This window comes from Budorcas taxicolor, chromosome 3, assembly GCF_023091745.1.
Source record: "Budorcas taxicolor isolate Tak-1 chromosome 3, Takin1.1, whole genome shotgun sequence".
NCBI classification, from domain to species: Eukaryota; Metazoa; Chordata; class Mammalia; order Artiodactyla; family Bovidae; genus Budorcas; species Budorcas taxicolor.
In genome coordinates, this window is record NC_068912.1 from 105,742,844 (window position 1) to 105,806,604 (window position 63,761).

The 63,761-nt window shown below is 40.4% G+C and overlaps 2 protein-coding genes and 1 long non-coding RNA gene across 6 annotated transcripts; all 3 read right to left on the reverse strand.

Annotated features, from left to right (window-relative positions):
- Positions 1 to 3,876: 3,876 nt before the first annotated feature.
- Positions 3,877 to 5,599, reverse strand: LOC128044327 (uncharacterized). Its single transcript, XR_008199094.1, has 3 exons — positions 5,479 to 5,599; positions 5,061 to 5,162; positions 3,877 to 3,982 (listed from the first exon to the last, which is right to left on the reverse strand). It is a non-coding gene; the product is annotated as an uncharacterized LOC128044327 (long non-coding RNA).
- A 13,893-nt stretch (positions 5,600 to 19,492) lies between these two features.
- On the reverse strand, positions 19,493 to 20,605 carry EXO5 (exonuclease 5). The gene has a single exon (XM_052638245.1). It carries the CDS (start codon positions 20,603 to 20,605, stop codon positions 19,493 to 19,495), a length of 1,113 nt encoding a protein of 370 aa, XP_052494205.1.
- Positions 20,606 to 44,322: 23,717 nt separating this feature from the next.
- On the reverse strand, positions 44,323 to 59,565 carry ZFP69 (ZFP69 zinc finger protein). 4 transcript variants are annotated; one of them, XM_052637404.1, is made up of 8 exons: positions 59,440 to 59,565; positions 59,044 to 59,123; positions 57,990 to 58,082; positions 57,358 to 57,838; positions 55,939 to 56,024; positions 49,910 to 50,036; positions 49,465 to 49,563; positions 44,323 to 45,612 (listed from the first exon to the last, which is right to left on the reverse strand). In XM_052637404.1, the coding sequence occupies exons 4-8, from the start codon at positions 57,482 to 57,484 to the stop codon at positions 44,480 to 44,482; spliced, it is 1,572 nt and encodes a 523-aa protein (XP_052493364.1). In that variant the 5' UTR covers positions 57,485 to 57,838; positions 57,990 to 58,082; positions 59,044 to 59,123; positions 59,440 to 59,565; the 3' UTR covers positions 44,323 to 44,479. The 4 variants fall into 4 exon arrangements, with proteins under 4 accessions (XP_052493364.1, XP_052493366.1, XP_052493363.1 ...); XM_052637406.1 differs by lacking the exon at positions 59,440 to 59,565 and having other exon boundaries at positions 49,465 to 49,560; positions 59,044 to 59,322; XM_052637403.1 differs by lacking the exon at positions 59,440 to 59,565 and having other exon boundaries at positions 59,044 to 59,322.
- Positions 59,566 to 63,761: the final 4,196 nt, after the last annotated feature.

The window sequence follows — 63,761 nt, forward strand, 5'->3', positions numbered from 1 at the left end:
AAATTACCATGTATGATATAAACAGAAAAAAATGGAGCAGATTCACTGGCGGAAAAAATGCCCTAAAAGAGAAAGAAAGGATTTTTCAGTGATCGTTTTATAAAGTTGAACAAGAGAGAAAATCCCAACATATGACAAACTCTTGGAGGTGGGAAAAATTGAGGGATTTCTCCCTTAGACTGTGTCTGGCTGTTTCAGCCAGAGAATATAGAATAGGGAGTTCTGGGAATCTGAGCTGTTCGGATGGAGCTACGCATACTTTTGGTTTTCTTCTTGTCAAAATCTTGTACAGCATGACAATGAGGTCAGTGACAAAAGCTTTCAGGGTGGCAGTTTGTATTTGTCTAGTATTGGAAATATATTTTTAACTTGCTTATTGTATTCCTTGTTTCACTTATGCTGCTGCTGCTGCTGCTACGTCGCTTCAGTATGGAAGGGAGCAAATTAGAGAACCTAGATCACAAGCTTCCTGATGTATTATAATGAAAACTCCCTTATTTTGGGGACTCCTGTGGTGGTCCAGTGGCTAATATTCCATGTTCTCAAGGCAGGTGGTCTGGGTTCAATCCCTGGTCAGGGAATTGGATCTCACATGCCACAACTAAAGATTCCTTATTTTCTTCACAATCTTTACACACTTCTTGCCACATCTTTACACATTTCTTGCCTACACAGCTGCTCTTCCAAGGGGACCTCACATCATGCTGACAATAGAGCTCCCTGCTTGCTGCTGCCAAGTCGCTTCAGTCATGTCCAACTCCGTGCGACCCCATAGACGGCAGTCCACCAGGCTCTTCCGTCCCTGGGATTCTCCAGGCAAGAACACTGGAGTGGGTTGCCATTTCCTTCTCCAGTGCATGAAGGTGAAAAGTGAAAGTGAAGTCGCTCACTACTTCCTCTTAAAATGTGTCCTTCTCCTATAGTCTTAAGCAGTTTGGAGTTTCTCAGATGAGAAGCATGGGCATGGGAAGGGGAGACGGGATGCGAATGGGAAGCACTAAGCAGGGCAAAATGAGGATTCCATGTAGGAAATGAGAAAACTGTTGAGTTGAAAAAAGGCAAATTCCATGACTATAACTGCTTAAAGAATTCCCAGGACTTCCCTGGTGGTTCAATGGTTAAGACTCTGCATTTCCACTGCAGGGGGTGCCGGTTTGATCCTGGGTGGGGAACTAAGGTCCCTCATGCCATGTGGCCAAAAACAGAATCCCCTGTGTGGCTGGCAAACTGATTCTGAAGACAATTCCAAAATAAGGTAACAGAGATTTGGGGAACTTGAAAGAGTATAAACAATATGTAGTCTCCTAAAATAACTGGCAAATTGTAAAAGAAAAAAAGGTATTAGATGACATTTGTTTAAGATGACAAACGACAAGGCAGACTTTCTTCAGGACCAGTGTGATAGGCAGAGGGACCATCGCAATGGGGTTTTAGTTAGGCTCAACTCTGAATATACTGTGGACAAGTGGGTATTTACAGCCAAGGAGTAGGGTAGGGGTCAGTGAATGGAATATTATTAAGAGAAAACATTAGGGAAAAGAAGTGGAAACATTAGGGGCAAAGGAGGGTTCTGGCTAAATCATCCTAACAGGATTCTTGCCGAAACAGGCCAGGGTAATCAGACATTACCTGAAGGATGATGGAGGATGAGAAATCTGATCAGACACTCAGAATGGAGAGTTCTGTTTAAAATGACTAGCAGGGTTCTTGCTAAAAATAGATTTTTTAAGGAAGTGTGCAGGTGAGCCTCAGAAAGTTTCAGGAACCTGACTAAAGTTTAGTCAGCAAAAAAATATTCAGTAAAAGATTTAATTTAGATCCTTAAGTTCTAGTATGCTTGTTCAAAAAAGCACTAGTATTCATTTATAATCATTACTCAACATTACTCTTCAAAACATGGTTAATGAAAGAAGAGCAATGTAAAAAAGTTGTAACTGAGCCTAAACTTGAAAAGGCCTGATTTCTGAATTTAAGATCAAGCTGTTCTGCCACAACTCAAAAAAAGGCATAAACATTTTTTAACATTATTAAGGAATATTGTGTACAATAATAAAAACTGTAGCTTAAATAATGACTGGTTCATCCTTTTAAGGGAATATTTGGAATTTACCAAATGTTACATTCCAAAATGAAGTTGCTAAACAAAACATAACAAAAACAGTGCTCTTTTCAACTCAATTAAAGTGCCTATGGAAATTTTCCATGTGCTGTCACATGGAAAATTCCAGGGAGTTCTAAGAGTTAAACCTGTATCAACCTCTTAACAAGAAAACAAAAAATAGATCCAAAAACTTGCTCCCTGAAAGTTGCAAAGTATCGTGACCCCCTACTTTATTAAGATGAAATTCAGATGATCTCTAGGTAACTATGCTTACACCTTAGGTGGATACATCAATGAAAAAGAACAGGGATATCTGAAGTGTTTATTTACATACTTCTTTAAACACTTCCTTTTCCACAACTGAGCACTTAGTGTATAGAATACAACTGCTTTCACCATCTCAACTGATATCTTGTTAAGTTATACACACTTGTAATTCTATATATCTTTATAACAAGTTTTAGAATTAAAGAGGAGACTCTGCGATTCAGTAACACTGCCATACCCATTAAAAGTGCCAGTGAATGGATAAAAATATTACTGAAATTCATACTATTTATCTTAAACCACATTTTTTCACTTGTATGTTACTATTCAGATTGGAAGGAAAAGTGTGATATTTACTTCAGAAACTCTTAATAGATACAATTTAATATATAAACTTATTTTATATTCACACTTGCATAATTATATAATTTGTAATAAAAATAATCAGAGATGCTAAATGTAGTTTTCACTGATTCCTTGACTGTTTAATTTATGCTTTCCAAGCTCTAAGTTTTATCATTATAAATTAACGTTTTCTGTGGTCTTTCCTCTAAAAACTTTATCACTTCCAGAACATGACTGGCATTGATTTTTTTTTACAGGAGTCTATTCTTTCAGTTCCTTCAAATTGTTGCATTTCTCCTCACCATGAATTCTCTACTCAATAACTTATCAAATATTAAAGCTTTCTCATATTCATAAGTAAATATTACATATGAATTTTCTGATGTACAATAAGATTTGACTTCTGGGAAAATGGTTTCCCACATTTGCTACATTCATAAGGCCTTTCTCCTGTATGAGTTATCTGATGTCTAAGGAGATGAGACTTCTTGATGAAGGCTTTGCCACATTTAATACATCCATAAGGTTTCTCTCCTGTATGAATTCTTTGATGGGTAACAAGCACAGAACTGTTGCCAAAGGCTTTGCCACATACAATGCATTGATATGGTTTCTCTCCTGTATGAAATTTAGAGTGTTTATAAAGGGATGAACTATACCTGAACATTTTCCCACATTCCTTACATTCAAATGAGTTCTCAAGTGTATGCGATTTCATGTGTTGATTAAAGGAAGAATTCCAAGTGAATGATTTTCCACACTGACTGCATTCATAAGGCTTCTCTCCAGTGTGGAGTCTCTGGTGGACCACAAGTTGTGCTTTATGTGTAAACGCTTTTCCACAATCACTGCACACAAAGGGTCTCTCTCTGTTATGAATTTTCTGATGAGTCACAACATGTGCCTTGCTGCTATAGGCTTTCCCACAGTTGCTGCATTCAAACAGTTTTTTTCTTGTATGATTTTTTTCACGTCTAATGAAATTAAATTTCTTTTTGAAGGCTTTCCCACATCCATTGCATTCATCAGCATGTTCCCCATTATAACATCTATTATAATTAAGAAAGTCCAAAGTAGGTTGCAAACTCTTCTCATATGACTTACATTTATATGACTTTTTTCTTGTAGGATTAAGACTTGTGCTCATATTATAACCATGAAGTCTCTCCACAGTCAGAATTTTATTGAACATGAACAAAACTGAATTTAAAAAATTGTCTTTGCTTTTCTGGTGCTTGTCTGATTCATCAACAAGTGGGCAGTCAGCTTCTAAAAAGGAGTACAATGAAATGTTCCGAGTTAATTTTTGCCATTGACAGTCATAGAAAGAAACTTGACTTCAAACCTAGTCTCATTCTGAAACAAGTATGCTTTCACCTTGCTCCTGAACTTTAAGAATAAAACTACTAGAGAGGAAAACGGAGACAGAAAGACAGTGAGAATGGGTGGCTTAATTTGTGACCTGGAAGAAAAAACAACAGTAAAATAGCACAAGGTAGTGAGACGAGTACAAAGAAAATCAAAAAGTTGCTCAACAGGGTGTATGTCAACTCACAGAACAAAGACAGCCCACTACAGAGATCAACAAGAGACAATGGAGTTAAGGGAAAATTAGATTTGGAAGAGGGAGATCAGAATCAGAGTCCTCACTGCATAATTCCTAGATGACCCTGGTAGAATCCTCCCTTTTTCCTTCATTCATCTCTCTTTTTTCCTCTTGGTCATCTGGCACAATATCAGTTCCCTTCAGGAACATTGTTATATCTCCGGTCCTTTGCTGCTGCTGCTGCTGCTGCTAAGGCGCTTCAGTCGTGTCCGACTTATGCAACCCCACAGACGGCAGCCCACCAGGCTCCTCCGTCCCTGGGATTATCCAGGCAAGAATACTGGAGTGGGCTGCCACTTCCTTCTCCCTCTCTAGTCCTCTAACCTTATCCAAAAGAGGTTGGTGGAGTAAGACTGCAAATCCACATAAGCTGACTACATTATTAGAACTAGATGTATGGAAAGATCTGCCATCGTGTTGAGGAGGAAAGAACAATGAGGATTCTAGGAATTGAGAGAACCAAGCAAGCACTTCGATGCAATGGGCAGTGTGAGGAGTCAAAGTGGAGTGGCAGGACATCCTCCTACACAAGAGCTGAGGAAGAGAAAGAGCAGCCACGTGGGAGAGCGGAACTGGGGGTGTCATCTGGGGATCTGATGATGTCAGGTGCATGTCAAGTGCACCCAGTCACTTCCAAAGGTATGTGCGTCCTAAAAAGTGTTTCGAAGGTGCCAGTCTCTCACTCGCCAACTGGGACCCCAATTTCAAAGACTCCCATCTTCCTGGGTTTCTCTGACTCACCTGGAGAGCTCCAACGTGAGTCCTCTCCCTCCACCATCCATGGTTCTTGTCCTTGCTCCACTCTGAATATCACTGTTGTTTCAGTAACTGGACACCCTGTTCCTAGGAAACAACACAGAACTGAGGACAAAGTGCTAGGAACAACTACCTCATAATTCGGGTTTGCCTCCTGGTGTCTTAGGGCCTGTGAAGGCTGACAAACAGCCTTCAGAACAGAAAAGACCCTTCTTCACTTAGGAGGCAGAAGCATAAACACAGTACCTGATCCCCAAAGGAGATTAAGAATCTTTGACTAATGAAGTTCAAGGCCAAACTTACTAATGCTTCAGAATGTTCATGGCTTTCACAGGTCTCAAAGGAAGGGTACTGTTAAAACATTCTGAGTTACAACTAAAAAGTTACCACCCACTGTCCTTACCCACTGAGATGAGGTTTCTAAAGTTCTCCAACATCACATCCCAATACAGGGTTCTCTGATCACAGTCAAGCAGCTGCCACTCCTCTGGGGTGAATTCCACAGCCACATCCTGGAGTGTCACTGATCCCTGTAATAGTACATGGATCTTCAAACTAAAGCGTGCATCATTTGGGGACTTGTAAGAGTCATGGCAGCCTCTTAGGACCATATCATGTTCATTGATGAGTTTTCAAAGTTATGTATGAAAACTACTATACACCTGATTCAGAAATATACTTTGTGATAGAAACAAAAATTATATTAAAAGTATTCAAATAGTATGAGAACAATTCAATAGCAGAAAGATTAGTCTTTTAAACGAATGGTGTTGGGACAGTTGGATATCCACATGCAAAAGAATGAAGTTGGACTCCCTCCAACCCACCCACACACCTCATATCATAATAAAAGAAAGTGAAGTCGCTCAGTCGTGTCCGACTCTTTGTGACCCCATGGACTGTAGCCTACCAGGCTTCTCCGTCCAAGGGATTTTCCAGGCAAGAGTACTGGAGTGGGTTGCCATTTCCTTCTCCAGGGGACCTTCCTGACCCAGGGATCGAACTCAGGTCTCCCACATTGTAGGCAGAAGCTTTTACCCTCTGAGCCACCAGAGAAGTCATCATAATAAAAATGAACTAAAAATGGATCAGAGACCCAATGTAAGAGTTAAAACTACAGGTAACCCTTGAACAGCTTGGGGGTTAGTGTGCCAACCCTCCCCACAGTCAAAAACCCACATAAGTTTACAGACACCTCCACATCTGTGGTTCCACAATCATGAATTCAATGAAGCACAGGTCATGTAGTGCTACAGTATGTATTTACTGGAAAACACCTGCATATAAGTGGACCCACACAGTTCAAGGCTGTGTTATTCAAGGGTCAACTGTATATAATTCTTACATGAAAACAAGGGAGTTAATCTTTATGACCTAGGATTAGGTAACGGTTTCTTAGACATGACAGAAAAAGTGTGATAAAAGAAAAATAGATAAATTGGAATTCATCAAAATTAAGCATTTTTGTGCTTCAAAGGACACCATGAAGAATGTGAAAAAGACAACTCACAAAATAGCAGGAAATATTTGTAAATCATATATCTGAAAAGAGAGTTGTCTCTAAAAGAAAAAGAATTCTTACAACAATAAAAAGAAAACTCAATTTAAAAATGGGCAAAGGACGTAAACGGACATTTTTCAAAAGACAGATATGATCCAAAAGCACATGAAAAGATGTACAAATCAAAATCACAATGAGATATCACTTTACATCCAATCGGATGGCTAAAATCAACGGCAGACAATGACAAGTTTTTCACAAGGGTGGAGGGAGAAACTAGAACTCTCATACACTGCTGATGGAATTGTAAAATGGTGCAGCAACTATGGAAAACAATTTAGGAGTTTTTCAAAACATTAGAGTTACCATATACCCAGCAATTTTTCCTAGGAATATACCCAAAAGAGTTAGGAACATATGTGCACACAAAAACCATACACACATGTCCATGGCAGAATTATTCATAGCAGGCAAAAGTGGTAATAATATGGGTATTGAGCAAGTAATAAATGAATAAACAAAATGAGGTATATCCACATGATCCAATATTATTCAGTACTAAAAAGGACTCTATGACATATATGATCCCTGAAAATACTGTGCTAGGTGAAAGAAGCCAGTCACAAGAGATCACATATTGTATAGTTCTATTTGTATGAAATTTTCAGAACAGACAAATCCATAAAAACATAAAGTAATTCAGGGCTGAGGGAAGGAAGGAATGGGGAGTAACTGTTAATGGGTATGGGGTTTCTTTTGAGGATATGAAAATGTGCTGAGATTAGTGATGACAGTTTCACAATTGTACTAATATACTAACTTTAAGGTGGTCAACTTATAATAAGTGAATTAAGTCTTAATAAAGTTATTTTAAAATGCTGCTTATATGTTCTTCACTCATTCACTCATATAATATTTAATAAGGACATACCACATACAGTACTGCTGCTGCTGCTGCTGCTGCTGCTGCTAAGTCGCATCAGTCGTGTCCGACTCTGTGCGACCCCATAGACGGCAGCCCACCAGACTCCCCCGTCCCTGGGATTCTCCTGGCAAGAACACTGGAGTGGGTTGCCATTTCCTTCTCCAGTACATGAAAGTGAAAAGTGAAAGTGAAGTCGCTCAGTTGTGTCCGACTCTTAGCGACCCATGGTCTGCAGCCTACCAGGCTCCTCCGTCCACGGGATTCTCCAGGCAAGAGTAATGGAGTGGGGTGCCATCGCCTTCTCCGAGTACAGTACTCTTTTTCTTGTTTGTATCGCTAGTACTGTACTCGGAGAAAGAAAAAAATTATTACTGTCCTCAGTAATCTTACAGCCTATTAAACACTACAAAATAAATGTATAAAGGTAATTACATGTTAAATGGGCTAAAAAGTTAAGAGGCTAGACTTATATAAGCATAATAAAATAGAAAAGCACAGATTTTTATATGATAAAATATATCCTCTTAACCGTGAATCAAAATCATTTTTAATTTAAACTGAAATTAAAAGGCACATAGCAACATTTCTATCACAAAGAGATAGTTAAGATCATATAAGGAAGCAAACTAAAACCTATAAGCTTTTTTTTTAATGCCACAGAAATAATTTTATTTAGAAGAAGTACAATTTTATAAATAAAATGTAACTGGAAAACAGTTATGCCTATTTGTTTTACTTCAACTACGAGGGCAGAGTTGAGCAGTTGTCACAGAAGCTATATAGCCTTCAAGCCTAAAATATTTACTGTTTGTCCCTTTAATGGGAACAGTATTAGAAATTCTTTAAACTGTTATGTTAAAAGCATGAAATATATTATTGACAAGTATAAAAAAAGGATATGAGGAAAAAAGTTCCCAATTTATGAAAACAATCTTAATAAGCTAAGAATCCTTAACTTGATTAAAAATAAAAAAACAAAGAACAACTATCTATCAGAATATAAGACACTGGAAGAATTGCCATTAAAACTGGACCAGAAAATATTTTGGCTAGCAATTATATTCAAAATTATAGTACTGGAAATCCTGTCAATTGCAATAAGACAAAAAAAAAATGGAGATAAGTGAATAAGAGACAAAACTCCATTTGAAGAGTATATGATGGTCTATCTGGAAAATTTAAGAATAAACTAAAAAACTCTTAGACTTAGTAAGAGTTCTATAAGTTGAATAAAGTCAAACAGACAAATCCATACTTTCCTATGCACCGGAGTAGCCAGTTAGAAAATATTATGAAAAAAATATTCATCCCATTCTCAATAGCAACTTAAACCATGTGTAAGAATAAACATTATAAGAATTGTATAAGAATACCATAAAAACCTATACAACTATAATGAAGGACCAAAAGAAAAATGGAAATAAAATGGAGAACTCATTATCGAATTCTCTCCAAATTTATCTAAAAGTATAATGCAATCACAATAATGACACCTAATCTATCCCCTGGGTTGGGAAGATCCCCTGGAGGAGGGCATGGCAACTCACTCCAGTGTTCTTGCCTGGAGAACCCCCATGGACAAAGGAGGCTGGCAGGCTACAGTCCATGGGGTCGCAAAGAGTCAGTCACAAATGAGCGACTAAGCCCAGCATAGCATAGCACACATGGACTTACAAATGGAGTTCTTGGCACTATGTTCTCTGCTTATTCTAGGGAACACTCTTAAGAAGGTCATTGGAAATTGGATGTTATATTTATCACAGAGTTGTTACTGGCAATACTGTTGCTAACATAACCTCTTTGAAACATTATTGTAAGATATTTTCTTTGGAGAACTGTGCTAGGAAAAATTTTACTCATCAGGGGAATTGTTTTCTGCTTTATGCTCCTGGACAAAGCCAATACTTTGGTTGGCTACCCATTTTCTATGATCACCAGAAAGAGTAGGTACACATATGAAGCTCTACCTAAATGCTGAAAAACCCTATAACCTGGATATCAATTTATCAATTTTCTGAATTTCCTATTGGACCTGATCTATTCAGTCTACATTCTCCCTAACTATATATAATCTCCTTTTTATATGGATTAAAAAAAAAGAGATTTGGACCTCTTGCTTTCTGAGATAGTGCACACTCTGTCTATGGGCTGTGTATCTCTCTAAATAAATCCACTTCTTACCCATCAAAAAAAAAGAGACAGATTTTAATAACAATAAATGGATGCCTTACCTTGAAGCTGATCATTTCTGCCTCTCTTGCACAGAGATCTATGAAAGTAGAAATGGGGAAGAGAATAAAGACATGAAATACCAGGACTGCAATGGAGAACCCTGCTGTATGAGAAAAAAAGCACACAGTGCAGTCTGAGAAAATGCCACCCCGTGAGAGAATGACATTTCCAGCAAGTCAGAAATGTCCACATTTTATAAGCAATGATCTTATATTAGTAGGCTGTACATTTCTATCCTACTGACCTAATAGTTAATTGCTAACCTTTAAACCAGTGACAGGTTTTTTTCTCCCAGAAATTCATTCTAAATAGATAATAATGAATGAGTTAAAGTGATAACTAAAAGCCTGATCTCTCAAGCTCAGTTATCTTTGGAAGTCATTCCTTCCTGTGATTCTCTGGCCTCTGTTCTGTAGGTGGATTGGGTAAGAGGTCTCAAATTAGGTTTTATGAAGAGGCTGGATGCAGGGAAGTGGGGGGGGGGGCTGGATTTTTTTTTTAAGCTGAAGTCTTCAGTTGAGACTCTAAATCTCAGTCTCTCTCTCTGAATCTCACCATCTCCTACAGGCCCAATCTGGGCTTTTTGAAATTCCAACCAGCACTTCTAGGACCCTATAAAGGCTAAAATGTGCAAGAGGCACTCTCAGCTTTATTTACAATCATCACTGGAAAATCTGCAGATTCACCAAGGGTTCTTTTTTTAAAAAAAAACAACAACTTTATTTTGTATTGGGGTATAGCCGATTAACAATGTTGTGGTAGTTTCAGGTGAACAGCAAAATGACTCAGCCATACATATACCAAGAGTTGTTTTTTTTTTTTTTTAAATGATGACAAACCAAAATTTACTCAGCATATATAAAAATATTTCAAAAGAAAAATAAATCCAATGATTTGTTTTGCAGGTTCTTTTCATCTTGCAAAAAGAATGAAATTTGAAGGAAACTCATCTGGAATTTAACTCTCAGATCGTCTATACTAAACTGCCTGAGTCCAGGCAATTTAAACTCACCTTTCTGCTTCAGTTAACTCATATACAAAACAGAGATAATATTTACTTCAGATGATTGTTGTGAGTGTTGACTAAAAAATATAGTCACAATCTGAAAGTAGAGAATTATTTTATTTGGTGGGAATGTTAGCCTGGGAGATAGCATCTCAGTAACTCTGGGAAACTGCTCCAAGGAGGCAGGAGAGGAAGTCAGGCTATATACAAGTTTGCAACAAAGGAAGCAGGCAGGCTGAACGTCAAATATCAGTATCAAGTTAAAGAATTTAGCATTCTCTGTATGTGACATTTCTTGTTTATTAATATGGCAGGAGATATTTTCATTTCACATGAAAATACCCTAAAGCATGCACCGAAGTTTCTCTAAAAATGTTTTCTTCCTAGATCCCTTAAAATGGTTTACTATTTCCTTTTGCAGGCTTTGGTAGGGCCTAAGGTGCTTTTGTCATCAGGAAAGGTGCAGTTTAAAGCACAAGAGCAGGAATGCAAACTGAACTTGCTCAAGCCACAACTGGGATCTAGGAGCCCACGGAGTGGCAGCTGGACCCTTCCCTTGCTTTCTCTGAACTACTCCAGAATCGGACAGGACCCACACACCCAAACTGGAAGTCACCGCATGTGAAGGTTTTCACATTTTATTTTCATTGGGTAAGCCAATAAAGCGGTCCCTTTCTTCCTGCCCTTTCCTTACGTCCCTCAAGTTCTGTAGTCATACTTGCCAGCTTTGCACCGCCACACTCCCAGCTCCGGCTCTAAGCTGGAGATCAGGTTACGGAGATCTCCCATATCTGGGAGATACCCCAACTCTCACTTCATGCAGTACTGGTTCAAAAATTACAGAATACCGGCTACCACCCCACTACGCGTGTCCGGAAGTAACTCTTCGCCCAGAGTTCCCAGGCTCCCGCGGGGTGCAGGCTGTTTACCCAATACTACATTTCCCATAAAGCCTATGGAGCTTATTTCTGGAATGCGTTGGTTCTGCCTCCTTAGAGGGAGACTCCAGATCTGATATCTCTGGGGCTGCTTGAAGAGACATGCTCACTTATAAAAGAGAAATGTAGATATCATTTTTGTTTAAAAGCTATAGACCTCAGAATTTTTAAATACTGGAAAATCTAAGTCAGCAGTTCGCTAAGCGAACAATTTGCCTTTACTCAGTTCAGTCTTTTCTAGTAGTACAGTAGCTTAGGTCAGAAACATGAAGAGGACCCAACAAAGAAGACTGAGACGGAATAATCCTGAGGCAGATGGAAAAGCAGGAAGGTTTGGATCTGCAAAATCAAGGGAAGAGAACGTTTCAAGGAGGAGGGAGTGATCCATTGAGTTAACTGCTGCTGTTACGTTAGGTAGGATGAGAATAATTGACCACTGGATCGAGCAATGTGGGGATGGCTGAAACATGCCCTTTTGGTGTACTGATTGAAGTTTGATGAAGTCTGACAAGAATTAGGAGTGGGATGAAACAATGGGAGAAGGCAAGTATTTACAGACATACTCCTTCAATTTTTAAAAGATGAATAGGAAAGTAAAACTGTCCATTGCAGATGGATTTGGGGTTCAGAATTTTTTTTAAGATGGAAGAAATTACAGTGTTTGTACCCTAATTAAAATGATACAATGGAGAGGGGGAAATCAACAATACAGGAGAGACAGGACAGTTGCAAGAGCAAAGTCCTTGAGGAAAAAAGGGATAGAATCCAGCACACAATTGGGAGGATCAGTTATAAGCAAGAGCCTGGGCAATTTATTCATTGAAATAACAGGAGAAGCAGAATCAATAGGTACAGATTTGGTGGGGGGAAAATGAAGATATCCTCCCTGAGGGTTTCTATTTTATAAGTGAAATTGGAAGCTCAAAGTGAATTTAGGGAGAAGATGTTTGAGATATGAGGAAAGAAAAGAAATTCTGCATTAGATTGATTCTAATATTTTTTTCATATTTCAACATATGCGAAATTGCTACCTCACAAATGATGACAGGCCATAGTTTAATTGATAGTCTTTTCTCTTTCCTAGTAATATGTAAAATAATGATGTATCTTATAATCAGTGGCATCTGAGATTCTAATGTTAGTTATTTAGGAATGTGGGGAAGTGAATGGATTCAGAAAATGAAGTACTATTACACAGCACCATTAAGATCTCACTTGATGCTAGTAAGCCCTTGACTTTACTGGCGTTTTCAATGTCATAAACACATATTTTTATATCTTATTTTTTTTTTAATCACTTCTTGACTTTAGCTCACTTGAGCAATTGTGGCATTTCCTAGCTTGCTTGCTTTCTTTTTTTTAATGTTTTGACTTTGTCCTGCAGCTTTGGTAGTTTTGTGACCAAGGATCAAACCCGTACCTCCTGCAGTTAAAGAGCATTGTCTTTTTACTGAGGGGCGGGTTAACTTTTAATTTGGAAACACTCAAACTCAGAAAACTTGCAAGCAGAGTACAAAGAACCATTTGTTTAGAACAGCAATGATCTAAAAAAGGAAGTTCAGTTCAGTCCCTCAGTCGTGTCAGACTCTTTGTGACCCCATGGACTGCAGCATGCCAGGCTTCCCTGTCTATCACCAACTCCTGGAGCTTGCTCAAACTCATGTCCATCGAGTTGGTGATGTCATCTCATCCTCTGTCATCCCCCTCTCCTCCTGCCTTCAATCTTTCCTGCATCAATCAATCTTTTCTGCCTTCCTAGCATCAGGGTCTTTTTCAATGAGTCAATTCTTCACATCAGGTGGCCAAAGTATTGGAGCTTCAGCTTCAGCCTCAGTCTTTCCAATGAATATTCAGGACTGATTTCCTTTAGGATTGACTGCTTTGATCTCCTTGCAGTCCAAGGCACTCTCAAGAGTCTTCTCCAACACCACAGTTCAAAAGCATCAATTCTTCAGTGCTCAGCTTTCTTTAGAGTCCAACTCTCACATCCATATGTTACTGGGAAAATCATAGCTTTGACTATATGGACCTTTGTAGGCAAAGTAATGTCTCTGCTTTTTAATAGGCTGTCTAGGTTGGTCATAGCTTTTCTTCCAAGGAGCAAGCGTCTTTTAATTTCATGGCTGCAGTCATCATCTGCAGTTATTTTGGAGCCTAAGAAAATAAAGTCTGTCAGTGTTTCCATTGTTTCCCCATCTATTTGCCATGAAGTGATGGGACTGGATGCCATGATCTTAGTTTTCTGCATGTTGAGTTTTAAGCCAGCTTTTTCACTTTCCTCTTTCACTTTCATCAAGAGGCTCTTCTTTAGTTCTTCTTTGCTTTCTGCCATAAGGGTGGTGTCATCTGCATCAGTTCAGTTCAGTTCAGTCGCTCAGTCGTGTCCGACTCTGCGACCCCATGAATCGCAGCATGCCAGGCCTCCCTGTCCATCACCAACTCCCAGAGTTCACTCAAACTCACGTCCATCGAGTCAGTGATGCCATCCAGCCATCTCATCCTCTGTCGTCCCCTTCTCCTCCTGCCCCCAATCCCTCCCAGCATCAGAGTCTTTTCCAATGAGTCAACTCTTCTCATGAGGTGGCCAAAGTACTGCAGTTGCAGCTTTAGCATCATTCCTTCCAAAGAAATCCCAGGGTTGATCTCCTTTAGAATGGACTGGTTGGATCTCCTTGCAGTCCAAGGGACTCTCAAGAATCTTCTCCAACACCAAAGTTCAAAAGCATCAATTCTTCGGCGCTCATCCTTCTTTACAGTCCAACTCTCACATCCATACATGACTACTGGAAAAACCATAGCCTTGACTAGACGGACCTTAGTTGGCAAAGTAATAGCTCTGCTTTTGAATATGCTCTCTAGGTTGGTCATAACTTTTCTTCCAAGGAGTAAGCGTCTTTTAATTTCATGGCTGCAATCACCATCTGCAGAGATTTTGGAGCCCAAAAAAATAAAGTCTGACACTGTTTCCACTGTTTCCCCATCTATTTCCCATGGAGTGATGGGACTGGATGCCATGATCTTCGTTTTGATATTTCTCCCAGCAATCTTGATTCCAGCTTGTGTTTCTTCCAGTCCAGCATTTCGCATGATGTACTCTGCATATAAGTTAAATAAACAGGGTGACAATATACGGCCTTGACATACTCCCTTCCCAATTTGGAACCAGTCTGTTGTTCCATGTCCAGTCCTAACTGTTGGTTCTTGACCTGCATACAGATTTCTCAGGAAGCAGGTCAGGTGGCCTGGTATTCGCATCTCTTTCAGAATTTCCCACAGTTTGTTGTGATCCACACAGTCAAAGGCTTTGGCATAGTCAATAAAGCAGAAGTAGATGTTTTTCTGGAATTCTCTTGCTTTTTCAATGATCCAACGGATGAAACCAAGAGAATAAACAAATATACCTCCTGCCCCCAAGTGGAATCAACCAGACAGCACTGTCCCCCAACACGAGGGGTCCCATGATGCCCCCTATCCTACCTAAGGATGCTTGGCTGGCCCTGGCTGGGCCCAGGCCTGCCTCTCAGAGATGATTGACCAACATCTCCAATGGCTTGGGTCACTTTGTGGAAGCGAAGTCTTAATCATTGGGCCACCAAGGAAATACCCTAGCTTTCTTTCCTAGGAAAATTTCTCTAAAGAGTTGCTTCTTGGTTCTGCCTACATTTTCTCACCTCCAATTCTCTCTTAAGTCCACTCTAATTGGCTTCTTGACCATAACTACACTCCTGAAACTGCTCTTGTCAATTTACCAATGAAATTCCAATTGAAAAATTAAATGGGCTTTCTTTGTCCTCATCATATTTGACTTCAACAGCATTTAAGATAAATGAAATACTTCCTTGTTTTCTACATCTCACAAAAGATAATTTCTCCCACCTCACTATTTCTCTATTTTCTTTATTGAATAATCTCCCTCTATTCCACCTCCAAATGTTGGAATACTTGGCCTTGGGTCTTTTCTTTTTGAAGTTTTCCTCAAATGGTCTCATTCACTGCCACAATTACTATTTATTTGATGACAAATTTATTTGATTTAACTGACAAATCTGTATCTCCAGCCCTCATCTCTCCCCTGAATTTCTGAGCCCTAATTCCTTATGCCTACTTGAAATCTCCCCTTAAAAGCTACCTTCAACTTCACATGTTCAAATCAACCTATTAATCCTGTCCCCACCCACACTCCCACTATAACACTTCTCTTAGTTCAATAAATGTATCACTCACCTGGTTACTTGAGCAAAAATTTAGGAACCATCCTTCATTTCTCTTCTTCCTGTTTACTTTCTTTGATTTATTTGTATTTAGCTTTCATCCCCAATTCTGAATCAGAGCTCCTAAAACTCTTGGAATTTCCTAAGATATGAGAATGAGCATGTCTATTGTTATGTTAATGAGGCGACTTTTGGACAGCACCTAAGGATGAGGGCTGACTGTCAGGAAAACTAAACCACATGATTAGAGGGTTAGAACTTTCAGTCTCACATCTCCTAACCTATGGGGAAGGGAGAGAGGCTGGAGGTTGAATCAACTGCCAATGGCCAATGATTTAATCAGTCATGGCTATGTAATGAAGACTCCATAAAACCCCAAAAGGGGACTTCCCTGGTGGTCCAGTGTTAAGAATCCACCTGCCAATGCAGGGGACACAGGTTCAGTCCCTGGTCTCGAAGATTCCACATACTGCAGGCAACTAAGCCTGTGTGCCACAACTACTGAGACCATGCACCCCGGAGACCATGTTCTGCAACAACAGAAGCCACCACAATGAGAAGCCCACGCAATAACTAGAGAGTAACCCCTGCTCACAACCAGGTTGGTGAACACGTGAAGGTGTGGGGAGAGCCATGTACCCATAGAGGGCATGGAAGATCTGTACCCTTTACCAATACCTTACGTTATGCATCTCTCCATATGGCAATTCCTTTAATAATAAACTGGTAGTCTAGTAAGTAAAATGTTTCTCTGAGTTCTGTGAGCCACTCGAGTAAATTAATCAAATCCAAGGAGGAGGTTGTTGAAACCTCCGACCCATAGCCAGCAGGTCAGAAACACAAGTAGACAACCTAGACTTGTATCACTGAGTAGGGAAATTTCCCTCCCATTTTCTGGATGTTTGTCTAGACTTCAGTGTCATTTCTAAATATTTGGTAGAATTCAGCAGTAAATCATCTGGGCCTAGAGCTTTCTTTGTGGGGAGGTTTTAAACTACAAAATCAATCTCTTTGTTGGATATAGGGCTATTTAGGTTACAAATTTCTTGAGAGAGCTTCGGTAGTTTGTATCTTTCAAAGAAATTTTCTGTCATCTAAGCTGTCAAATGTATTGGCATAAAGTTCTTCTTCATATCCCGCCCCCCCCCCCCCGTTTTTTTAAATAAATCCACACTTTATTTACTTTTCAGTAAGTTTAAATTCTCGAAGGGTACAGCATTACATGGATTCTGTGTTCAATGTCTTCAGTAGGAAGGTTGCTTTGGAATTTGGCAGGAACCATGCCACTGTTTCCATGGACTTGAGTTATCTTTCCCCAGATTACTGAGGTTTTCTGCCAGGAGTTACAGTGTTGTTCTTTGCTTTGTACACAGAAACACATCTCTTGCCTAGACAGAATTCCGTTTCATCTCGAGCATATACACCTTCAATTTTCAGGAGGGCTGCATGCTCCCTCTGGTTCTGTAGACCCCACTTATAGCCAGCAAAAATGGCTTTGGACCACAGCCTTCCAGACATATTTGTCAATTTAGAAGTCCTGTTCCTAGCAGGCCTCCACAGGATCCAAGGTGGCTGCATAATAGTCCCTTATTTTCTTTTAATATCCATAATATTTGTAGTGCTGTCACCCCATTCCTGATATTGGTCATGTGTCTTCCCTCTCCCGACTCCCACCCTAATTGCTCTGGCTAGAACTTATCAGTTTTACTGATCTCAGAATCAGTTTTTTGTTTCATTGATTTTTCTATATTATCTTTTTCTATTTCATTAATGTCAGCTCTGTTGCTTATTTCATTTTTATGCTTTCTTTGAATTTCATTTTCTCTCCTTTTTTTAGTTAATGGGGACACTGAGGTCAGTAATTTGAGCTCTTTCTTCTTTTCCAATTAGTGGCATTAGTGGTGTCAGTTAGGTATCCAATTAGGCATTTAGTGTTATCAATTTCCTTGAAATTTACTGCCTCCCACACATTTTTGGATATTTTCATTTTCAATTAAATATAAGTAATTTCTCTTTTTGTGATAACTTTATTGACTCATAGGGTACTTTGGTGTGTAATTTAGTTAATTTAGTTTGCACATAATTTTTGATTGTTCAGATATCTGTCATCAAACTCTAACTTAATTCCATTGTGATCAGATAGCATACTTTGTATGACTTTCATCCACATAAATTTATTCAGATTTGTTTTTATGGCCTAGAAAGAGTTTATTTTGATAAATACTCTATGTTCACCTGAAAAAAAAGCATGCTATAGAAGTTTTTTTATGTCTAATCACATACACCCAACACATGTATTTGATTTATATTTAAATATATGTTGATACATCCAAAAAGTATCTTGAAGAACCTTATCCAACTTCCTATTGATGGTTATTTTGGGATTCAGGATTAACAGGTATGCATGTAAGACCAATATTTACTTTCTACTTTATACATTATTATAGTGTTTGTAGTAGGAAAAGATAGGAAATAGCTTAATTATATATAAATAGAGGTCTAGTTAGATAAACAGTATATCTTTACAATGGAACCCTTTGCAGCGACTAAAAGGAAGGAGGTGAACTATAAATACTAATATGAAACAACTCTAAAATACACTGATAAGTAAAAGAAACAAAGTGTGTTGAAGTTGAAAAATATTGTATATCTTAAGTGAGATACCAAAAGCACTAATGAAACATTCAAACTGGTCTTCAGTAATATTTTGTTCATCAAAAGACATCATGACAGAATAAAAAGGCAAGCCACAGACTGGAAAAAGATACTCCCAATAAATATATTCAATGAATGTTGTGTTTATTGGAGACATTATTAAAGAATAGCAGAAGTGAAGTTCAGTGGAATTAGAGATACTGAGGCTGGGATAACAATTCTTAGATTATTCGTGATCCACGTTCACAGATTCTGATATGAGGCTTAATCAGTTTTCCTAGGATACTGACCTGGAATTCAATACAGCTCATTTTTCACTTCATCCAGACCTCAAGGACTTAGACCCTCCCCTTATTCCCAAGTCAACAGAACCATCTGCATTTTTTGCTTCCACATGTGAGGATCTAACAACCTGGTGGACTGTGACACCACTGTAATATTTCCAGTTTCAGATCCATCTGAGATAAATCATTCTGCTACATTTTAGCTTTTACCATGTCAGCTCCTCCTCTAGAATACTACTTTGCTCTCATTTACTTTTAAAAGCTATTGACACAGTAGAATATTATTCAGTCTTAAAAAGGAAATTCTGGCACATGCTACAGCACCTTGTAGAAATCTTGATTGAGAAAAACGTAGGGAAGAGACTTAAAATAAATGGAAGAATCTTCTTAAGAAAACAGTGATTGTGCTCCAGCCATGATAAGCATTTGTCTTTTCGGCAACCTGTGGCAAAGATCTAGGGTTAGCATAATCCCAGATCTCTCCCACTCAGCCATGAGCCAGGGTCTTGGATTTGTGAGGTTAGAGGCTGAGGAAATATGAAAAGAACCAAAATAAGAACACTCTCCAAGAAATTCAAGCTTGGTGGAAGAGAATGGTCCTCTTTAACTCTGCTGAGTACATTAGATGCAGGAAACATCCCAGTTCTTGAAGGCACATCTTCTGTTCATTTGGCCTTTTTGACTTGTGGCTCCTGCGTGGCACTGGTCAACCCACCGCTCTTCTTCCACTCACAGATATCTGCATAGTTGCACATCCGGCATTTCCAGGCCTCCTCCACGTCAACCCCTTGAGGCTCTCGTTGGCCCATCCAGTAGGTCATATAATGCTGCACTTTGCTTCTCACCTCCTTCTCTTCAAAGGCCACTATCTCTGTACCTAGCACAGTGGCAGTCTCTTGGTGGACATACTCAATTTTCAGGCTATCAATAAGTGGGAGGTCAGACAGTGTTAGAGACAAGAAGACCAGTTCTATGAGGTCACCCAAGGACTTCACAGAGTAGCCTCCCTGCTGGGCATGCCTCAGCACTGAAGGTCCCAGTGGTTTTTCTGGATGCAGTTTTGTGTGGTGGATTAAGCTAGCAGCAGTCACTTTCCCCTGTACCATGGCATCAAAGATATATTTGTACAGGCTGACTTGAAAACAGTCTTTTTTTTTCTGAGCATCTGAAGGGAGCACAGGGTTCCCACGTGTCTTGAGTTCAGCCAGTTCCAGTTCCCCACTGGCTGTATAGTGCAGCTCATCAATCACACCAACAAGAAGCACACCCTCCACTTCTCCAAACACTGGAAACTCTCTGATGCGCCCTTCTGACTGCAGGGTAGGAATCATTGATAATATGTTCAGAAACTTGACTGCCCAAGCATCTTCTTTACTGGTGATGGGGATATTCACAAGATCATGAACTTCTAGTTCTCTAGCTAGATGGATGCTGGCACCAGTATCCAAAATAGCTGATTTCTCAGGTGTCAAGAAACCAGAAAACTCCTTTCCATATACCATTTGCTGTTCACACCAGTCCTGAGTAGACAGGTCAGTGACATACAAGTATTTAAGATGAAATCGCTCCATAGGTGATGAGACATCCAATCTTCTTTTCCATTTTGGTAACCTTATGCGCTTGTCATCCTTCCCAGGTAATTCATAAGAAGGACCAGGCTTGCTAGGTGAAGCACTTGACTCTTGTGTATCCTCCAGGTCCAAAAATTCCGAGTCACTCAAGTCTGAGAATCCAGAAGCCTCTTCTGACACTGTCTCCTCTTCCTCAGTCTCTGCCATGGCACAGCTCTGGATTGGGCAAAGGCTATACACATCATATGAAAGAAATGCATTATCCAAATGAAAAATTTCTCAAAAGCACTTTTGAATTCCAATGAGGTAAAAAAGATTCACAACTAATTATTTATATATAGTCTTTAAAGATGCTTATTAATTTATGAACAATTAATAATGCTATGGAGTTGTAGCACATGTGCAGTTTACAATAAGGCTCACTGTATCATCCATATATGAATACTTGGCAAATATTTTTTAAGTGCAAAATAGTTTTATTCCTAAATTTGGCACTAACATATTATGTGACTTTAAGCAAATCACTTTCCTCATCCTCAATTTCTTCATTTAAAAGGAGATTTAAGGTTTGTCCTTTTTCCTTCAAAGCTCTCCTGGGGCTTCCCTGGTAGCTCAGTAGTAAAGAATCTGCCTGCCAATGCAGGAGACATGGGTTTGATCCCGGGTCCAGGAAGATCCCACATGCTCAGGAGCAACTAAGCCTGTGTGTCACAACTATTGAGCCTCTGCTCTAGAGCCCATGAGCTGTAACTACTGAAGCCTGCGTACCCTACAGCCCATGTTCCACAACAAGAGAAGTCACTGCAGTGGGAAGTCCATGCACCATAACTAGAGGGTAGCCCCTGCTGGCTGCAACTAGAGAAAAGTCTGCACAACAAAAAAGAACCAGCACAGCCAAATATAAATAAATAAAAAAATTTATATATATATATATATATATATATATATATATATATATAAACTCTCTACTGCCTTGGGATATTATTTCATTATTTTAAGTAAATACAGAACATTGTAAATGTTGCAGCAATGTCTGCCAGTTTATCATGGACTGCTTCTACAATTCCTCTGAATACAAAGTCCTTAGCTAGGAAAACAAATCTCAATACCAACCAAACTGTTCCATGAGAAAAATCAGCTCTACAATGACTGTTTCAGGAACACGGTGTGGCAAAATTAAAAAACGAACTACAGATAAATGCAAATAGACCTACCCATATACAAAGTAACAGCATACAGTAGTAAGAGGATATTCACAGCAATATGCAGAAATCAGTTGTTTTTTCTATTTGAGATATAGTAATACTTTACCTTTACTGCCTTTATAAATTCCTCCTAACATTATAGAAATTGATGTTTCTTGCTAAGTTTTATTTTCTCTCCCCACAAGAAATTAGCTTATGATGGAAAACATGTCAGTGAATACTCTGAAAATATTACTGTATGAGCATGCTTGCTAAATCACTTCAGTCATGTCCAGCTTTTTGCAACCCTATGGACTGTAGCCCACCAGGCTCCTCTGTCCATGGGATCCTCCAGGCAAGAATACTGAAGTGGGTTGCCATGCTCTCCTCCAGGGGATCTTCTTGACCCAGGAACTGAAACCACATCTGTTATATCTCCTGCATTAGCAGGTGGGTTCTTTACCACTAGCACCACCTGGGAAGCCAACAAATATTACTGGGTTTTGCTATACATAATAGTGGATATTGGGAATTCCCTAGCAGTCCAGTGGATTGGGCTCCATGCTTCTACTGCAGAGGGCACAGGTTCGATTCCTGGTTGGAGAACTAAGATCCCACATGCTGCACTGCACAGCCAAAATGTGTTAGACACTGAACCAAGTGCTTCACATGTAATATCTCACTACTTTACTACAGGACAAATACTCTTTCTCTTTACAACAAGCAATTTCACAAACATAGGAGATAGAAAGACTAGAACAATGAACACAATCTAGTTAGCAACTGTTGACATGTTGCTGTATTTGCTTCTTTCAGGTGCTTTTTGTTTTCAGTTTAACTATTTTAATATAAATTACAGGCAGCATAATGCTTCATATATAAATGCTTCAGCATACATTTCCAAAGAAGACTTCTACATTAACTATAATATTATCACATCTAATAAAATGAATAATTCCCTAATACTCTAGTCCATATTCAAATTTCCCCAAGTGCCCTAAAAACATCTTGACATTGTCCAGATTCCAGGCCTGCCCACAAGCATACTAAGTCAGGCGGCACTTCAGATAAGAAAGGGAGTGGGTCTTGGAATTCTTGAGCCCCTGGAGGTTTGGCCAAGTGCTCAGGGTTTAACAAAATTCTGTGACTCACAAGATAAACAGTATTGTGAAAAGATTAAAGTAAAACCAGAACTGCATTCTTTCTTGAAAACTGATAATGTATCAGTTTTCGGCCTGGATTTTTAAGTGGGAACTCCCAAAACTGCAGTTTGGAGTCTCACTTGTGGAGTGGACGCACTACCTGGGATCTTTTCCCAACTGGGACTCCACGCTGCTGTATAAGGAGGGACTTCCCAGTGCTGTCTATATCTGGATGTTGGCCAGCCCAATTTGGTGATGTATGTCCTGTTACTTTTCTCTATTGTTTCTTTTGGAGAAGACTCTTGAGAGTCCCTTGGACTGCAAGGAGATCCAACCAGTCCATTCTGAAGGAGATCAGCCCTGGGATTTCTTTGGAAGGAATGATGCTAAAGCTGAAGCTCCAGTACTTTGGCCACCTCATGCGAAGAGTTGACTCATTGGAAAAGACTCTGATGCTGGGAGGGATTGGGGTCAGGAGGAGAAGGGGACAACCAAGGATGAGATGGCTGGATGGCATCATGGACTTGATGGACGTGAGTCTGAGTGAACTCCGGGAGATGGTGATAGACTAGGAGGCCTGGCGTGCTGCAATTCATGGGGTCACAAAGAGTCGGACACGACTGAGCGACTGAACTGAACTGATTGAAATTAAGTCAGATAGTCTCCTATAAAAAATTGAATTGTGAGTAACACGTGGTTTCTTTTGTTAATGACTCCTTCAAACCTGAAATGAAAGTAAAACTTAAAGCAGAATATAAACTGGCACTGTAAGCAGGATTCATGAAGCAAAATGCCACAAGAGATTAAGATTAATGAAGTTTTTAATTCCCGGGTGGGAAGATTTGCCTTACTGCTCGTTAGCTACTAAATGGGGCATATCCACTGGATTGCGTGAGAACTGAGACCCCAAATTAAAACATGCCAAAACTTTAGAATTTATTGAATGTTTGCAGCTTGTGCCAATTGAGAAAGGATAAGAATGTACTGCCCTGGGTCAGAGAGGCTGGATCTACCTCTCTGCCTACTGTAAGGTACATGAAGCCAAATTAAAACTGGCTGAAGAGAAGTCAGAGAAAGAATTATGCAGTTCACAAGGGCAACTGTCCATGTTACAATGTCAAAGATTTATTTTAGCTGATCAAGTCCATTTTCCAGTTGGTAGCCAAAAAAGTCGCTATAAAGGTTGCAGAAACTATGAACCATGCCGTGTAGGGTCACCCAAGATGGATTGGTCACAGAGAGTTCTGACAAAACGTGATCCACTGGAGAAGGGAAGGCAAACCAGGTCAGTATTCTCGCCTTGAGAATCCCATGGACAGTATGAAAAGGCACAAAGATATGACACTGAAAGATGAACTCCCCAGGGCAGTAGGTGCCCAGTATGCTACTGGCGAAGAGTGGAGAAATAGCTCCAGAAAGAACGAAGAGACAGAGCCAAAGCGAAAACAACACCCAGATGTGGGTGTGACTGGTGATGGAAGAAAAGTCTGATGCTGTAAAGAACAATATTTTATAGGAACCTGGAATGTCAGGTCCATGAATCAAGGTAAATTGGAAGTGGTCAAACAGGAGATGGCAACAGTGAACATCAACATTTTAGGAATCAGTGAACTAAAATGGACTGGAATGGGCAAAGTTAATTCAGATGACCATTATATCTACTACTATGGACAAGAATCCCTTAGAAGAAATGGAGTAACCCTCATAGTCAACAAAAGAGTCTGAAATGCAGTACTTGGATACAGTCTCAAATATGGCAGAATGATCTCTGTTCATTTCCAAGGCAAACCATTCAGTATCACAGTAATCCAAGTCTATGCTCCAACCACTAATGCCAAAGAAACAAGTTGAATGGTTTCTATGAAGACATCTAAGACCATCTAGAACTAACACAAAAATAGATGTCCTTTTTATCATAGGGGACTGGAATGCAAAAGTAGGAAGTCAAGAGATACCTGGAATAACAGGCAAGTTTGGCCTTGGAGTACAAAATGAAGCAGGGCAAAGGCTAACAGAGTTTTGCTAAGAGAACGCACTGGTCATACCAAAAACCCTCTTCCAACAACACAAGAGAAGACTCTACACATGGACATCACCAGATGGTTAATACCAAAATCAGATTGATTACATTCTTTATAGCTGAAGATGGAGAACCTCTATACAGTCAATAAAAACAAGACTGGGAGCTGACTGTGGCTCAGATCATGAACTCCTTATTGCCAAATTCAGACTTAAATTGAACAAAGTAGGGAAAACCACTAGACTATTTAGGTATGACCTAAATGAAACTCCTTATGATTATAAGCGGAAGTGACAAATAGATTGAAGGGATTAGATCTGATAGATAGAATGCCTAAAGAACTATTGATGGAGGTTCGTGACATGGTACACAAGGCAGTGATCAAGACCATCACCAAGAAAAAGAAATGGAAAAGCAAAATGGTTGTCTGAGGAGGCCTTACCAATAGCTGAGAGAATAAGAGAAGCAAAAGGCAAAGGAGAAAAGGAAAAATATACCCATTTGAATGCAGAGTTCCAAAGAATAGCAAGGAGAGATAAGAAAGCCTTTCTCAGTGATCAATGAAAAGAAATAGAGGAAAACAATAGAATGGGAAAGACTAGAGATCTCTCAAGAAAATTAGAAACACCAAGGGAATATTTCATGCAAAGATGGGCACAATAAAGGACAGAAATGGTATGGACCTAAACAGAAGCAGAAGATATTAAGAAGAGGTGCAAAGAATACAAAGAAGATCTATACAAAAAAGATCTTCATGACCCAGATGACCATGAGGGTGTGATTACTTACCTAGAGTCAGACATCCTGGAATGCAAAGTCAAGTGGCCTTAGGAAGCATCACTACAAACAAAGCTAGTGGAGGTGATGGAATTCCAGTTGAACTACTTCAAATCCTAAAAGATGATGCTGTGAAAGTGCTGCACTCAATATGCCAGCAAATTTGGAAAACTCAGCAGTGGCCACAGGACTGGAAAAGGTCAGTTTTCATTCCAATCCCAAAGAAAGGCAATGCTAAAGAATGTTCAAGGTACCGCACAATTGCACTCATCTCACACACTAGCAAAGTATGGTCAAAATTCTCTAAGCTAGGCTTCAATAGTACATGAACTAATAACTTCCAGATGTTCAAGCTGGATTTAGAAAAAGCAGAGGACCCAGAAATCAAATTGCCAACATCCACTGGATCATCAAAAAAGCAAGAGAGTTCCAGAAAAAATATCTATTTCTGCTTCATTGACTATGCCAAAGCCTTTGACTGTGTGGATCACAACAAACTGTGGAAAATTCTTCAAGAGATGAGACTACCAGACCACCTTACCTGCCTCCTGAGAAATCTGTATACAGGTCAAGAAGCAACAGTTAGAACTGGACATGGAATAACAGACTGGCTCCAAACTGGGAAAGGAGTATGTCAAGGCTGTATATTGCCACTCTGCTTATTTAACCTATATGCAGAGTACATCATGCGAAATGCTGGGTTGGATGAAGCACAAGCTGGAATCAAGATTGCCAGGAAATATCAACAACCTCAGATATGCAGATGATACCAGCATAGCGGCAGAAAATGAAGAGGAACTAAACAGCCTCTTGATGAAAGTGAAAGAAGAGAGTGAAAAAGTTGGCTTAAAACTTAACATTGAAAAAACTAAGATCATGGCATCCAGTCCCATCATTTCATGGAAAATAGATGGGGAAACAATGGAAACACTGACAGATTTTATTTTTTAGGGCTCCAAAATCACTACAGATGGTGACTGCAGCCATGAAATTAAAAGACGCTTGCTCCTTGGAAGAAAAAGCTATAACCAACCTAGAGAGCAATTAAAAAGCAGAGACGTTACTTGGCCTACAAAGGTCCATATAGTCAAAGCTATGGTTTTTCCAGTAGTCATGTATGGATGTGAGAGTTGGACCACAAATAAAGGTGAGTGCCGAAGAATTGATGCTTTTGAACTGTGGTGTTGGAGAAAACTCTTTAGAGTCCCTTGGACTGCAAGGAGATCAAAGCAGTCAATCCTAAAGGAAATCAGTCCTGAATATTCATTGGAAAGACTGAGGCTGATGCTGAAACTCCAATATTTTGGCCACTTGATGTGAAGAACTGACTCATTGGAAAAGACCCTGACTATGGGAAAGATTGAAGACAGGAGTAGAAGAGGACAACAGAGGATGAGATGGTTGGATGGCATCACCAACTTGATGGACATGAGTTTGAGCAAGCTTTGGGAGTTGGGGATAGACAGGCCATGGGGTCACAAAGAGTCTGACACAACTAAGAGACTGAACAACAACATGCTCTTTCAGTCTAAACAACCCCGAGGCTGACAGTTAGGGAAATTAAAATGGAGAAAGTCTTGTTGAGGCTTCAGAAGCAGGAGGGCATGCCCCTGACCTGGCTTCTGACCTGCCCGGACACTGCCCAGATTCAGTGTCTGCCCACAAGCATAGTAAGTCAGGCAGCACTTTAGATAAGAAAGGGAGTAGGTCTTAGAATTCTTGAGCCCCTGGAGGTCTGGCCAACAGCTCAGGGTATAATGAAATCCTATGACTTACAAGATTAAAAAAAACAACATTGTAAAAAAATTAAAGTAAAACCAGAGCTGCATTTTTGCACACAAATATGCGGGAACCCTTGAAACTGAAATGTGAAGTCTCATCGGTGGAGTGGATGCACTGCCTGGGACCTTTTCCTAATTGGGACTTCAGCTTGCTATTATTGAGGGGCTTCCCAGCACTGTTTAAATTTGGATATTGACCAGCCCAATTTGGTGATGCATGTGCTGTTACTTTTCTCTATTGTTTCTATTTCTTTTCTTTAATGATAGTATATTGAAATTAAGTCAAATAATTTTCTATTAAAAAAACCTGAAATTGTGTGTAACGAGTTATTTCTTTTGTTTGCAAACCCTTCGAATCTGAAACGAAAGTAAGACTTCTGGCAAAACAAACCCTTCATAGGAAAAAAAAAAAAGTATGATCAGTCCACTAGTATTTGACTTTGGGTGTCCAGGAAAATAATTTGACACAGAATCTAAGCTGATTGAGGTTATAAGCCAAATTTCCTCCTTGCTACTGTAATGAACAATAAAAGAGATGCATTCACCAACTCCCATGGTAAAAGTTTAACAATTGGTACCTTGAAAATGGTATAAATATTAGTTGTCATTGTACTTAACTAATTTTTAAATAGTCTAAATTCCCCCAAAGAAAGAAGACACAGATAACTGAAAGAAAAGTTATTTGCAATAAACAAAGGTAATACAATGCTCAGACTTCTGGGTATATCCTATTAATTTATTGCTTTATAGGATACTTCAACAGTAATAAAACACAGGAGCACATTTGCACAAGTGTCGTAAACTATAAGTGGGTCTTAGATAATGATAGTTTCAAAATGAGTAATGTTATTTGGACAATGAAGTCCCTGAAAGTGGGAGAGAATCTTTACCCTTCATCAAAAAACAAAAGTTAAAAAGGCATGACAGTGCACCGTGTCCCAAATTGCAGTCTGTATCTTTTTGACAGGAGATGATTTTACATAGTACATAGATCAACACTTTCAGATACATCTTAGAATAAATATAAAGCCTTTAGAGCATCTAGCAAATGCATAATTTCATATGCAGTGTTTCTCAGTGCAAGTTTGTTTTTTAAAATAAAAGTTAAAAATTAAAAATATGAGAATAACAATAATACAGGTAGTGCACAGGTATGGCATAAATAGGTGGTAAGTGAATAAGATGTTTGTGAAACACCGGCATAGTGTCAAGAGTCTGGAGGTCCTATAGCTCTGGATTCTGAATCTGACTAGGTCGATAGTATTTAGTAGTAGGCTACTTGCTTTCCGAGTACTCTTGGGCAAGTTTTTCATTTTACTGAGGCTACTGACACATCTTTAAAATTAGAATACTTCTTCCAACAGTACTTCTGCCAACACCAGCTTCTCTGGTGGTTTAGCCGGTAAAGAATCTACCTGCAATGCAGGAGACCTGGGTTCGATCCCTGGGTTGGGAAGATTTCTTGGAGAAGGGAATGGCTACCCACTCCAGTATTCTTGCCTGGAGAATTCCATGGACAGAGGAGCCTGGTGGGCTACAGTCCATGGGGTCACAGAGTTGGATATAACTGAGTGACTAACACTTTCCAACAATACTCAGCTACCCAAATGATAGTGTGATGACACAGTAGACACTGCCACTCAACAAATGTGGGTTTCCTCCTTCCCAAGGAAGACATGAGATAGTGTACCTATTCCCTCTGTCGAATTAAAATAAATTTTAGGAGAGAAAAAACTTCTACTCACCTGGGACTTGGCTGATCTTCCTCCTCACAGGGAAAGGCAGAATGCTAAACTGACAAGTCTGGGGGAGGAGAAAGCTCTGAAAGACCAGGTCTGAAAGTGGAGAATCCAGATTAGCAACCGCCGGACTTGCTGTGGTAAAAGAGCAACTTTGGGTCTTTTCTCACCTGACCAGTGCCTCACACTGTGGTGTTTCCTCTTCTCTGATCCTCACCGCACAGACTGTTTCCCACCCAGATCCTAGGTAATGCTTGCCTCTCTTTACGGGCAAATTCTCCGTAACTTCTTCGTTTTGCCCACACCCTGGATGCAGACACTCGATCCAATCCCTGCTTCCAGCAACTAAAAGTGTCAGCAATAGCGAAGATCTCCCAGCAACTCCGAGGTCAGTTCCCTCTTCCAGCCCCAACCTGGGCTCAGAAGCTCAGAAAGAGATATCAAATCCAGAGGCTTTTCCTCCCTGACGGATTCCTGATGCCTCCGGAACTGCCACACTGGCTTTACCACCAATATTCTGACATGGTCGGTACAAGCCCGGACTTGCGGTCCCAGAAACTTCTGCTTTCAGCGGGGACCTTCCCACCATCCCCAAACCACTGTCTCCCCGGGAATCTCAAGTATGCCCAAAAGTCTACTGAGCACTCCCTACAAGGTGCTAGAGCGGCGAGAAGGGGATCGCTGGCTTCGGGAAGGGGTCCCAGCCGACAGCACGGTCTTCCAAGGTGAGAAGGTCCTCAACCCACAGGAACAGACGAGATAAACCGCTACTCCGGAGCCGTTCCCACCCGGAGAAGGCGATAGGGGGACGTCGTAACCGCGGGTACACATCCCAGGGTTCCAAAACGCAGCCCCTCAGCCCGCCGCCCGCATTCGCCGGCCTTCTTCTAACCCTCCTAACCTTGGATACGCCTCCGACTCCAGGACTTCACCTGCTCCTCTCGAGCTTCGCAACCGCTCCCGGACTCTCCCTTAGGTTCAAGTACTAATCAGGTCCTCTTCCTTGAAAGGACGGCTTCTCAAGAAAGCCGCCGGAGACGACGCCCACAAAGCCCAGCAGCTGCCCAAAGACCGCCCCCTCCCAGAGGCCTCTGCGGCGCCGCTTAGTCCTAACCGGCTTGCGACTCAAGACTGGCAAGCCGCCAGCTGCGGGTCGGAGGGGGGGTCCCGGTGCGAGTAAGCGTTAGTGCTGAGTCTGCGCTTTGCCACCTTGGAGTCTGTATATTGTTCTTTGCGTCTCGCACCAGCTTCCCCAGCGGAGAGAAAAGCCACAAACTCACTTTTCAAAGATGCTGGCACTCATCTCATCAATGTATTTCTTTTTTCTATTTGCTTACTTTTTAGCTGACCCTTTTGTTAGGAAATATAACACAATCATATTATGAACTAGAAAGATAAGTATAATAATCATTGAACAGACATGTCATCATGTAGAGCAAAACTAGAATAGTGTCAGGCGCTTCACAAATACACTCTCTGCCTCCTTCCTAAGAAGACCAGTAGTCTGACTTTTTCTTCTGTTTAATTTTGGTTTTATATTGGAGCACTTTTGATTAACAATGTTGTACTAGTTTCAGGTGTGCAGCAAAGTGACTCACACATATACACGTATATATTTTGGGAGGGGGGCTTCCCTGGTGGCTCAGTGGTAAAGAAGGCACCTGCCAACGCAAGAGATCCCAGTTCGATCCCTGAGTTGGGAAGATTCCCTGGAGAAGGACATGGCAACCAACTCCAGTATTTTTGCCTGGAAAATCCCATGGCCAAAGGAGACTCGCAGGCTACAATCCACCCGGTCACAAAAGAATTGGACACAACAGCTAAACAACAGCAATTCTGTTTCAAATTCTTTTCCCATTAGGTTACTACAGAATATTGAGCAGTGTTCCCTGTGCTATACAGTAGGTCCTGGTTGGTTATCTATTTTAAATATAGCAGTATATATATGTCAACCCCAAACTCCCAATGGATCCTTCCCCCCACCACTAGTCTGACTTATATGACGATCATTGTTTTAAAAAACACAGTTTTTAATAATGTATTTGCAAACTTGATTTGTGACAAAGGTGGCATCACATAGCAATGGAGGAAAAAAAGATGGTCTTTTCAATGAGGGTCTGTGACAATAGGGTATCCTTATGGAGAAGAGATAAAATGAGACACTTACCTCATTTCATCACAAATATCAATTCCAGGAGGATTTAAGACCTAAATACATTTTGGAGTTCATAATAGGGAAATATTTCTTTTAAAAAATACATGAACGCTTACTCAGTTGTGTCCAGCTGTTTGCGACCCCATGGACTGTAGCTGACCAGGTTCCTCTGTCCATGGGATTTCCCAGGCAAGAATACTGAAGTGGTATTTAAAAATTAAAAAAATGTTAAATAATAAAGAAAACTACAAAGGACATTTTGGGTCTGTTGAAGAATTAAATGTGACATATATTAGATAATTAGATAAGCAATTACCAACATCCTGAGTGTGATTTTGTGGCTGTGTAGGAAAACATCCTTGTTCTTAGAAATGGGAAAGTTGAGGAAAATCTTCTTAATCAAGTGAAATATGAGTGGGCATTGCTTATTGAGGCTGGAAGTTTCTGCCTCCTCCCAAATGTAACTTTCCTTCACCAAGATGTAATTCCCAATGCTGTGAAAGCCCCTCCTCCACTCTTTCACATATGGACCTATTATCTTCCAATAGAGTTTGAGGAGGCAGTAGTGCTGGGTGGAATCAAGCAAAAGGGACTGAGAAATGATCACACCATGGGGAAAAGATATGTCCAAGTTAGTTGGATAATGTTCCCCAAAGCTTTCAATCTCAAATTTCAGAAAATATTACCCTTCCCCCAAAAGGCTATCATAGGAAGCCTAGGTTTTTAAGGTGTGTGTGTGTGTGTGGGTGTGTGTGTGTGTGTGCGCGCGCGCTCAGTGGTATCTGACTCTGTGACCTCATGGACTGCAATCTGCAGGGCTCCTCTGTCTAAGGAATTTTCCAGATAAGAATACTGGAGTGGGTTGCCATTTCCTACTCCAGGGGATTTTCCTGACCCAGGGATTGAACCCGTGTCTCTTGAGTCTCCTACATTGGCAGGCAGATTCTTTACCATTTGCCTCTATTTAAGGTCCTCGATTAATGTCCATCTGTATACGAAAATCATTGATTTAGATCTTCTATCTCCAGGGATGTCTGTAATCTGGGAAATACTATTAGACACAAATCATGTTTCCTCTTTCTGTCTTACCTTCCTTACTCTTTCAGAGCATAGAATTTGTACCTCTAAACCACACTGATTACATTCTTTCATTTAAATGTTTATCTATATGAGTGTTTTCTAGAACTCTACTGTCCAATACATTAGCCTCTAGGCACATGGGGCTCTTAAGCATTTGCAATGTAGCTAGACCAAAATGAGATGTGCTGTAACTATAAAACACTGTATTTGTAGATTTAGTAAAAAAAAAAAAACAACTAATAACTTTTATTTCGATTACATGTTGAATTATAATATTTGGATATGTTATATCAAATTAAATATATTTAAATTTTCATTTTATTTACTGCCTTTCATTATATTAGTTTGGTTGCTAGAAAATTTTAAATTCCTTATATGATTTGCATTTTCATTTTGACTCACATTACATCGCTCTTGGACAGTGCTCTTCTTGAGCATCAGAATATAAGGGCAAGGAATTTATCTTACTCAAGTTTTTGTTTGTCACAAGTGCTAGAACAATTATTGATATAATTGTTACATGCTTAAAAGAAACCCACTGATAATATTCTGTATTTGAGAATCTCTTCTTCCCTGTGTTAGGATCAGCTTCTCTTTAGCAAAACACCAGTTTCTGGTAATTGAAAAGAGCATTGCTTAGTTGGAGAAAGCCAGAAAAGGTAGCCCTAAAGCTAGGAATTTTCCACTTTGATTGTGATCCACACAGTCAAAGGCTTTGGCATAGTAAATAATGCAGAAATGGAAAATTCTGAAAGAGATGGGAATACCAGACCACCTGACCTGCCTCTTGCGAAATCTGTATGCAGGTCAAGAAGCAACAGTTAGAACTGGACATGGAACAACAGACTGGTTCCAAATAGGAAAAGGAGTACGTCAAGGCTGTATATTGTCACCCTGCTTATTTAACTTCTATGCAGAGTACATCATGAGAAATGCTGGGCTGGATGAAGCACAAGCTGGAATCAAAATTTCCAGGAGAAATATCAATAACCTCAGATGTGCAGATGACACCACCCTTATGGCAGAAAGTGAAGAGGAACTAAAGAGCCTCTTGATGAAAGTGAAAGAGAGTGAAAAAGTTGGCTTAAAGCTCAACATTCAAAAAACTAAGATCATGGCATCTGGTCCCATCACTTCATGGCAAATAGATGGGGAAACAGTGGAAACAGCGGCTGACTTTATTTTGGGGGGCTCCAAAACCACTGCAGATAGTGATTACAGCCATGAAATTAAAAGACGCTTATTCCTTGGAAGGAAAGTTACGACCAACCTAGATAGCATATTAAAAAGCAGAGACATTACTTTGCCAGCAAAAGTCCCTGTAGTCAAACTTAACGTTTTTTCCAGTAGTCATGTATGGATGTGAGAGTTGGACTCTAAAGAAAGCTGAGCACCGAAGAATTGATGCTTCTGAACTGTGGTGTTGGAGAAGACTCTTGAGAGTCCCTTGGACTGCAAGGAGATCCAGCCAGTCCATCCTAAAGGAAATCAGTCCTGAATATTCACTGGAAGGGCTGATGTTGAAGCTGAAACTCCAATGCTTTGGCCACCTGATGCAAAGAACTGACTCATTTGAAAAGATCCTGATGCTGGAAAAGATTGAAGGCGGGAGGAGAAGGGGACGACAGAGAATGAGATGGTTGGATGGCATCACCAACTCAATGGACATGAGTTTGAGTAAGTTCTGGGAGTTGGTGATGGACAGGGAGGCCTGGCATGCTGCAGTCCATGGTGTCGCAAAAAGTCAGACACAACTGAGCAACCGAACTGAACTGAAAGCTAGGAAGTTAGGGGACCTGGGTTAAGAACGTAAGACTGGGCCACGCTTCTGCTAAAACAGGCAGCCTCAGATGTAGGACATTTGAACCCTTGACTCAACTAGGGTTTATTCATTTATCAGTTTAATAAACCCAGGAGCTCTAGCCTCAAGTGAGGCTTGATCCAGGTCTCAAACAGTATGATCAGAACTGAGTTTTTGCTCTTCAGTTTTTGGATCTGTTTCCTCTGTGTTTCATTTATATGCAGTCTTCCTCCTCTTCCACTGTCAGTAGCTTCCAGGGCCACTTCCAAGGCCAGTTTCAGGTTTCTGTCCAGTGAAGAAAACAGTCCATTCCCTAATATCTCAAATATAAGTCCAGAAATTGTCCAATTGGCCCTGATTACTCAAAGGGGGGCTATATACTTGTCTTAACCAGAGCTGCCAAAAACAAAACAAACAGAGCCTGAAGTAAGGATTAGATGCTTTTTTTTTTTTTTTTTTTTAGGTACAAACCCAGGACTTCCCTGCTGGTCTAGTGGTTAACGACTTCCCTCACAACTCAGTTGGTAAAGAATCTGCCTGCAATGCAGGAGACCTGGGTTCAATTCCTGGGTTGGGAAGATCCCCTGGGGAAGGAAATGGCAATCCACTCCAGTATTCTTGCCTGGAAAATCCATGGACAGAGGAGCCTGGTGGGCTACAGTCCATGGGGTGGCAAAGAGTCGGACACGACTTAGCGACTAAACCACCTCGTGGTTAAGACTTATGCTTCCAATGCACGGGGCGTGGTTTCAATCCTTGGTCAGGGAACTAGGTCCCACATGCAGTGTGGCATGACCAAAAAACAAAGCAAAACTGCAAAACCATGGTACCAAAGGTAAGAAAAGAAGGAAATGTAGCCAACAACAGTGTGAAGCAAACTGAAGTGGTATAGCCCTGGCTATCGTGTCATGTTGAGCCGTGGTCTTCCACAGTGATTCCAGAGTAATTTTATAAAATTAAAATCCCTTCTAGTACAAAACCCAATAGGATCAGATCTAGATCTTTGTTAATAAATTCAGTCAAGGACTCAAGTGTTCATCCAAAATTTCATAAATTTGGGGTAGTATTTGCCATAGTCTGTGTGCAGGTTGAAAGAGAATTTCCAGACATGAGGTAGAATGAAAGGAGAAAAGAGTTTATTAGAGCAGGAGATACTGTTAGAACAATGGGCCAGCTCAAGGGAAAGCTGACCCCTTTTGCAGGCTAGTAGCCAGTTTTTATAGCCTCCAGAGAGAGAAAACTCCTCCTGGAAGCGTGGCCTTAGGTGACTGGTTAGGATGCTATAGGATGGGTAATAGGGTGGGTATTTTACCTCATAGGGGGTCCAGGAACTGGCCAGTGTAGATCAGGAGGCTCATGGCAACAACTGTTATGGGACTTGGTTAATTCTGGAAATTTTTGTCCTGTGACCCTGATATAAGTCTCCATACCTGTGACCTTGATAAAGGGCTTCATAGTCCCATCTCTTTTTATTTATGGGCCAAATATTTGGCCTGCTTATGATGAACTGACTACCTACCCCATCTCAGGTCATGGGGGACACAGGTCACTGGGAAAGGGATGATGACCATTCCTAGATTCTTCAGGCTTAACAGAGGCATCGTTGGGTCTTGGGTTCCAGTGCCTGCTCTCTGACAGGGTGCATTTACAGAGGGAGATGAGAGCCCACAGAATGACAAGGCAGCTTGTTCAAGCATTGTCTGAGTGTTGGCCAGGTCATATTCTTGTTCTGCTATTATCTGGAGATTTATTTGTCATATTTTAGAAGAAACAAATTTACCAAGAAGTTTGAAGATACATGGCCTGAAGATTAATAGAAGTAGAAAGGCTGCCAAGTGGCTTAGAAGAGGGGCTAGCCAGAACCAGAACCAGACATTGGTCTGCGGTATTAAATGTTTCTCTAGGTATGAGAAGATTCAAGAATTGGACTCATGAAAATCTTTACCTGAAAGTATGAAAGCACCTCTCATACAGGGACTCTTGGGGATTTTCCCCCACCACTTGCTTGTTCCTTTCTCCTCAAACCCTCTGCAAACAGGCAAATGGCTATGGAAGCAATTGAGAAACTCTGGCTAGGGTTACCCTCTGGCATGTTCCAAAGTCCCCATAGCCCACTGCACCCCAGTAGCTGTCACCCAAGTGGGTGAGGGCTCTCCTTTCTTCTTTCTTCCTTAGGCTGAGGATTAGGCCAATTGATAATGTGCTGGCATGGGTCAGGCACTTAAAAGACATCACTGCACCTGCTGCTTGAAGACTCCTGTGACAGGATAAGGTGGTCATGGAATGGACCAGGCTACAGGGCATCCACCCTCAGCAAGACAACTTCCGTGCACCATGAGGCATATATTGGTTCAAGCAAAACACTGAGCCCACTTCCTTGGCCACCACCTTCCCGGTAGGACTAAAAGACAGATTCCTCACCCTGTCTTCCCTGTTATTTTCACTTTTCTTTCAGTCCAGATTGATTTACAGGAGCTTAGGTATTGCCTCTGAGTGAAGGCATCCCAAGAGTGCCTTCCATGTTTCAGGAAATCACCAATTGGAGAGTTATCCACTGGTCTTGGGAATCTCTCTCTTTTTTGTCTTTCCATGCCTGAGTCACATGGTTGATGCCTTAGCCTCGTGGTTTACACTTAGGGGTCACCTCTCACTGTTGGATGCAACTGTTGGGATGGTCAGCCATTTTGTGCCACTAGTTGAATGGAGGGCTCACTGGGACAAAAGGGATGCCTTTGAGTCAACTAGTGACTCTCAGTATCCCCATTCTACAGCATATAGGCTAAAAATGGGTACTAGTATGTCCAGGAGCCTCCCTCAGACTCACCTTTGGCTACATTCTCAGGAACTGGAAAAATTTGAAAATCTAGACTGACCTCAACACAAATTGGAGGACCAAGAAAACTGATCTCTTAATGGCACACTAAATTATACCTCCATCCTCCAACTTGATCTCTTTTGCTGAAAGCAGGGAAAAAGGACTCACTCAGAAGTTCCTTATGTTCAAATCTTTATGACCCTTAATCAGAACCTTGTTCTGAGGTACACATGCCACATGTCTTTTGGTTGCCGCCTTATCCCCACGCCCACCCCCCATCCCCATCCCTCTCTGTCTCCTTCTCCATCAGATCTCCTAGACGACCCCAACTCAGCTTTTCCTGTCCACATTTGATCTTTATCGTTGCAGACAAGGAAGGGATTCTGAAGTTCCCTTTGGTCCAGGACTTTCTCCTAGCCTGAGGGATCAAAAAACTCTCCTAACATTCTAAAGAATCCCCTTCTAACTTCTCCTCTCTCTGGGGGTGGGGAGTGTTGGCGGGAACCAAGCTTTCCCTACTCCTGCAAGTTCCCCTACTCTTCCAGATTCTTCTGATCAAACTAAGACCCCACCTCCCCAGAGGGACAATCCTTGCTCGGACAACATTTTATCAGTCAGTCTGCCGCTGTTAACAGAGCTGATTTGAGCAGTCTAATTTAAATTTTAGCTATTAGACCATGACCACAGAAGGGAAAAAAACAGTATGACCATGATATTCTTTAGACTCCAGAGAAAACTGGTTAAAGTGAAATCTTTCTGAAATTATAAAACCAGTTTTCCTAGCATGTACAATTAGAAAAAGACAGAAATATGCCTAGGAAAAGCTTGAAGTTAACTCTTATCATGTCCTTGAGATACACAGCCCACATTTTCTGAGACTTCAGCCTTTGGTAAATTGGTAGAAATTCAAGCCAAGGGAAAAAAGGAACAAAGAGACACTTTAAATCTCAAGCAAAAAACTATGATATCAGATCTGTCTCTCTGGATTTATGTCTCAGTGTATGTCTTAGTCTTTGGATAATATTGCTGAGGTTAATTCGTAAATGAGCTCTAATTTAATTGGCCTAAAGAAAGTAAGCACCTATAAATCAAACAATTCTAAATACAAGAGAAATTAAGCTAAAGGAATTCCAGGTTCATGTGAATGAGGAATAGTCAATATTAAATTAATACCTGGTATTTAATGTTTGTTGATCTAATTAATATAGACATATCTTAAGAATTATCAACATTAAGCATAATATTTTTATTGTACTTAAGTTTAATATAAACTAAAGAGCTTATTGTATCTGTTTCAAATTTGTCCATAAGGGAAGTAACTCAATGTGAATAAACTTTTAAGGAAAGAAAACGTGAGATAAGAGTTTTTAGGTAAACTCTATTAAAAATAATTTTGTTTTTGTCTCTCCAGATTTTGGTAACTTGAATTTCTAGGGTTGTGCTAAATTAAGTGTTGGAAGTTTATTGAATAGCTAGGCTACTCCCAAATAAAATAAGATACTGAAACATTAATTACTAGACATTGGCTTCCTTTTACAGAGAAACTAAAGATATTTTGAGCTATTAATGAATATGTTTGGTGCCATCCTGAGATGTTCCCTATAAGAAAGGAAATGTTTCTAGAAATAATTTAGAAATTATTGGTTATTTTCACCAATCTACAGAAAGAGAATATAAAGGACAGTTCATGGTTGTTTAAGAAAAGTAGGATGTTTTTCTAGTAAAGGAGGTATAAGCGTCACACCTGTGACCTTGGTATAAAGCTCCACAGTATTCTCTGAAGATGTGCACAAACTAAATCTGGGAGGATAAGTAGGAGCTAACTAAACAAAGAAGTTAGGCGGAAGGAGGAAAAAATAGCATAACTGATGAACAGAAACCATAAAAGAGCATAGAATTTAGAGGACCATAAGATGTTTTGTCTGGAGAGACACATGCTCGGGGAGAAATTTGGGGCCAACTGCTAGAAAACTAGGCAATGCTCTATACCAAGTATTCTATTAAGGAAATGGACCTTTACTTTTTATGAGAAACCACTGAAGGATTTCTAGCAACAATGTGATTAGTTATATATTTTAGAATGAATACTTTAGCAGCAGTGGGGAAGATAGATGAGTCCAGATTAGAAATAGAAAAAATAGTTGGGAATCTAAGCAATTAGGAAATGCTAAGAGCCTGACTAAAGCACTGACAATGGAGATATAACAGAGGGTATAAACTGATGAGGTCCTAAATAGAATGTATAGGACCTGGTGACTGACTGGGGGATGGCGGGGGGGGGGGGGGGGTAGGCAATGGATGAGAGGGAGAAGCTTAAACTGAGGTTTACTGTGAAATATCCAAGGAGAGATATACGGTGGGATGTTGAAGATAATGACCTGGGTTCAGGAGAGATTTGTAAAATGTAGATGTAGATGTAAGAGGTGTTGGGATGGTAACAAAATCAATCAGACAAAATGTCTAACTTGAGAAGAGAATGTGCCTAAGGACACAACTCTGGGGAAGAACGTTCACAAGACCAACAGAAGGAGAAGTGCCTGGGGGACAGATTGAATGAATGAATAGGCAGTGATAAAAGGCAAAACCAGAGGGTAGGTTCTGAAGCATACTTTATGAAAGATCTCCTTGGGGCAATAGCAAATCTAAAAAGTAAAATTCTTAGAATGATGAAGTGCAGCTATGGTCAGCCATTTAAGGACAAGTGTTTGGAGAATCAAGTTAACAAATTTAGAGGAAAAAATGATAAAAAATATGACTCAGGTAAAAAGATGTGAGTAATTAAAGAAGAGGATTCTTCACTTCTTCATCTATAAAGGGAGAAGTTTCAATTAGGTGAATTCCTAGACCCTTTCCAGCTCTTAAGTTCTGATCTGATGAGCTAGCATTGAAGAGTGAGTAGGATCTGGAACTCTATGAACAGTAACTCTTTCTTCTGCTCTCCTGCCCCTCCAGCCCTCCTCTCCCATTCACCATCACACCCTCCACGTGGTTCCCACAGAAGCTGAGATCTCTGCTTACAATTAATTAGTTTAGGGTAGGCAGCGGACCTAGCTGGGTCAATACAAGACCTTCCTCAGGATTTTGAGATAAAAATTAAGAAAAGACAGTTTCTCTCTGGGTAACAAAAAGGGAATATATGTAAAATCTAAAGTTGATGATAACCGTGATTTACAATGAGGTGCTGGGGGTGGGGTGGGGGGGAGCTGAAGAATGAAGAAGACACAAGAAGCAAAGATCAGAGACAGAGATAAAACTGCCTGGGTTTTCCAAAGCATTTCAGATCTTGGTCTCAGACCACTGTTATAATGTATCACTGCCCTGAATACCATGATACCCCAATATCCTTCTATTAACAACCCAAGAGAAGACTCTACACGTGGACATCACCAGATGGTCAACACCAAAATCAGATTGATTATATTCTTTGCAGCCAAAGATGGAGAAGCTCTACACAGTCAACAAAAACAAGACCAGGAGCTGACTGTGGCTCAGATCATGAACCCCTTATTACCAAATTCAGACTTAAATTGAAGAAAGTAGGGAAAACCACTAGACCATTCAGGTATGACCTAAATCAAATCCCTTATGATTATACAGTGGAAGTGAGAAATAGATTTAAGGGCCTAGATCTGATAGAGTGCCTGATGAACTATGGAATGAGGTCCATGACATTGTAGAGAGACAGGGATCAAGACCATCCCCATGGAAAAGAAATGCAAAAAAGCAAAATGGCTGTCTGGGGAGGCCTTACAAATAGCTGTGAAAAGAAGAGAAGCAAAAAGCAAAGGAGAAGAGGAAAGATATAAGCATCTGAATGCAGAGTTCCAAAGAATAGCAAGAAGAGATAAGAAAGCCTTCTTCAGTGATCAATGCAAAGAAATAGAGGAAAACAACAGCATGGGAAAGACTAGAGATCTCTTCAAGAAAATGAGAGATACCAAGGGAACATTTCGTGCAAAGATGGGCTTGATAAAGGACAGAAATGGTATGGACCTAACAGAAGCAGAAGATATTAAGAAGAGATGGCAAGAATACACGGAAGAACTGTACAAAAAAGATCTTCACGACCAAGATAATCACGATGGTGTGATCACTCATCTAGAGCCAAACATCCTGGAATGTGAAGTCAAGTGGGCCTTAGAAAGTGTCACTATGAACAAAGCTAGTAGAGGTGATGGAATTCCAGTTGAGCTATTTCAAATCCTGAATGATGATGCTGTGAAAGTGCTGCACTCAAGATGCCAGCAAGTTTGGAAAACTCAGCAGTGGTCACAGGACTGGAAAAGGTCAGTTTTCATTCCAATCCCAAAGAAAGGCAATGCCAAAGAATTCTCAAACTACCGCACAATTGCACTCATCTCATGCTAGTGGTGGCTCAGAGGTTAAAGCATCTGCCTGGAATGCTGGAGACCTGAGTTCGATCCCTGGGTCGGGAAGACCCCCTGGAGAAGGAAATGGCAACCCACTCCCATATTCTTGCCTGGAGAATCCCATGGAAGGGAGTAGCCTGGTAGGCTACAGTCCATGGGGTCACAAAGAGTCGGACACGACTGAGCGACTTCACTTTCACTTTCACATGCTAGTAAAGTAATGCTCAAAATTCTCCAAGCCAGGCTTCAGCAATACGTGAACCGTGAACTTCCTGATGTTCAAGCTGGTTTTAGAAAAGGCAGAGGAACCAGAGATCAAATCGCCAACATCCGCTGGATCATCGAAAAAGCAAGAGAGTTCCAGAAAAACATCTATTTCTGCTTTATTGACTATGCCAAAGCCTTTGACTGTGTGGATCACAATCAACTGTGGAAAATTATGAAAGAGATGGGAATACCAGACCACCTGACCTGCCTCTTGAGAAATCTGTATGCAGGTCAGGCAGCAACAGTTAGAACTGGACATGGAACAACAGACTGGGTCCAAATAGGAAAAGGAGTACGTCAAGGCTGTATACTGTCACCCTGCTTATCTAACTTATATGGAGAGTACATCATGAGAAACACTGGACTGGAAGAAGCACAAGCTGGAATCAAGATTGCCAGGAGAAATATCAATAACCTCAGATATGCAGATGACACCACCCTTATGGCAGAAAGTGAAGAACTAAAAAGCCTCTTGATGACAGTGAAAGAGGAGAGTGAAAAAGTTGGCTTAAAGTTCAACATTCAGAAAACGAAGATCATGGCATCCGGTCCCATCACTTCATGGGAAATAGATGGAGAAACAGTGGAAACAGTGGCTGACTTTATTTTTGGGGGCTCCGAAATCACTGCAGATGGTGATTGCAGCCATGAAATTAAAAGACGCTTACTCCTTGGAAGGAAAGTTATGACCAACCTCGATAGCATATTCAAAAGCAGAGACATTACTTTGCCAACAAAGGTCCGTCTAGTCAAGGCTATGGTTTTTCCAGTGGTCATGTATGGATGTGAGAGTTGGACTTGAAGGCTGAGTGCTGAAGAATTGATGCTTTTGAACTGTGGTGTTGGAGAAGACTCTTCAGAGTCCCTTGGACTGCAAGGAGACCCAACCAGTCCATTCTGAAGGAGATCAGCCCTGGGATTTCGTTGGAAGGACTGATGCTAAAGCTGGAAGCTCCAGTCCTTTGGCCACCTCATGCGAAGAGTTGACTCATTGGAAAAGACTGATGCTGGGAGGGATTGGGGGCGGGAGGAGAAGGGGACGACAGAGGATGAGGTGGGTGGATGGCATCACTGACTCGATGGACGTGAGTCTGAGTGAACTCTGGGAGTTGGTGATGGACAGGGAGGCCTGGCGTGCTGCGATTCACAGGGTCGCAAAGAGTCGGACACGACTGAGCACCTGAACTGAACTGAACTGAAGACTTAACTAGCCTGTTGATTTGTTACTTGCAACTTAAAAGATTCTCAACTACTAGAGCCCATATGGGAAAGAGAAAAGTAAATGGAAGTTGAGGCTATAACGTAGACTAGATGTAATGAGTGCCAGGCTTTGGTTTATAACTGATTAGTGGCCGTGGTGATGGAGATGGGAATCACTAAAACTTTAAATAATAAAACTGCCAAAATGAAAAGTGAACATCTACAAAACCACTGTGGTCCTTTCATTGGCACTCAGCTTTCGCAATGTAATAGGCAATGTCAACAAATTAATTAATGCTCTCATTAACGTTTTTTAATTAGAAAGTCATGTCCTATCTTATTTCTGTCTCCTTCCACAAGTGAACTGAAACTAACATAGCCATAAAATGCTATGTATGGTCAGTTGATCCTTTGTAGTATAGCCTGCCATCTTAAGCATCCTGACTGAATTGTCCATTTTCCTCCATTTCAAACAAAGGTGTTGTAGCCAGGATTATACTTCCTAAGGCAGGTGGATTAGTCTCTTAAGTGACTATACTTCATCAGTTACAGCCTCAGAAGTTAGGGACTGGAGCAGTTGGTGGAGAGATGTTTTCTTCTCCAACAGAGATTGGTTGGTTTGGCTGCTATTTGATAAGATCCAGCTAATGCTGACTCCAGGGATGCAAGTACTGCTTTTCTGGGGGATGAGCTTAGACTGTACTTCTAGGCCATGTTATTGAGATAAACTGATACTTCTTTAATGGATTATAAGGCTGCTGGATATGCTTCAGTACCAGATATGGCTCCCACATGGCTTCTAATCTTGCTAGTAGGAAAATAAATTAGTCCAACCTCTCTGAAGGTCAGTTTGGCAATATCCATCATACAAATGCACACACCCTTTAGCACAGAAATTCCCATTCTAGGAATTTACCCTCTGCATCTTCTTACATGTAAGAAACAAAAACATGTGTAAGAGTATTCACTGCAAAATTATATAAATAAAAGACTGGAAATTCAAAAGGTCATCTACAATGAAATGGCTAAATAAAGTACATTCAAACCATGGGATACTATACAGCTGTTTAAAAAAGAACAAGTAGGCACTTTGTTTACTGATATGGAATAACCTCCATGATACACAGTGAAGTAATAAAAGTAATATACATTTGTCTAGGGAGCTGCCATTTATGCTTAAAAGTAAAAAAATGTATGCTTGTATTCTCTTGGATTTAAACAGAAAGCTCTCTAGAAGGGTGTACAAAATATGAGTTATAAAAAATGGTTGCCTGTAGGTAGAATTTTGTGTGGAGGATGGAGAAAGAAGGCTTTTCACTTACAAAACTGACCACACCTTTTGAAATTTATGCCATGTGAAGAGTTTCCCCATTAAAAAAAATAAAATTTTAATTAAAAAATTAGGGGTGGTGGTGATGTTTTAAACAGCAGTTTCCAAATGCTGGTCTGTATCTGTGAATGCCCAAGAAAAATAATTTATTAATCTACCATGAAATTATAAAAATAATGATGTACAAAATTTTCTATATTGTTGAATTTAATTTGAAGGGCCATCTTTTATTCTCGATTAAGTAACTTTGTGTGGAGGTATTAGTAAATAGTAGTTATCAATGTAGTGTTTATTTACACAATGAGCAAAACTAGAAGTTGGCATCATTATGTCAATTTCTCAAATTTAGAGTCCTAAAATTCAAAGCACAGAGCTACTGGTTTAGACTTAGCTTTTGTTCTCATGGTACATAATCTGTTTTCAGATATGATTTTGGAAGACATTTCTCTTGTGTATTTCATGGTGTCGAGTAAGTGATGAATTATAGCTGAAGGCTTTTCCACATTCATTACATTCATAAGGTTTTTCTCCTGTGTGATGCCTCTGATGTTTCTTAAAGGATGAATCATGCCTGTATGCTTTTCCACAGCGGTTGCATTCATATGCTTTCACTCCTGTATGAACAGTTTTATGGTTGCTAAGGTGTATCCTCTGCCTAAAGGCTTTCCCACATTCTTTACATTTGTAGGGTCTCTCCCCAGTATGGATTCTCTGGTGATGCGTCAGATAAGCTCTATGACTAAAGGTTTTACAACATGCAGTGCATGCATAGGGCTTCTCCCCAGTATGAATTCTTATATGTTCACTAAGGTGTCTAATCTGTCTAAAGGTTTTCCCACATTCATTGCACGTAAAGGGTTTCTCTCCAGAATGAGTTCTCAAATGCTGGATCAAGCTAATGTTCTGGCTGAAAGCTTTCTGACATTTATCACATATGAAGGGTTTCTCCCCAGTGTGGGTTCTATGATGCTGATTAAGAGACGAGCGATGTCTGAAGGCTTTGCCACATTCTTCACATTCAAAGGGCTTCTCACCAGTATGGATTCTCTGGTGTGTGGTAAGGGATGCACTTTGACTGAAGGCCCTACCACATTCTTTACATCTGAAAGGTTTCTCACCAGTATGAATTCTCATGTGTTCAGTAAGGTGAATGGGTTGTTTGAAGGCCTTTTCACATATATTACATTCATAGGTTTTTACTCTTACGTAACTTGTTGGATGATTAATCAAATCTGATTTGCATTTGTTTCTCCTTCTAGGTGTGTCACACTTACGGAGCCTCTGTTCTATAACAACATTTGAACTAACGATATTTTTGCCAAATTTGTAAGTTTCTTGGCTTCTCTTCTTATGGATCATAATGGTTTGTCTCACATTTCTTCCATGGTGATCCTGGTGCTTTTCTAACTCATCATCATATTTTGAGACTTTCTTCAATGTGGAATAAATGACATCATCTCTCATTAACCTTTCCATCATCATGCCATGATATAACTGTTTTTGTAAAATGTATTTTGCATTTGAGGCACTGGTTTCCGTTTTACTCTCCAAGTCTGAAAGAAATGGGAAAAATGCAAATAACTCATATTCATTATGCTTTTAAAAGTCAATTATTATCCTGAGTATGGAATACAGATTTAGATAACAATACATATGAAGTACATGAAATTTTGAGTATATTTATTTTTTGCATGAGGCCTGACCAGAGATCCAACCTGTGCCCCCTGCATTGGGAGCATGCAGTCTTAACCACTGGAGTACCATGGAAGTTCCATGAAATTCTGAGTGTATATAAATATGGTTATGTAGCCTGGAGAGGTAATGGGAAATTAAGACACAATGAACAAGGTCAATGTGTGATTTTATATACAGAATAAAAATTTGAACATTTTAATCTTCTTTCTATTAAAACTAAAAAATGATATTTCAGGGCTATGTCTTAACAGTGTCTTTTTAACTGATAACTATTTTTGGAAAACATTCTCAGAAAGATAAAAAGATTTCCCTCTTCCTACTCCAGCTAGTTCAGAAAATAGGTTTGAGGGAATTCCCTGGCAGTCCAGTGATTAGGACTGCAAGCTTTCACAGCTGAGGGTGAGAGGCAATGCTTCAAAGCTTCAGTGCTTCATCAAGGAGCTAAAATCCCAAAAGATATGCAGTGTGGCTAAAAAATAAAAAAACAGAATAGCAATAAAATGTATGTCCTTCAGGATGAATCTGACAAAAGATGTGTAATGTATACAAGACTTTTATGGGGGGAAATCCTGAAAATTTATTTTAAAAAATTAGAAAATATCAATAAGTGGAACAATATACCATGTTCCTGGACAATTGGACTCAATATCATAACATTAATTCCCCCCTAAATTGATCTATAGATTCAATATATTCCAATCAAAATACCACCAAGAGAATTTGTGTGCATGTAAATATAATTCATATGGAAAAGCAAGGGGCTAACAATAGCCAGGACAATTTTGAAGAACAAGATATTAAATCTCACTATGAAATACAGTAATTAAGACAGTCTGACATTAGAGATAGAAAAATGGAATAGAACAGATAGAGCCCAGAAATAGACTCAGGCATATAAAGAAACTTGGCAGGTGACCAAGTAGCCTAAACTATTCAATAAATGGTTCTTGGGCTTATTATCCACATGTAAAAAGTTAAACTAGAGCCTCACCTCACACTATATATAAAATATATACAGATTTAAACCTAAACATGGAAAATAAAATTTTAAAGATATAAAATAATATATATTTTTTCTATAAATCAATAAGGAAAAAATAATAGAAAGATTTGCAAAGGATATAAACAGGTAATTTACAGAAGGGTTTCCCTGGTGGCTCAGACAGTAAAGTGTCTGACTGCCATGCAGAAAAGAAATCCTGGAAGGATGGCTAACAAACATGAAAAACATGCTCCCTCTTATTAGTAATCATGAAAATTAAAAACACAAGACATCATATTCAACCACTGAATTTATAAAAACGTGAAAGTTTAACAACGCCAAGTGTTGACAAAGATGCTGAGTTCTGGAACCTCTCAAAACTCTCAGATGGGAGTACCAACTGGTGCAACTTCTTTGAGGAAAAATTTCCTGAAACATAAAGGCGTATCTGCTCTATGACCCAACAAGTCTGCTTCTATCAAATATCTCAGAGAAATACTTACACAAGAAGTTACATATACAAAGTTTTATTGCAGTATCTCTGTAACCCCCAAATTTAGAAACCTCTAAATTTCTATCAACAGGAAAATGGATAAATTGTGCTTTATTAACTCAATGGAAATGAATGATATGGATAAATATGAATGAATAATATGGATAAATATCAACAGTGTTGAATGAGAAAAGCAAGTGGAAGAAGTACATATACCAGTTTTTTTAAAGAATAAGAATATGCAAAACAGTATTATAAGTAGTAATTCATGTGCTATAAGTCACAACAAGATCCTCTATGATCCACCTCCTAGAGTAACAGAAATAAAAAGAAAAATAAACAAGTGGGATCTAATTAAACTGAAAAATTTTTGCATAGTAAAGGAAATTATAAACAAGGTGAAAAGACAACCCTCAGAATGGGAGAAAATAATATCAAATGAAACAACTGACAAAGGATTAATTTCCAAAATATACAAGCAGCTCACGCAATTCAATACCAGAAAAACAAAACAACCCAATCAAAAAGTGGGCAAAACACCTCAATAGACATTTCTCCAAAGAAGGCATACAGATGGCTAGTAAACACATGAATAGATGCTCAATATCACTCATTACTACAGAAATGCAAATCAGAACTACAATGATACCTCACACTGGTCAGAATGGCTATCATCAAAAAATTTACAAGCAATAAATTCTGGAGAGGGTGTGGAGAAAAGGGAACCTATTGCACTGTTGGTGGGAATACAAATTGATATGACCACTGTGCAAGACAGTATGGAGATTCCTTAAAATACTAGGAATAAAACTACCATATGATCCAACAATCCCACCACTGGGCATATATCCTGAGAAAACCATAAGTGAAAAAGACACATGTACCCCAACGTTCATTGATGCAGTATTTACTATAGCTAGGACATGGAAGCAACCTAGATGTCCATAGACAGATGAATGGATAAAGAAGCTGTAATACATATATACAATGGACTATTACTCAGCCATAAAAAGGAATGTGAGTCAGTGCTAATGAGGTAGATGAACCTACAGCCTATTATACAAACTGAAGGAAGTCAGAAAGAGAAAAAAAAATTGTATATTAACACATATATACAGAATCTAGAAAGAGGTACTGATGAACCTATGTTCAGGGCAGCAATGGAGATGCAGACATAGAGAACAGACTTACGGAAATAAGTGAGTCGGGGGAAGGAGAGGGTGGGATGAATGGAGAGAGAAGCATGGAAACATATACACCACTATAAGTAAAACACATGGCCAGTAGGAATTTGCTACTCAGAGAACTCAAACCAGGTCTCCGTGACAACCTAGAAAGGCGGGATGGGGTGGGAGGTGGGAGGGAAGTTCAAGAGGGAGGGGACATATGTGCACCTATGGCTGATATATGTTGATATATGGCAGAAATGAACACAATATTATAAACAATTATCTTTCAATTAAAAATAAATTAAAAAAATAATGTTATATATTACTTGGGAATATACACATATAATACAAATATGAAGACACATATAGGAATGACAATGTTTCAAGTTAGAAGAGTTAGTTATTTCACAAGCAAGGATGGGAGTACTGGGGTTTAAATTCTGTTTTATTTCTTAATCTAGGTAGAAAGTACTTAATAGCAATTTATTGTAATGTTCTCTGTGCCTTTCTGAATGTCTAAAATATTTCACAATAAAAGAGAAGTTTAAGAAGATTGTTAAAGATCACTGGATTTGATGAGAAGGAATCCCATGGTCATTTCTCTTGCAGGATTTTCCATAAAACATTTGTTACAATAAATAAGGATACTTTAGTTCAAAGGAGAGTGAGAATCAAAATTAAGATTGTAAAATGAAAGTTGATGAAAAGTGGAAATAGGATGCAAGAGAGAAGATTAAAGATCTGGAGAATGCAGTGAGAGTCCAGAAAAGAGATCTGCTTTCTGTGAGAAGAGACTACTACGCACATTTCAGAGCATGGGGAAAGCAGCTTTCAATTGGTAGACTTTAGGATATTGAAGAAAGAAGGAAAACCTTAATGAAGAGAAGACTTATCTTCCCTCCAACTCCAGAGACTTCTGCTAGGTCAGATGAAGAAAAGGACTGCAGACAGAGGGATGAAATCTAGTTCAGAGCATGCCTGTCTACCTGCTCAGCCTTTCTGCAGCCTGGGAAGATGCTAGGCACTCTGGCCTACATATTAAAAGGCACCATCTGCCTTGGCTCACCTGAACTGGGATCTCCTGGGCCTTCTTTCTCTGTCATCCATGGCTCTTCTCCTTTCTCCAACTGGGAAATCACACTAGGTTTGGAAAGCTGACAACCTGCTTATGGAGTGAAAAAAGGGTATGAATATTTATGCTGAGGTCAAAGAACCATCCCTGGGATGTAGTTTCAATCCTCAGGTATTTAGGGTCTCTGAAGATGGAAAGGGGCACCACAGCATGTTTTCCTATTCTCGCTCTACAAAGTAAAGTGTTCCCCGAAGGGAAGAGATTCAGATACGTTCTGGCTTGATTTTCAAAGGTATGCAACATCCATCTCCAACACAGAACCCAAGGCCAGGCTCCAGGCAATCTACCGCATTTAATAATTTAGGAATTATTAATACTAAATTAAATATTAATCCTGTTAATAGGCAGGATTCTGGATGTATGTGCAGCCTGTCCTTACCCACTGAGACCAGATTCCCATAGTTCTCCAGCATCACCTCCCGGTACAGATTCCGGTGAGCAGGCGCCAGCTGCCCCCACTCCTCCTGGGTGAAGTCCACAGATACGTCCTTGAAGGTCAACAGTTCCTAGAATATCCAATATATTCCTTTTCAGCCTGAGACCACCTCCATCAAGATCCAATATGTTCTGACAGTCTTCTGAGAGATTCTAAATTAGTTTTACTGGGAGTCTCCTCTGGATCTGTTTGGTAATTCCCTGGAGACTATCATAAACAATATATGAAAGGACAGATGGTTATTATACGTGTCTTAGAAAAAAACAAAATGAAGCAGGATAACGGCACCAGGGAGAGCCACGGTGAGGATGGGGAAGGTCTTTCGTGTAGGGTGTTAGGGTAAGTCTTCCTAAAAGGGTGATATTCAGAGACATGAACTCAGTAGGAAAGAACCACATGGAAATCTGAGAGGAGAGCATTCCAAGCAGGAACAAAGGACCTGAGGAGTGCATATCCTTGGCTTGTCTGAGGAGCAGGACAGTGGCCAGCATTGCTGGAGGCGGGCACATGGAAGCAGATGAGACCAGAGGGCCCAAGGGACAGGGAGAGAGGCTTTCAGTACTTACTGTCACAAAGACCAATGTATTCCTCCAGGGCTGAAATTCTGGGGCCCTGCTGGAGTTTAATGCAAGATGAACAAAATGGTTTGGAACTGTGATCAAGCTCTTCCTTAGCTCAAATACTGAACAGATAATAAAGGATCAGCCCTTCAGCACTGATGGCATGGGGTGCTAGTAGTTGGGTTAATCAGCAGTGAACTCAATCAAGGACCCTGGTGGTGGAAGGTCCGTACCTTCCGCTGCAGGGGGTATGGGTTCAGGCCCTGGTTGAGGAGCTAAGATCCCACATGCAATGCAACCGAAAAAAGAAAAACAGTGAATTCAATCAAACTAAAGTGCATCTCAGCCAGAGCTCTAGGAAAAATATGAATAATCAGTCCCTCACCTTAACCACCAGTCAAGAGGAAAAAGCTTAGAGTTTTCTGCAAATAAACAGAACAGACAAAACAAACAGACTATATCTATCTATCTATCTATATATACATTTATTAATTGTTTATCAAGAGAAACTATTCCATAGCCCAGATATTCATGCTTCACAGTTAACAAACACAGGTCAGGGATGAATTTCATGCAACTCAACACAAAGAAATTTTTTACATCCTGAAATCACTTTGCACTCTGAAAGAGACCAGCCTTTCTCATTACCTTAAAATTTTTCATAGAACCATACTTTCTGCAGAATCTGCATATGCCTGTGTTCTTGTTGTTTGTTGTTGTTAAGTCGCTAAGTCATGTCTGACTCTGCTGCCCCATGGACTGCAGCACACCAGGCTTCCCTGTCGTTCACTTTATCCCAGAGTTTGCTCAAACTCATGTCCATTGAGTCAGTGATACCATCCAACTATTTCATTCTCTGTTGCCCCCTTCTCCTCCTGCCCTCAATCTTTTCCAGCATCAGGGTCTTTTCTATAAATCGGCTCTTTGCCTCAGACGGCCAAAGTACTGGAACTTCAGCTTCAGCATCAGTCCTTCTAATGAATATTCAGGGTTGATTTCCTTTAGGATTGACTGGTTTGATCTCCTTGCTGTCCAAGGGACTCTCAAGAGTCTTCTCCAGCACCAGTCTGAAAGCATCTTTGGGGCTCAGCCTTCTTTATGGTCCAACTCTCACATCTATACACAACAACTGGAAAAACCATAGCTTTGACTAAATGGACCTTTGTCAATAAAGTGATATCTCTGCTTTTTAATACGCTGTCTAGGTTTGTCAGTTTTTCTTCCAAGGAGCAAGCATCTTTCAATTTCATGGCTGCAGTCACCATTCACAGTGATTTTGGAGCCCTGCTTTGGAGCAGGAGAAAATAAAACCTGCCACTGTTTCCATTTTCCCCCCATCTATTTGCCATGAAGTGATGGGAGTGGATGCCCTGATCTTAGTTTTTCGAATGTTGAGTTTTAAGCCAGCTTTTTCACTCTCCTCTTTCACCTTCATCAAGAGGCTCTTTAGTTCCTCTTCACTTTCTGCCATTACGCTGGTATCATCTGCATATCTGAGGTTGTTGATATTTCTCCTGGCAATCTTGATTTCAGCTTGTGATTCATCCAGCCCAGCATCTCACATGATGTACTCTGGATAGAAGTTAAATAAGCAGGGTGACAATATACAGCCTTGACATACTCCTTTCCCAATTTTGAACCAGTCCATTGTTCTATGTCCAGTTCTAACTGTTCCTTCTTGACCTGCATACAGGTTTTTCAGGAGACAAGTAAAGGGGTCTGGTATTCCCATCTCTCTCAGAATTTTCCACAGTTTGTTGTGATCCAGAAAGTCAAAGGCTTTAGCATAGTCAATGAAGCAGAAATGGATTTTTTTTTAAAATTCCCTTGCTTTTTCTATGATCCAACAAATGTTAGCAATTTGATCTCGGGGTTCCTCTGCCTTTTCTAAATCCAGCTTGAACATCTGGAAGTTCTTAGTTCACATATTGTTGAAGCCTAGATTAACATATTTTGAGCATTACCTTGCTAGCATGTGAAATGAGCACAACTGTACAGTAGTTTGAACATTCTTTGGCATGGCCTTTCTTTGGGACTGGAATGAAAACTTGACTTTTCCAGTCCTGTGGCCATTGCTGAGTTTTTCAAATTTGCTGGCATATTGAGTGCAGCACTTTAACAGCATCATCTTTTAGGATTTGAAACAGTTCAACTGGAATTCTATCACCTCCACTAGCTTTGTTTGTAGTAATGCTTCCTAAGGCTGCCTTGACTTCACTCTCCAAGATGTCTGGCTCTAGGTGAGTGACCACACCAACACGATGATCTGGGTCATTAAATCTTTTTTGTACAGTTCTTCTGTATATTCTTGCCATCTCTTCTTAATCTTTTCTGCTTATGTTAGGTCCTTGCCACTTCTGTCCTTTATTTGTCTTTCTTGGTTCACCAAAGCAAACTTGTAGAAAGTTGCAACTCCCAGCAATACAATGATTGCTCTAACAATATGAAATTGCAGATGCTTGGCCAGGATGCCACACATCTGAGGTTTCATTAAAAAACTGGAAGCCATCGTAGTTATTCTCAGTACCAATGTCCTTCCAGGCTGATGGGGAAATGGATCTATCTATGCATATTTCATCCTCCACTGTTCTTTTATACATAATATCTGAACCATAATAAAAAATTATTAGGCAAGTGAAGGAGGAAAATCTGACCTATAATCAAGAAATAAAAACATAAGAAGCAAAGACCTAGGTCACCAAGTCACTGGGAGAAGTAGACAAGAAATTTAAAGCAATTATTAAAATATACATTGAAGAGTTTACAATAAAATATGGATGTAATAGGTCAAAATGCCAGGGTAATTGAGGAGAGACAGAAATGCCAAAAAAGAACTAAAAGACAATTCTACAACTGAAAAATACAATATCTGAAAAATCCACTGGATGGGCTTAACATCAGATGGACCCTAGTGAAGACAAGATCAATGAAACTTAACACAGGTCAATAGATAGTATTCAAATGGATGCACCAAAAGAGAAAAAGAAAAAAAAAAGGGGGGGGGGGATAGTATTACATGGTCTAATATACATGTAATTAAAATCTCAGAAGGAGAAGAATGAGAAGAAAAGAATATTTGAAGAAATAAAGGCTGAAAATTTTCCAAGTTGGATTAAAAAAAAAATCAACCCATAAATGCAAAAGGCAGCAAATCCTCCACCAAAAAAAAAAAAAAAATTCAAATACCATGTCTATGCACATCATTAAAACTGCTGAAGAGCAAAGATAAAAGGGAAGATTATAAAAGTAGTGAAAAGAAAGTAGGAAAGGAAGAACGGGAAAACCAGAAAAGTTAGTATAAAATAAACAAAAAGACATGTCACATCTGGAGAAAGAATAAGAAAAATAGCTCACTTTTTATCTGAACCAATATAACCCAAAAGACAATGGAACATCCTTAAACTGCTTAAAAGAAAAAAACAGCCACCCTAGAATTCTATATCCAGTAAAAGATCCTCTAATAGGAAGACCATATAAAGACACTTCTAGATCGCCAAAGCTGTGAGAATTTGTCATCTAAAGACCCACACTACAGGAAATGCTAAATGAGGTTCTTTAGGCTGAAGGGAAATGATGTCAGAAACTTAGAACCTAAACGAAGGACTGAAAAGTGCTCCAACTGGTAAAGTGAAAGAAAGTCACTTAGTCATGTCCGACTCTTTGTGACCCCTATGGACTAGAGCCTACCAGGTTCCTCTGTCCTTGGAATTCTCTAGGCAAGAATACTGGAGTGGGTTGACATTTCCTTCTCCAGGGGATCTTCCTAACCCAGGGATCAAACCCAGGTCTCTTACATTGTAGGCGGATCCTTTACTGTCTGAGCCATCAGGAAAGCCTGCACTGGTAAATAGGTGGGCAAATATGAAAGGCTCATTTTTTTTCTTTTTCTTAATCTCTTATGAGACAGTTTACTGTTAAAAGCAAAAATAAGGACATGTATTATGGGGTATATAACATGTAAAGTGAAAAGCATGACGACAACACACAAAGAATGTGAAGAGTAAATAGTAAAATATGATTTTCATATTCTTTGTGAAACAGTATAATAGTAATCCAACTGTGACACGTTTAAAATGCATATTGTAATGGCCAGGACAACCACTAAAAACAAATCAAAGTAGAGCTTAAAAAGTCATTAGAGGACATAAAATAGAATACTAAAAAACTGCACAATCCAAAAGAAGGCAGGAGAGGAAGAACAAAGAAATGAAGGGATAGGTTTGACAAACAGCAAACAAAGGACAAGAATATACACTTAAATTCCAGGCATATCAGTGACTGCCTGTGTGCTCAGTCACTTCAGTTGTGTCCTACTCTTTGTGACTCTATGGACTATAGCCCGCCAGGCTCCTCTTTTCCTTGGGATTCTTCAGGCAAGAATACTGGAGTGAGTTGCCATGCCCTCCTCCAAGGGATCTTCCCTACCCAGCACACTGAACCCATATTTCCTGTGTGTCCTGCATTGCAGCCGGACTGTTTTGGTTTTTGGGGGGCTGCACCGGGTCTTTGTTGTAGCATGCAGGATCTTTAGTTGTGGCATCTGGGATCTAGTTCCCTGACCAGGGATCAAACCCAGGCCTCCTGCATTAGAAGCACAGAGTCTTAGCTACTGGGCCACCAGGGAAATCCTGTAGGTGGATTCCTTACCCACTGAGCCACCTGGGAAGCTCCATATCAATGATTATGTAACTGTTAACAGACTAAGCATGCAAGGCCCAGCTGTATCTAAGAAGGCACACTTTAAATATAAAGGCACAAATAAGTTAAAAGAATGAAAAAAGCTATACCATACCAACAATAACTGAAAACACTGGAGAAGTTACATTAAATCAGACAAAGTGGGCTTAGGAAAAAGAATATGATGAGACATTTCCTAATGATAAACGGTCAGCTCATTAAGAAGACAATAATCCTACGTGTATATGTGCCTGATAACAGAATTTGACTTGACAGAACTGAAGGGAGATATGAACAAAACCACAATAATTAGAGATTTTAACACTCCTTTCACTAAGTGACAAGTAGTGGAACAAGTAGACAAAAATTTATCAAGGAGGTAGATCTGAACACCTATCAATCAACTTAACCTGACATTTGTAGAGCATTATACCTAACCACTGCCACGTACAGATTAAAGTTTTTATTTTGAGATTATAGATTTATTAGATAATTTTAATCATAGATTTACATGCAGTTGTAAGAAATAATGCAGAAATCCCATGTACTCTCTCTCTACTGGGGCCAAACAGAGTTTTGACTGGAAAGGGGCACAAGTGAACATTAGACTAACTTGCACTGAGTTCCCTGGTTAAATTCATTAGCCTCAATATACCCAACTCCCCAGAAAAGGGCAAATTATAATCTTAAAAACTAAAAAGCATGTCAAGAAAGTGACAGGAAACTCCAACCCACCTGGGAGTCTGCTGTTGGGGTCCTGGGGATCAATTCATCCTTTAAACTTTCTCCCTGGGTCTCATCAGTATCCTGAGATAGCAGAGCTGAGGAAGAAAAAGAGCCAGAAAGTTTGCATCTTACCTTACCCCATTAAAGAGAAAAACTGCCTGCAGTTCTGCTGAAAACAGCCCTTCTCTGAATACACTCACAAAGAAACACATTCAGAGCGACTCAAGAGCAGACGGGAGTCTCCTTAATGAGGAGGACCTCCAGTGCGTTGATTGGGGTAATAATGTTTCCCAATGGTCAATGCTGGTCCAAAAGCAGTGACCTACCAGGCCACTCCTCTGTTCAGAAATCCTCAAAGGTTCCCTACTTCCAAGCAAGAAAAATCCAAACACTTCCCACAGACTTCATGGCACTCTACAATCTGCCTGAAGCGTATCTTCCCAGCATTAGTTTCCTCTAACCACCACCCTTTATCTGTGGGACACACGCACTGACCACATTCTTAACCCTCAGTTAGACTAGAATAGTCTCCATTCTCTGAACCACTCTTCAAGGTCCCCACTTTTGTATTTTTTCCTAATTCTTCCATAAAAACAATAGACATCTTTTAAGGCTCAATTCATTGCTATCTGCTTTGTGAAAATTTCTCTGATAAATACAATCAGAAGAATTTTCCTGTCTCTTGTCTTCCAAAAGAATTTTACCATAAAATGTATTTAGGCTACTTTCTCTTCTTTCCATCTGGGTATGTGTCTATCTCTATCAATTAATAATTAGCATTAGAGATCATTATTCATTTTTCCATCCATCAAGATGATTAACAAAGTCCCTGTCTGACTTTTGAAGTGTTAAAGATGAACTAAGAGACCCCATGACCTATGCTAATTCTTCTGTCCATCCATCTATCCTGACCTGCCAGCAAATACTGTGTAACCTTGGACATGCTTCCCACTGAACTCAAAACAGTTCAAGGTAAAGTGAGAGTAACCAAGCATGTCATTCCTTCCTCCTAGCGGGAGAAGAAAAGAAAGAAAAAGCATTGGTTTGGGACTAGACTAAGACTAATAAAGGAAAACCACTGGAGGGCTTAAGGGGGTAGAAACCTTTGACTCTGATGTCTGTAAATCACACTTATACAGCTGCTGGTGGGAAGCACCCAGAATTCTGTCTTCTTGTCCTGTGTTTATTCGAGGACAGGAGATGGGAGCAGCATGGAGCACACGTCGCAGGGACCCAGTGCTTAAGAGCCCAACATTTTCTCGCACAGCTATCTCCTTCCCCAAAGCCATAAGCACAAGCCCCAAGGACCTACTCTCTCCCAATTTGCTCCCCCAGAGACCACTTCAATGATGTTTGTACCTATTTTCCCCAAGCAGATTGAGAACCCTTCTTCCTCCTCCATCCCCCCATCCATCAGCCTACTCTCACCTCCTCCTTCAAACATCTTGGTCACATCCTCCCACAGGGGCGCCCCCTCCTTGGCCTTCTCCGGATGGTGCAGCTTCACCCACGTGCTGGCCTCGGCAGGCAGGGTGATCAGGAGCTGCTGCAGCATGATGCCTCCTGACTGACCTTGTCCACTTCTGGTGAGAAAGCGGCCAGAGCCTCTGCTGAGATGCCTCACAGTGGCGTGGTCCTCCTGTGACCACAGACTCTTGCCCTCAGGATTCTTGCGTTTGCCTGCGGCACCAGAACCTAGGGGCTCCTAGAGGCTGATGTGACTCTCACAGCTCTGAGAAACTGATTTCCTCTCTAAAATTAAGTCCTGCCTGCTTGCAGGGTGGCTGGTTGAGCAGGTCTGAGTATACGCCTCTTCATATTCTTCTAGAGGAGCAAAAGGCAGGGAGGAGGGATCCGGAAAACTGATCATACAGATAGAACTCCAGACCTTGCAGAAACATACTTAAAACTGAAAAAGATGCAAAACCAAAGATTTAGTATCAATGTGAAAATAAGTATAATCTATGCTTTAGATGCAGCTCTAATTTCTAGTTCCATACACACTTTCACAAATAGCACAAATACACACAAATACCAAAGATACACAAACATGTGCAGACCTTGCCTTGACTTTCCTCTTTGGAAGCTCCAATACTTTGGCCACCTGATGCGAACAGCCGACTCACTGGAAAAGACCCTGATGCTGGGAAAGACTGAAGGTAGAAGAAGAAGAGGGCGACAGAGGATGAGATGGTTGGATGACCTCACTGATTCAGTGGACATGAACTTGGGCAAACTCTGGGAGATGGTGAGGGACAGAGAGGCTTGACATGCTGCAGTCCATGGGGTCACAAAGAGTCGGACACGACTTGGCAACTGAACAACAACAACAAGCTGCATACATCTTCTGCTTGGACACACAGACTTGGGAGTTTAGAGGGCAAGCTTAGAAATCAGACAGTCTGGGTTAGAATCCTGACACGGGCACTTAAAAGCTCTAAGACACTTCAGTTCTCTGAGTTTCCATTTCATCATCTAGAAAATGCATATAAGAAGTGTACTTCTTAGGGTTGTAACAATGTTGGGAATACAGTACCTTAACAGACATTATTATAAACCTTTTGCTTTAATGTGCAACCACAACACTACTTTTTAAAGTTATTTTTTAAACAATTATAGATCTGAATTTAAAGTTTCAAGAATCTCAAATATAGTACTTCGAATATAATGAGAACTATTGCAGAACCGCTCCTGGCAGGAAATTTTGGAAACTGCCTAACTTTTCTTGGAAGCCCTTGGCATCTGAACAGGTGCCTCTACAGCGACTAAGTACAGTGTATTAGGGCCTCACGAACAATCCTAGTTCTAGCTCCCTGAAAAGGGAGCTGGCCCAACTTTTTGAAGTTTGTGGGGCAGGGTGTTTGGCTTCTTGTTTTCAGCTGTGACTGATGCAGAGAAAGGAGCTGTATTGGAGCATATGAAAAATATCCTGTCCCCAAATATATGAAAAGTAAAATGGTTTGTTACCCAAGTGGAGAAACTTTCCAATCTTATTCCCGAAATGGTTAGCGACAGAGAAGCTTCATTCAGAGTATGCCCCTTCTCACTACTTCCAGACATGCCTCTCTCGGACCTAAGAAACTGCAGACACAGACAGCGTAGCTTCCTACTCACCAGAGAGGCCGTGGACGCTGGTACGACCAGAGATGGGGGGCGGAGCCGGTTCTTGCGGCTTTCAGCTCCAGAGGGTGTCTCTTTAAAGAAGGACCGGTAAGAGATTTTGTTCTTTCCCAGCCTTTTACAGACAGACCCCATCGACACCCAACACAATGACTTTTTTAAAAAACGCCGAACATTCACGCAGGCTTCCTTCTGAAGCCCAAAGGACTATCGGCCTCCAGACGGGACCAGGGTTCTTTTCTAAATTCCTGAGAGGCGGCCTAGGGCGGGTGCTAAGGCACCAGATAAATCCACAGCCCCTCCAACGTGTCCTTTCCCAGCCACACCCCCGGGAGCTGGGCTCTGGGGACCCGCAAGGCCCAGGGAACCCTGAACCGGCTTCCAACAGACCCGGGCTAGGCTACCGCTCGCCGGCCGCTGTTTTGATGCCAGCCCGGAGGCAGTGGCGAGGCCCACCGGCGCCCCGCCTCCTCCGCAGTAGCGAAGCGCCGTTGCCCGCGCCCCTGTTCGCCTTCGCCCAGGCCTTGGCGGGTTCCGGCCGCTGCCCCCGGCGCAGCCGCAGTGCTCTCAACCCGGTGCCCTCGAGTCTTCCGGCGGCTCGGCACGCCCCGCCGCCGGCTCCGCCCATCGGGAGCAGCGAGAGCCCGCCCTCTCCGGGGAGGCAGGCGCTCCTGAAAATCCGGAACCCAAATTCCGCGGAGCGCGCCTGGGCACGCCCCCACCACGACTGCCAGACCCTGGACAGCGGGCGCCCAGGCGGACCGCCCGCGTTTCCTGACAGCGGTCGCAAGAGACTAGGTAACCGGCCCAGCTCTTCCCGTGCGAAAGCCCTTTCTCTGTCCTTCATTCATTTATTCAACTATCTTCTGAATCCCTAGGTCTGTTCACACATTGTTACAGGCTCTAGGGAAATACCAGTTATCAAAACTCAGTCCCTGCTTTCTTGGATCTTAATTCTGGGAAAACTAAATAGATAATAATAATAATGTAGAAAGGTAATGTTGTCTGCCATCCCAGTGAATTGCCCACCATCAAGCTATCAGCCACTGCAGACCTCACGAATGGTGTCCCCTGAGGGGAATTCAGGATGGAGACAAACAGGAAACCTTCTGCCCTCTGGCAGACTGTAGATAGTTAAGAATGATCTAAGGAATAATTTCAATGAGCAGGGCCTTTACTCTGCTCTGACTTGTTCATGACTTTTAATCTAGTCATCACTGAAAAGATTATTTCCTGTATTTTGAGTTACTTCCTGACCTCTTTCAGGTACTGCCTCTGGTGCAACTCGTCCTTCTCCAGAGGACAAACTCTAGTCTCTTCTGGGATGAGGAAAGGTGGTAATGTAAACTCATGTTTACAAAATAAAGAGAAACTCACATAGTTAATCAGCCCTAGTTAATTGCATTTTAAACAAATTAATTAAAAAATAACCTGCTATCTTAAAAGTATATCTGTTATGATTCACCATTCTTAAAAGCTTTTAAATTCTGATGTATTTGTAAAGAACAGAAGGAGGGGCTTTCCTGGTGGTCCAGTGGCGGAGACTCTGCCCTCTCAATGCAGGGGGCCCAGGTTTGATCCCTGGTTAGGGACCTAGATCCCACATGGCACAACTCAAGAGTTTGCATTGCACAACTAAATATCCCGTGTGCCGCAACTAAGACCTGGCCAGCCAAACAAACGAATAAAAAGAAATATTTTTTTTAAAAAATGTGTTAGAAAAAAAGAAAAAAAAAAGATTTCCTCACCTATAAAAGCTAGGTGAGAAAGTATAGGAATTGCCTTTCTCTATTGTCCTCATAGATACCCAGTTCAATTCAGTTCAAATCAAAACAATTCAGCAAGTATTTATTGAGTCCCTACTGTATGCCAGGCACTTGTGATGCACCAGTAAACAAAACAGATCCCTGCTCTCATGGAGCTTACATACTCCTAAGGGAAAATATGAGTAAATAATAAGCATAATGTGTAAATTATCATTATCTAGTATGTTATATAATATGTTGGAGAAGGAAATGGCAATCCACTCCAGTATTCTTGCCTGGAGAATCCCATGGATGGAGAAGCCTGGTAGGTTACAGTCCACGGGGTCGCAAAAAGTCGGACACGACTGAGCGACTTCACCTTCACCTATGTAATATGTGATATGGACAAAGAAGGAACAGAACAAATAAAGGGAATTTGGGAATATAGAAGTCAGGGGGCAAGGAAAAGGTTGTAATACTAAGTAGCATGGTCAGAACAGGCTTCAGTGAAAAGGTAACATTTGAGCAAAAGTGAGGAAGGGTAGGAAGTCTGAAGGAACAGCTAGTGTAAAGGCCCAATGGCAGGAATAGGCTAGAGTTCAGAATGGAGGTCCTGGCTGGAGACATGAATTTGGCAGTTGATACAACCATAAAATACCAACAGAGATGTTATTTTAAGCCAGAAGACCACTAAGGATCACTGAGACACAGATTGTAGATAGAGCAAAGTGATGGCCATGCTTTTCACTAAAGGAAGCAATCAAAAAACCCAAATTCTTGGGAAATCTAAGACCACAGAAACATGGAAGAACATGTATAAGGCACAGAGAGCACCCTCACTCTGTCCTGCCATCAAAGTCATCAGGACTTAAGAGTTAGAAGCCAGTTTTTTTCAGGTAAATATACTACTATAAAATATCTAGAGATAATGGAATATATTCTGGATTAACAGCTTTACTTTTGATCACACAATGTTCAGGCAGTTAAACTGTCTGTTCTGAACTGCCATTTAAGAGTAAGAAGCTGAACTTGACCAATCTCCACTGATGTTTGAAAGGATACAGTATTGATAAAGACAGTGAAGTACTATGAATCAACTCCTCCACTTCCCCTCTCATATTTCCCTGCCTCTCATACTGGGGCCCCTGCAGTCACCATCTCCCTGGTCCTCTTTGGTGGGCCCCTAAATGTGTTTTTCTAAGGGCTGTTTCAAATACTTTCTCGCTCAAAAGACAACACATTTTTAAATTTAATGCCATACATTTAGCAATTGGAAAGTAGAAGACAATTAAAATAGCATCCACCAATCTTCAAAAGACATCAATATGTATTAGGAATTATGGTCTAATTTTCTTAGGTGTAATAATGGCATTGCAGTTAAGTCTTAAAAGAGTGGTGGTTATCTTTTAGACATACATCCCAAAGCAAATGTGGATGAATAATTTTTAAAAAAGCATCATTCTGAACTAAAATCTACATTAATATCTCCATAAATAATTCCTAGGCTTCCACAACAGCATTACAATTGTGATTTTAAAAAACCTTTTTGCAACAAAATACCAAAGGGGTTGATAAGGAAACAAGACTTTTGGCATAGATATGTGAACATACAAATATGACATTAAATGGTAGTCTAGTGTCAGTATTAATCATTATACATATATTCATTTTACATAGTGGAATGGGCAAATTACAATCCTCAGGCTAAATGCAAACCAATACTTTTCTTTTAAATAAAGTTGATTGGAGCAGAGTTATACGAATTCATTCATGTCAGTGGTTCCCAACTAGGAATTATCTTGCCCTTCTCAGGTCTGGGGAAATTTCTGATTGTCACAGTGGAAGGGGGAACTACTGGCATCCAGTGGCCAGGGATGCTGCTAAACATCCTACAAAGCAGGACAGCCACCTACAACAAAGCATCCCAAAACATTAGCAGTGCCACGGATGACATACCCATATATTGTCTCTGGATGCTTCTGCACTGATAGAGTTGAGTAGTTCTGACAGAGGTCATATGGCCTACAACACCTAACATGTTTATTATGTGGCCCTTTACAGAAAACATTTGCCAATTTTTCTCTAGGAAACCAAAAAATGTAAGTACCTCATGTTTAGCTGGTTACCTATTAATTCTAGAAAACTCTCTTTAACATTATTTCTAGAATGAGACAATTGACATTTTTATTTTTACCTCTTCTAGCCATATAAAGGGCTACAGTAAAAGGTTATATTTTATTCTGATTCATTAAAGGGATATTTAAATCCGTGACTCTCAAAGTCAATCACAGATCACTGGCTTGTCATGATGATTTCACTGGCCCACAGTGAAATGAGAAAAATAAAGACAAGTTTGGAAAATTGCAAATAGAACTGCCTTATAACCCAGCAATCCCACTGCTGGGCATACACACCGAGGAAACCAAAATTGAAAGAGACACGTGTACCCCGATGTTCATCGCAGCACTGTTATAATAGCCAGGACATGGAAACAACCTAGATGTCCATCAGCAGATGAATGGATAAGAAAGCTGTAGTACATATACACAATGGAGCATTACTCAGCCATTAAAAAGAATACATTTGAATCAGGCCTAATGAGGTGGATGAAACTGGAGCCTATTATACAGAGTGAAGTAAGCCAGAAAGAAAAACACCAATACTAACACATTTTTATGGAATTTAGAAAGATGGTAATGATAACCCTCTATACAAGACAGCAAAAGAGACACAGATGTATAGAACGGACTTTTAGACTGTGGGAGAGGGAGAGGGTGGGATGATTTGGGAGAATGGCATTGAAACATGTATACTATCAGGTAAGAAACAAATCGCCAGTCTATGTTCAATACAGGATACAGGATGCTTGGGGCTGGTGCACGGGGATGATCCAGAGAGATGATATGGGGTGGGAGGTGGGAGAGGGGTTCAGGATTGGGAACTCATGTACACCCGTGGCTGATTCAT

Excerpts from the sequence above, each read along its gene's own strand:
- EXO5 (XM_052638245.1), bottom strand. The coding sequence starts at position 20,605 with ATGGCAGAGACTGAGGAAGAGGAGACAGTGTCAGAAGAGGCTTCTGGA.
- ZFP69 (XM_052637404.1), bottom strand. The coding sequence starts at position 57,484 with ATGCTGCAGCAGCTCCTGATCACCCTGCCTGCCGAGGCCAGCACGTGG. Across the intron at positions 56,025-57,357 it reads CAAGATGTTTGAAGGAGGAG|CTCTGCTATCTCAGGATACT; the intron begins GTGAGAGTAGGC and ends TTTCTTCCTCAG. Across the intron at positions 50,037-55,938 it reads CCCCAACAGCAGACTCCCAG|GAACTGTTGACCTTCAAGGA; the intron begins GTGGGTTGGAGT and ends TGGATATTCTAG.